Below are 54,842 nucleotides of genomic sequence, written 5' to 3' on the forward strand. Positions count from 1 at the left end.
GGGGTGCTCCTAGGTCCCACCGGCTGGAAGGAAACCTGCCCAGGCTCTGGGCCAAATAAATCATTGCGAAGGGAAGAAGATTTTCTCATCTGTTTAAAGGGCAATGAAGCATAGCGGTGGCTGGCCCAGCGAGAGGCAGAGCTGAGGCCAGGCGGGCAAGGCTGGGGTTGCTCCCCTCCTCGACCCGCCATCTTCTCCTGCGCTGCCCCACTAAGGGCTGGGCTGCCTCCCGGCTGGGCTACTGGTGGTGGTTACTGTTAACAAAAATAGAAATTAATTGGTAATCAAACAATTATAAAGGCCCTTTTCAGGGGCATAACTCTTGCTAATCCGTATCTTTATCTTACTGGAGTGCAGGTGAGATCGTTTATACCACTTCGCAGATACGGAAACCGGCTCAGGAAGCTGAAGGGATTTTCTCGAGGTGCCCTGGCACGGCAGCATGAGAGCAAGCGGACAGCCTGACTTCTAGTTGCCCTTGTGGGACTGGTCCCCGCCATCCAGAGGTCCCAGAAGGGGCCCCAATGGGGATAAAGAGCTGGAGTCATTGTCCTTGTCCAGTCTGTGTGGTGGGGAGCTGCTGGGAGCTGTTTCTTCACTCTGCACAAGCTCTCTGCTCAGGCTCTGGCCGGTGCCCCTTACCTTGCCCAGGTTTTGCCCCAGGCTCCCTGGAGGCCCTCCTGGGGCTATGACTTGCTCTTCCCACCCCCTGCCAGGGCTGTCAGAGAAGTAATTTCTCTTCAACCACCTGGATTTGAATATGGAAACGATTTGTAATTACTCCAAGTCCTCTCGGGCGGCATTATCACCAGAGTGAGTCTAGAAGGGCAGGGGCTCATGGGAAAGGAGGTGGGGAAGCCCCAGTGCAGGGAGGCACCTCGGGGGAGAGCCTTCCAGAGGTTTGACCTAATCTAGCCTGCTCCTGCACAACCCCTGGGAGGTCCAGCTCTCTCCACCCAGCTCCCACAGCCCCTCCTGCCTTACTGATCTCCCCACCCTGCCCCGATGAGCCCCCAGGTATGGGGTACCATCTCTGTCAGTCCCTCACTCTGTCTGACCACCTGTTTTTCCTAGGGCATACGTTTTTGTGGCTGAAAGAATAGGGTCGAGAACTCTGAGGGCTTCCAAGGCACAGAGAAACAGACAAAACCCTCCCGTCTCTCCGGAGCCAGCCCTCCCATTACCCTGAACCCAGCTGGATCCTGAGGGGAGGGGGAAAGCCTCAGGGATCCAGCTGCATCACATCTGCAAGAGACCTGCCCGGCTTTCTCTGGGCTCTGGGTCTCTAGTATGCTAATGTCATGAATATTCATACAGAGGAAGGCAGGCTCCCTGTAGGAGTGGAAGGGGCTGGAGCTGTGAAGGACAGGGTCCTGGAGACTTCTGAGGGCCTGTCCTTACATCCTTGTGGGTATCCCATGTCCTGACCACTCTCCTCACCTTTGCCCACCTCCTTAGGACCTCAACCCCAGCAACCCCACTGCCCCTCCCAGCGCCTGAGTAAGGAGGCCTGGGATCTCCCACTGTCCTTGGGGTGGCTCTCAACACACCATGCAGACGGCAAGGCTCGCCTGGCTTGGCTTTCCCAGCAGCGGCTGAACCTCCGAACCCAGAGACCCGGGGTGTGCCTGAGGGTGCCCAGCAAGAACCCAGGAGCCCTGCCTGCCAGTGCTAGGCCCAAGGCACAGGCCTCCTTGGGTTCCTGCTGGGAAAGGAAAAGTGCCAGCCCTCCTCCCTGCCTCATCCAGCCTCATAAATTCCCTTAAGGTGATGGGTGAGATTCCTTCATCACTCCTTATTACCTCCTTCCATTAAAGTGGATAATCTCTCACAATCACTCACAACAAATGTCACTGAGACTGCTGGAGAGGTGAGAGACAGAGGGAGGGAATGGGGGCTTTTTCTCTGGTACTGCCCCTGGGGAGAGGTGGTCTTATCCTGCTCCATCTCCCGGGAGGCACAACTCAGGGGGCTTCAGTGGGGAGGTGGGGTTGGGATTGGGTGGACTGGGGACTTCCTTGCTCTCTAGGTTTGGCCCCCTCCTGGCCAGAGAACCTTCAAAAAGTAGAGTCCCTGAAACCGTCCCACCCTCATTGCAAAGCTGCCCCCTGCTGGCTACTCCTCTGACCAGAGCCGTGGGATTAACCTACTTGTCTTTGGCGGAAGTGGTGTGTCCCTGGTCTGCCCACCTTCCCGGTGGCAACATGCCCAGGCCACAAACCACCGGACCAGGGTCCTGAGCCATGGGCATCTCCCTGAGTACCGCCTTTACCATGTGGGCTCTGGCCCCACCCAACTGTTCCTGGGCGCACTGCCGGGATGGGGAGGGGGCGGGTCTGTAGGTTTCTGCTGCCTCTATACAAACATATGCAACATGGGGGCGCCCCTGGCACAGGGAAAGGCACTTGAGGGAATAGACAGGCGCTCAGGAAAACATGTAACACGCTGCACACGTGTAGCATACCCGTGCCTAGGGACATGCAACATTGCCGAGCTGACACCAGAGTATGCACCAAACATACCACACTGCAGTGTACATATGTGGTTCCTACATACAAGTGACGCACAGCATTCAGCACACGTGTGGCACTTGTAAGCTTGCACATATATAGCATCCCTACCCACAGGAACAAGCAACATGCATTCAGGACCTGAACACAAGTTAACGCACTGTGCATGTGTAAGGCAGTTGCGTGCACAGTCAGGCAACATTGCAGTGCACGCCTAGGGCACCTGTATGCATAAGCATATGCAAAGTTCAGCTCACACGACTGGCACCTGCATGCACTGGGATATGCAATTTGCAGTGTACATGGGGGAGGGGGACAAATGTTTCAGCCCTCAGGGCCCCGAGACCCTGGCTGCGCGAGATGCCTTACGCCTGGGATATCGCTGGAGGGGTGTCGCGGATCGCTTCAGCCTGCGGTCCAGGAGGCCGAGGGCGGGGCGGGGTCTTACCCGGGGCTTCTCCCGCGCCGGCGCCTGGGGCCCAGGGCGGGGAGGGGAGGGTGCGCTTGGCTCGGCTGGAGCTGTTCCCCCTTTAACAGGAGGCGGCGCGCGTGGCCCCCCCCCCCGCCCCTTCTCCGGCGGCTCCTCGCGCCCGGCCCGGCGCGCGCCTCCTCCCGGGCCCGGCCGGCGCAGGCGCCGCGTCCCATCTCGGCCGTCACTCGGCCCCGCGCGCGCTGCGGGCACCGGCCGGAGCGGCCGGAGGAAGCCGGTTCGGCGGCGGCAGCGGCAGCGGCGCTCGGAGACCGAGGAGGATGCGGCGCCGGTTTGCAGAGCCCGGGGCTGCGGCCGCCGCCCGCGAATAGGAGGCGGCGCGCAGCGCGGGCGGTGCTCTGGGCGGGGGAGTGGGGAGCGGGGGGGTGGGGGGCGGCGTGGCGAGGAGGCGGCGGCAGGAGCCCTCGCCCGGCCCGGCGCCCGCCCGCCCCGCGCTGCTCCGCGGCGCCTTTTCTGCACCCGCCGCTCCGCGGAGCGGGAGCCTCGGCCCTCCGCGCGGCTGCAGCGAGCTGCCCCGCGCCCCGCCAAGCCCCCGCCTTAGGGATGGCAAACTTGCGCCCCGTGGCCGCCTCCGCCAGCGCCGGCCCCCGCTCCTGCTTCTGACGGCGTCCAGGTGAGTGCTCGGCCCCAGACCCCGACCCGGCCCCGCACCGAGCCCTCCTGTCGCGGTCCCGATTTCCGCACCGGCCCGGACTGGGGGCGCTCCCCCAACCCACCTCTGCTGAATTCTCCCCCGCCCCAACTGAGTTCGTTCAGCGTCTATTTACCCACTCTCGTCTCTCTGGGAACTAACAAGCCTGGGGCCGAGGTCCCCTTCATCTCTGGTGAGTCCCTTTTCTGTCCCCCTCCTCCTTACCCATCTCTGCCAAAACCCCTCGCCCCCGCCGCCAGTCCTTACCCACACCTACCCCCATAGCTGTCTCGAGTCTCTCCCTATCTAAGTCTGGATCCAGGGGTGCGCCCCCCACCCTTGATTAGAGCCCTTGTCTCCAACCTGCAGCTCGCCTGTGTCTCCCCCCTTAATTCCCCCTCCTCGTCTGGAGCCGGACCCTGCTCCTCCCCTCCACTTTATCTCTGCACAGAGTCCTTCCTGTCCCCATCCATGCCTGCCTATAGTTACTGCCTTTCCCAGCGCCAGTAACCCAACCATGCTTCCCCTCTTATTTCTGTCCTGATCGCCCCCTCCCCCATATCTACCCGGAGTCCCGCTATCCCTCGTCAGTCTCTGCTGCAAGTCCCCTCCCCCTCAGCCTGGACTTGGGGCCGTGCTCCCCATGTCTGCTCTGAGCCCCCTCCTCTCCAGCCTGGGAACTCGACTGGCCTCGCATCCCTGCCTCCCTTGTCCATCTTTGGTCGGAGTATCTCTGTCCATCCCCCATCCCTCTCCTCCCACCCCCAGGGCATAGAGCTGGGCACCAAACGCACCCTCCCGCAGCCCCGGGGGCTGGCATGATGCGGGGGTGGGGGAGGGCGGGTTGTAGGCCGTGAAGTTGGCGGCCACTCCCGCAGTCAGCTCGGTCCGAGGGAAGTCCTCCGCGCCACGGCCAGTGCAGAGCTGGCGAAGGGTCTGGTGCCCTCGGGGGGAGGAGCTCCCGGGCCAAGAGATGCTGCCCGCCTGCCCGCCTCGCCAGCTGCCGGCCGGGCCCCTGGGCGTCCTCTGGCGCCCCCTGCCCGCAGCCCTGGACCCACCTTCCCCTTTTCCTCCCGCGGGCAATCCTAGATTTCCGCAGCCCGAGCAGCAGTGGTGGCTGCGGGGCGCTGGGAAGTCCCTGGGGAGAGGAGGCTGGTGGGCGAGGCCCGGTGCCCTCTCTTGCTAGCCGTGCCAGAACAGCCCTGGTTGTCTGGCCTTATGCTCTGGGGATGAGGTGTGGGGTGGGGTGGAGGGCTTATCCCAGCAGCAATTCAGGGCACAGACCAGCAGGATTGGCCCCTGGATTTGAGGTGCTCTGGTTGGGCTTGTTTGGGCTTGGGCAGGTGTCCCCAGGAAGCCTCTATCTGTCTACCCCATGGCAGTACCCACTAGGTGGTGGGGCAAAGGTGGTCTCTGTCTGGCTTGGGCATGGATTAGGAAGTGGGGGAGTCCACTTGGCCCTGAGGCAGAGCAGGGACCTGGGGATCATCCCATGAGCTGCCACAGGGGGTGAGGGTCAGTATGGACTCTGCAGGGCATGCCCTGGTTTGCAGGGGAGGGGGGGCATGAGGGAGGGTCTTCTCTGGACCAAGATTGACAGAGATATTTCCCCCCTCTTCTTCCCTTCTCTGCCTTCTCTTCTGCTTCTCCTCCCCTTTTCTCTTTCCCTCCCCCATCACTCTTCAGAAGGAAAGAGATCCAGCCTGGGGTGGGTGTGTGCAGTAGGCATTTCTGTAACCCAGAGTGAGGTCCCAGCTAGTCTCTGCCCTCTTCCCTCCCCCCTAACCCCCAGGTAATGGAGCTGAGTAGTTAGGAACTCAGCTTTTTGTTGGATGACCTGGGTTCAAAAGCTGTGTGACCTGGGCAAGCTATATAACCTTTTTGAGCCTCAACTGGCCCTCCATAAAATGGGTCAGTGATAACTGCCTCATATAGTTGCTAGGAGAAATGATATTAGGTTGTTTGTATAGAGTGTCTGGCACCCAGTAATGCTCAACAATGATAGGTGTGTTGGGCTGTTTCTCTTCAAGGCCAAGGTCAGGCCCCTCTCCACTCCACTCCTAATCCCAGAGTAGAAATGCAGAACAAGTTCTAGTGACATCGCTCCAACCTCCAAGATAATAAAGCCAGAGAATAGCTTCAGGTCCAGAATGGGTCCAGGGAGCCTGTGACCGTTAGTCTCCCCCCTCCCTCACCCATCCTTCAACACCCCACTAGATTCCTCCGGGATCAGAGGGGCATCAGTGAAAGGCCAAGGCCTCTGAGGTAATGGTTCAAGTGTAGAAGCTGGGGAAGTGGAGGAACCAAGTCAAGGTCCCCAAAGGTAGGCTGCTTCTTGGGGGGGGGCAGCCCACGTGGGAAATCAGTCACAGAGGAGCACATGGGGCCCAGAAGAACCTCTACCTGCCCCCATGAGGAGAGATGCCAGCAGGAACTTTCCAGGGCAGTTAGCGCTCCGGGTCAGAGTTAGGCGGCGACCTGGCCAGAGGGCCCCAAGAGTTTGAAGAAACCTGGCTTTGGCGGGCAAGGGGGAGAGAGGAGCCTCGAATTCGTGACGTTCTGCTGGCCTGGAAGCCCTCTGGGCAGTGGGGCTGGGCCTGGGTCTCACCGGGGAGTGGTAGCCTCCCAGCCTCCCGCCTGCCGGGGCAGCCCTGACATTGGGGAACAAAAGCTTTCGGTTCCTGTAGCAACGGCGGCTCCAGCTGCTGCAAAGTTCCGGGGAGGCGGGCGGAGGGCGGCTGAGTCACCGACCCCTCCCCCGCCGCCCGCGCGCACGGCACCGCCCCCACCTCCCCGCGGGGGGCTGGGGGCCCGCATCCTAGTGGTGTGTCGGAGGCCCCTGCCCCCCTCGCCAGATGGAGAGACACTCTGCCAGCCGGAGAAGGAGGGGCTGCACTGGGGAGGTTCGCCCCCTCCCCTCGGTCCGGCCCACCAGCTCCCAAGGCTGGATGGAGGGTGTGTGCCTTCCTGGGTGGCAGAGCTCCGGGAGAGGGGTGCTTGAGGACCCCGTCCCCGGCCGATGCAAGGGCAGGGGACCTCGAGGCCCGGGGGTCCCCGCCCGCGTGTCGGTCTGGGCTCCGCCGCGCTGCGAGCGCCCGGGAGGCGGAGGGTGAGTGACGGGCAGGCGAATTGGGGCTGCCAGGTGGATAAACGCGACGGATGTGCGCACCGACGCGCCCCCTCCCCCACCCACCGCCCCTCCCCCGCCCGCGGCCGGGGCTCCCGGCTCCCGCCGCCCGGCGCCCCTGCCCTCAGCTAGTGGGAGGCTAGGGGTCGATCCCAGGGATCCCGGAGACCCAGCCCTTGCCCTGAGGTGCCCCTCCCCCCCGCACTACGTCCTATGCCTCCTCCCACCCCAGTCTTGTTTTGGCCCTTCCAGCTGATGGAAAGCCTCGGAATCCCTCACTGGTGCAGAAGGGAAGCCCAGGCCTGTGAGATCTGGGAGGAAAGGGGCATGAATGTGTTTGGAGAGAGGGTGGGATTCTCAGGTTTGAGGGGGGCAAGGGGGCATGCCGTGAAGGGGGCCTGTGGCTGGAGGAGGGGGATCCTGAGACTGAGATTGAGCTCCTCACCCATCTCCTCCCAGAGAGGTCCTGAGGGAGGTGGCCTACTGATTATCCTTTCCATCAGCCTCCTGACCCAGGAAGTTCCTGCTCGGAGGTGACCTCCATACCCCTCCTGTCTAGCTCTGTGCGTGGAAGGGTCTGTGGTCTTCCTGGGCTTGCAGGTGGCAAAGCTACTCTGAGGTTTAAGCCAAAGAGCCTTCAGAGGTACTGACCTCAACTTCAGCAGGAAACAGGAGAGACTGTGAGGTTCTGAGAAGAGGGAGGGGGAAGGGGAAAGGATGGTGTGAGCGCTCTCCCGATGGCAGGCTCTGTGCTAGGAACTCACCAGGTGGCTGAATGAGAAGGTGTATGCAGTCCTGAGGGCGGGGATCATGTCTCCACTCCACAGAGGGGGAAACTCAGGCTCAGGGAGGCTAATCACGGCTCATAACCACCTGAGCTGCCTGTGAGGCCAGGATCCTTCTAGGTCCCTTCCCAGGGGAGGCGGTCTCTGACTCAGCTTGGAATTGGGCTCCTTGCCTTATTTTGTGGATGGAGACTGATATAAAAAAGGGACCCCTAGAAGGTCTTATGTCACAGCAGGAACAGTGAGAGTCATATACACCCAGGGTGTAATTCCAGAATTGATGTGAGGGGAGGTGCCTGAAGGAGACTGAGTGGAGGATGGGGCTTGGGCAGGGTTTAGAGGTGGCTCAGTTCTGGAGAAGCCAGGCTGTGGCTCTGAGGGATATGGACCTAGTGCTTCTTGATGGGTTGGAGCTATGGACTAGGGAGCAGGGGAGGCTCAGGAGATGGAGCTGGGGGCCTGAGCCCTCAGTTTCAGGAACACCAAGGAAGGAGCAGCAGATCAGATCCTGCCTGATGCTTAGCTGTCATATGCTGAGCTTCAAACACCCAAATACCTGTGTGTTCACACTAGAGAGTATATTTGCATCTCTACACGTGTGTATGAGTGTCTGGCTCTTGACAGCCTTGTACATGTGAGTGTGCGCACCTCGTGTGCATTGAGTTCACTCATCTGTGGTTTACTCCGATCTCTGTGCATGTCTGTGTGCATGTGTATCTCTTCACAGGCAGAATGCCTGGCTACACACGTGTCTGTGCATCCATGCTTTTGTGTGCATGTCTGCAGGGCACAGGGTGTTGGTGTGTTTGTGCGTGGAGATTCCCTGCCCTGCTCTAAGTGGGGGAGACAAGGCCAGTTATAATGAGGCCCCACCTCCCCTCCACTGAGCTACAGCCATGGCCTGAATTTTGCAGCCTGCTTAGAAATAATTGGGGGCAGCGGGGGGATTGGATGTCACTCATCTTCAGCCGCTGGCTTCGCTGGTGCTACAGCAGGCTGGGCAGGCTGAACGGTCCGGCACAGTCATGATGTGGGGTGGCAAGGCCAGGGGTCTGGTCCCTTTGCCAGCTCTGTGCGGGTCAGAGGAAACACAGCCTATACTGGCTTCTGCTGAAAAACTCCAGGCAGGTCTTTGGAGGAGGGTGGTGTGGCTCCTTCCTTGTAAATGCGCCTGCCTAGAGCCTGCCTCCCCACTCCGCTGTGGCTCAGGAGGGGCAAATGTGTGTTTGCGCTTGGGGCTTGGGCCTGGCTCAGAGTGGCAGCACGTGGGATCTGGGCCAGCGAGGAGTTCCCTTGGTGCTGCACAGGAACTGGAATTCTGGGATTCTCATTCCTTTCCCACCCACCCCCCACCCCCCACCTCTGACCACTCTTTAGACTCCTGAACAGCCATGGGAAAACCTGTCCCTGGGGAGCAGCTGTGTCCTGGCACAATCTAGCCACACCCTGTGAATTATCCTATGTTTGGGATTCAGTTCCCAGAGCGTGAGGAGCAGAGAAGGGGACAGAGCAGGAAGCTAAGGGTGGATGCGGGAGAGCCCGGGCTGGGGCCTCAGGTCCTGGACTCCAGTCCCAGCCTGGCTTCTCTGAGGTGATCTTGAGCAGATTGCCTCCCTTCTCAGAGCCTCATCTTTTCTCCTCTAATGTGGAACAACCAGGCTCTGGGGGCCCATCCAGTGCTGTGAGCTATGCTTTGGGCATGGAGGAGGGAGGGAGCGTGGACCCCGCCTGGGGGCAGGGCTGGAAGCGGGGCTGAGCCTGGGCACTACCGTCCGCTACCTGGACAGCTGGGGCGGAGGCTGTGGGCAGTGGCTCTGCCCTGGCCTGGTAGGTGCGAGGCACCTGCAGCGCCCCCCCCACACCCCCATCCCTTGTCCACTCTGGCGTGACTGCTTTGTGTGTCTGTCAACTTGGGTCCTGGTTGCCCTTCCACACCTGGAGTACATGCACAGCTGCTGCGAGCTCAGCTTAGTGCTTTGGGGGCAGTTAGAGATCAACGGACGCTGGTCTCCACTCCTAGGAGCTTGAAGACTCATGAGATGAGTGAGCTAGCCCTGGCGACATAGCAAGGGCTAGTGGTCACGATTGGGTGACGCAAACTTTCAGGAAAGGGCTGTGGGAGCTAAGAGGAGGGAAATGGCTTGGTGGCCTCCCCAGGGGTAGCAGGCCCTGCGCCAGGCCTTGGAGGATAACACCATGGTGGGAGGGGAAGAGGGGTTAGAGGGGAACAACTGCACCCATTTTGCAGATGCCTCTCCCCCTTGTTTCCAGCAGGAAATCCACAGCAGCGATAGTCATGACGTTCACACTTGCGATGCCCTCCCATGGGCATGGCTCAGGCTGTGCTCAGTCCCCAGCACACCAGCGGTAACTCCTCCCCTTTCTCTCCCACTCAGTAAAGCAAGTGAGTGAGAATGACATTGTTCTGGGAATAACCTTGAATTGCTGTGATTTATAAAAAAGCAAATCGTTGTCAAACATCGCTACTTCGACAATTACCTCTGGATTATGTGTGCCACGCCTCACAGCTGATCACGACACATTGCGGCTGAGGGCAGCAGTCCTGGAGGGTACGAGTTGCGTGGTGGGGCCGGGGCCGGATCTGAACGTCAGGCCGAGATGCTGGTGGTTGATGGGACCGATGGAGGAACCACGGAATAATAGTCATAACTCATGTTTCTCAAGGGCTTACGAGATTGCAGACGCTCTCCTGAGGGCCTTCATTTCTCAAGTAAGGGGCTCAGAGAGGTCAAGTCCCTTGTCTAAGATCACGTAAGTGGACCTGGGTGACTTAAAAGAACATAGACTTCACCACAAGGCCCACGACCGGCAGCTAAGCCACAGGAGATTCAGAGCCCATGCTGGCTGCGCCCGGGGCCACTGACCACTGTCTCTCTCCACAGGGCAAGGGACATAGGATGACCCCAGCCTGTCCCCTCTTACTATCTGTGATTCTGTCCCTGCGCCTGGCCGCCGCCTTCGACCCCGCCCCCAGCGCCTGCTCTGCCCTGGCCTCCGGCGTGCTCTACGGGGCCTTCTCACTGCAGGACCTCTTTCCTACCATCGCCTCGGGCTGCTCCTGGACCCTGGAGAACCCGGACCCAACCAAGTACTCCCTCTACCTGCGCTTCAACCGCCAGGAGCAGGTGTGCGCCCACTTTGCCCCCCGCCTGCTGCCCCTGGACCACTACCTGGTCAACTTTACCTGCCTGCGGCCCAGCCCCGACGAGGCGGAGGCCCGGGCGGAGTTGGGGCGGCCAGAGGAGGAGGAGGAGGAGGCCGCGGGGTTGGAGCTGTGCGGCGGTTCGGGCCCCTTCACCTTCCTGCACTTCGACAAGAACTTCGTGCAGCTCTGCCTGTCGGCCGAGCCCTCGGAGGCCCCGCGCCTGCTGGCGCCCGCAGCCCTGGCCTTCCGCTTCGTCGAGGTCTTGCTCATCAACAACAATAACTCCAGCCAGTTCACCTGCGGCGTCCTGTGTCGCTGGAGCGAGGAGTGCGGCCGTGCGGCTGGCAGGGCCTGTGGCTTTGCCCAGCCGGGCTGCAGCTGCCCTGGTGAGACAGGGGCCAGCCCCGCTACCACCACGCCTCCGGGTTCTCCTGCTGCCCACACCCTGTCCAATGCTCTGGTGCCTGGGGGCCCAGCCCCACCTGCCGAGGCCGATTTGCATTCGGGGAGCAGCAATGACCTGTTCACCACAGAGATGAGATATGGTGAGTCTGAGCAGGGCCCAGGTGAGGTGGGTGTGTCTGGAGGGCTGATGGTGCCCATCTTGGCGGATACTGGGCCATTCATGTGGTTGTTCTCCAGTGTCTCCACTGGGTCCAGCCTTGTCCCGGTGTTGGGGTCACCAAAGTGGATTGGGGTCAGACCTCCCTCTTGAAGAGTTTGCAGTCTGGGTGGATGAATGGGGGCATAGACCCCCATAGACAATGCAGTGTGATAAACCCAGGGAGGGACCCCCTACCTGGGCAGTCAGGGAAGGCTTCCTGAAGGAAGTGATACAGGAACAGAGATCAGAAGGACAAGTAGAAGCAAGCCAAGCCAAAGGAGTGGTGAGGGCGTTCCAGGCAGAGGGAGCAGTGTATATAAAGGCCCAAAGCTGGGAATGACGGCGGCAGGCGCTGGCACTTCATGTTGACAAGTTTGCCTGGAGGCTGGAGTAGGCAGGGCGCAGGGACGTCTTCCTGCCCACGTGGGTCCGTGGTTTTTGGCTATGGCCCCAGGGTCAGGGCAGAGGAAGGCACAGAAGAATGTGCCTGGGTGAAGAGGACTGAGCTTCAAGGCTGCCTTGGAGGGCTGGCCTGGCTCAGCTCCCAGCATCCCTCTCCCCTGCTCTGGGCCCACGTCTTATGGGACCAAGGCCGCCAGCTGCTAGAGCTTCCTGCTGACTGGGCAAAAGCTCTTCAAGCCCTTGAGTCCTGCCTGCTTCTGCTCCCACCCAGCTCCCTCAGCCACGGCCACCTTCTGCCGACCCTCCTTCCTGCAGCTTCAAGGCCCCAAGATCCTTGGCTGGGTCCTAAGTGTCTGCTGAACAGGGCTGGGCCAGGGACTGGCCAGGGGGCCCAGGACGTCGGGGTGGGAGGGAGGCAGATTTGGGATCTGGTTTCCAGCTCTGGTACTAACAGGGAGTTCCCGCCCCTCTCTGGGCCTCAGTTTCCCCATTTGGGATAACAGGTGCTCGCCTACCATTGTGAGGTTGTCACGCAGGGATGGGTCAGAGGGGCATCTGGATCTGGCTGAGAGCTTTTACAAGGACACAGGGGCTCTCGTGTGAGGGCTGCTAGGAGTATTGGAGGGGTATGATCTGTTCCCATGCCTGCTTTGGAAACAGAACCCGAAAGTTGGGAACTGTCTTTGTTACGCTGAGTAGATCCTTTTTTTTGGCATCAGTTGTTTTGTCTGTAAAACGGGGAGATAGCCCTGGTTTAATTAGAGGAGGTGTTTATCATGACAGTAGCCTCTCCCAAGGCTTTGGGGAAGAGGCTTCTCAGCCTCCCTCATGAGACATCTGGCATCACACCCATCCATGGCAAGTGCCCAGTGGCCTTGTTCTGGCCTCTCCCCTAGGCCAGCTTGGCCGCTCACAGCAGTCAATGAAGCCATCCGAGTGACAGCCAGGCCCTGGGCAGGCTACGGGCCCTGGAGGCTGGCCTGGGATTTAGTGCCTGCAGGAAGAAATTGAATTTTGCTTCTTTGTGGAACATCGGCGGAGAGCGCCAGGCGTATATCAGGAGGTTTATGGCTGTTCCTGCCTGGCCGCCACTGCCTGTCACTCTGTGGGGGCCTCTCCCATTGTGCTCGGCAGAGGGCGGGTTCTTTTGTCTGGTTTTCTCTGCGGTCCATCAGCCCAGTGGTCCACAGTGGATGGACTGAGGCTCTGCCCTCCTGGGCAGGCACCATCTGGGCAGGCTGCCAGGTGGAGCACAGAGCCAGGAGCAGCCAGCTGGGCTTGGCTGAAGTCGGAAGCGGGAGTTGGTTGGTAGCCGGGGTGTCTTTAGGGGTCAGAGTGGGCTCATGATGGGAAGGGCACCATCGTTCCCACCATCATCAGAGCCTCTGCAGAGGCCTCTGGGACTGAGGATGGGTGGAGATTAGATCCTGGTTGTCCCTGGGCATGAAGCCTGGTATCTTCTCTGAGTAGGGAGCCCTGGGCTCCCAGCTCATGCCCCTTGTCCTGCTTGGCATATTGCCAGGCTGCTCCATGGGATGGCCTGCAGGGAGGGCTCTTGTAGGGAGTTGTGGGGGGCAGGGGTGGTGGTGAAGTGGCGTCAGCCATTGGCTCACAGGGCACACTGGTGCCCAGAGTTGGGCTGGCACAGCCCCTTCCTCTCCCTTGGCAGGCAAGAGATTCTTCCTCTTTGCCACCTCTTACCTTCTGCCCACCCTCTCTGGGGCAAGAGATGATGGGCACACGACTCAGTTTGTTCCATGCGGCAGGGGGCATCTGAGGGCCAGTGGCATCATAGGGCCTGGAGCACTCTGTGCCTGGTGGCAGCACCACCTTGGCCAAGCCCTTGGCCTCACCTCCATGCTTCCCTTCACCTCCTTCCCACTGGGCCAGTTGGACACGTACCAGCTGCGGGAGAACTGGCTGGCACATGGAGCTGCCAGCTTGAGGACAAGATTGGTGGGATGGTGGTGAACAGGTGAGATCCTCATCCCAGCCCCTCTGCCAGGCACTGGGCTAGGGGAGTTGTGCTCGGCTTCTCTGGGGCGTCCCAGGTAGGATCAACGCAAGGCCAAGTGGGGTGGAGCTGGGTTGGTACTGGAAGAGCCATGAGGCTGGGAGCGGAGGGCCTGGGCCCGCCTCAGAGCTGAGTGCGTTTGACAAGAGGGTACAGACGCCTGTTAATTTCACGCAAACTGCCTTTGATAAATCTCTTGTTATTTTTGGTGAGTTGAGCCATAAATTTGTGCCATCTTGCTGCCGCAATCTGTTAAGTGGGGGGAGAGGAAGAAAGGGAAGGAAGGCAGGAAGGAGCTCCACGGAGGACAGGCACGGAGGCTGGCCGAGGCCGGGGCCGGAAGGCAGGTGGTAGAATTGGTACCAGCTCCAGAGCCCAGCTACAGGGAGCCGGTTGCCAACCTGCAGTTCCTGCCTGCTGACCCTCCAATCCTGAGATGTGGCTGTGCGGGGTGACATCTGGGAGAAAATGTCCTTCACTCTTGCAGCCCCCTCCCTCCTCTGCCACACTGCCTGCCTCCCCCCAGGGGCACTGTCCCACCCTTGGCTGGTGGCTACTAGCCCACCATCTCCATCATCCAGGCTCCATTCCAGAGGCATGGGCACCAGGTGACCCTGCGGTCCCCTGAGCGTCAGGCCTGGGAGGCAAGAATGGGTTCAGATCTCCCCTCTGCCACTGCTGCTGTGTGACTTGGACAAGGCGCTACCCCCTTGGGACCTCAGGGCCCCCCGTTCTCTATATGTCACTTCCCTGATTCAGCCCCCGGGGACTCTCCAACGCGGCCCAGACTCCTCAGCCTGGCATTCCAGTCCCGCCCCTGACCCAGCTGCCACCTGCTTTCCCTCTGGTTCTCTCCCACCCTTTCAACTGGGGCTCCTACTGGCCCCAGAACCCCCTGCTTTCTGGCTTCCCTGCCTTTGCTTGGGCTGTTTCCATCACCTGGAATGCCCTTTGCCCTGGGTTATCCTTTGCCCCATCCTTCCAAGCACAACTCAAGCCCTGTCTCCTCTAGGAAGCTGCCTCTCACCTGCCTGACCCAGTCCTCGATTGGCTTTCTCCTTGACCATGGTCTGGTGGCAGGAAGAGAGGCCCTACCTTACCTGACTCTTTGGGGTGCAGACATTGGGGAGGCAGGGCCTCTCTCAGAGTGGGGTGGGGGAAGACCTAGCACATGTGGTACGATTCCTGGAGGATCCTTCCAGCCCAGATCTCTGCTGCCAGAAATCTGTGTGCTCCATCATGGGATGGGGAGTGGGGCACAGACCACCCCACCCCCACCCCCAGACATCTCAAAGGGGACTGAGTCCCAGCCCATCCATCACGCACATCTTCATTTCTTTATCAGAATGGAGTTTACGCCAGGCCTTGAAGTGGCTCTGAGTGAATGAGATCCGAGGTGAGGCCGACACACCTTCTGCCCTCTGGTGGGGGAGAGTGACCACTAGTGCACAGTGGTGGTCAGGGCCACCGGCTGAGGTCACCCAGCCCCAGGTTCAACCCCTGACACCACCACTGACTAGCTGTGTGACGACGGGCATGTTTCCTCATCCCTATATCATCACCTATAAAATGGGGATAGTGGAGTTATTCTAAAGAGTAATGGTGAGGATTAAGCAAGAGAATTTGGGTTAATGCTTCGCACAGTGCCTGGCACATGGTAAATCCCTGGTAAGTAGTTGTGTGTTGTCATAACTTAGTGTAATAGGTATGAATGTATGTGCTGGATGTCAAGGGAGGAGGAAGAGTGAGGGATTAAACCACAAAGGGGTGGGAAGGTGGTCTAAAGAAGGTGATTCTGAGTTGGGTTTTGAGGAGTGAATAGGAATTCACTAGGCTGTGAATTTTTTTCTTTAAATCGAATCGCTTTTGAAATTTAATACATTAAAAAGAAATTTCATATCATCAATGGAAAAAGAGTATCACTTATCTGAAATAGAAGATAACCAGAGAAACAACAAATTCTAGCTAGACGCTCATCCCTTCTCTCAATCTGTTAGAAAGAGAAATTAGCATGTACTGGGGATGTGTTAAAGTCTCGGACTGCACGGAGACCTTCTTTCTCATGCACTTGGAAGGATTAAAAGTGAGCTGTCCATATAATTTATCATCTGAGCTGGGACATTTTCGAGGTTATAAATGGGGAGGGGGGTACTATTAATTCCATCAGGGTGATAGGCCTAAACCAGACTATCCCAGGCAGATTGGCAAATAGTCACTCTACTAAAATGAGACCTGGAAAGGGGATCACTTCCTCAGTCCATGACCCAGTGTTATTTTATGGCACATTTGTGAGCCTCCCCAAGTCATTTCCCGGTGCAAGGGGAAGGGCTTTCAAGGTGAAGGAAGCAGCCCGTGCCAGGGCGTGGCGTGTGAACATGCTGGGGACAGGGGGCTGTAGTAGACCAGCCGTTACCAGACGGTAGTCCCAGTGGTGGGAGATGGGGCCAAGGCTCTGACTGCTGCACCCAGACACTGGGACCTCACCCTGTTGGCCAAGGGCTTTAAGGCAGCAAGAAGTTGGGCGGCGTGGGGGAAGAAGGATGAGTGGGACGCGGTCCCTGCTCTCAAGGAGCTCCTGGCTATGTGGGGGAGGTGGCAGAGACCCAGCTAGCTCTGTTGGGAGGCTGGACAGATAGGCCAGCAGCCTGGGGAGGAAGTCATTGGAAGGGGACTGGCATTCTGCTGGGTGTACCCAGTTGCATGGGACTGCACAAGTAGAGTCTAGAATTTACAAGAGCCACCTTCCTCTGCCCTGGCCCCCCCTGGGGTCCTGATGTTCTGCTGGGGCTGGGGAGCCACGGAGGGACATGACAGAACGGTGTTTCAGGGGGATCAGTTGGTGCCTACTTGGGGCTCTAGGGCCAGCCTCAGGGAGGATGCAGAGACCCTGGGGAGGGAGGACTGCTTTGTAAATTGCACTGCTCTCTCCCCATGGAAGTGGTGATTATCATGGTTGTTTTTAACACATTCATGACAAAGGAGGCTGAGGGGGCTGGACTATGTGGAGTTTGGGCGGCAGGGTCTGCGGAGCATGGGGTAGCAGGTGTGTGCAGTCCTGCTCAGATGGCAAAGTGCCTTTGCCCACCCTGCCTACCAGTGTCAGGGGTGAGACCAGAGTGGTCCTGTGTGGTTGGGGCGGAGGAACCCTCAGGGATATTTGGTGTTTGCTGAATGCCTGTCTTGTGTCTGGCAGCTCAGAGCTGGGCCGTCTGTGCAAGAGGTGAAGGGAGATTGAAACCCTCCCTCAGGGGCCAGGAGAGGGATCAGCACAGGATACTCACAGCTATAGCAGAAGAAGGGACCTGCACACCCAGACCTCTGTGTAGTCATCCTAGGGAGGCTTCCTGGAGGAGGTGGCATTTGAAATCTAGAAGATTTTGACAGATTGAGGTAGAGGAAGGGCGTTCCAAGAGGAGGGAACACCATTAACAGATGAGTGGAAGGAGGAAAGCATTTGCATGTTCAAGGGATAACAAGAAGGGAGTGGCAGCTCCTTTCATTGAGAGTTTATTATGCTCCGGGTGACCCATATCTCTCATCATTTAATTCTCATGATGAATTAGGAAGTGTCACCTCTATTCTCAGTTGGAAAATTTTAAGCTCAGAGAGGTGAGGCGACTTGTCCAACGGCACACAGCAAGACTATGCAGACTTGGGGATCAGACCTGCATTTGTCTGGCTCCCAAATCTACGTCCTTCCCACTGACCCACAGGGCCTCACAGTTTGGCTGCCTGGTGGGGAGGGGAAAACAGGACTGGACACGTCAGCAGGGACCAGAGCATGCCAGGCTCAGAGGTTTACTGTGGTGGTAGCAGTGGGGAGCCACTGAAGGTTTCTCAGCAGGCAAGCGTGTGGGGCTGGGCTTCCAGAGGACCACTTTGGAGCCTACAAGGGAGAATCAGTCTCGCCTGGCAGAGGCGGGGCATAGATGCTCAATGGAACAATTAGGAAGAGGTGTGAAAACAAGAGAATAGAGGCAAGTATGTGGGGGGCTGTGGGGAGGCGGGGGAGTAACTCGGGGTCCCATGGGAATCAGGGAAGCCGTCTCTGAGGAGGTCCAAGTTGAGTTGCATTTTGTCAGAGCCAGCGCAGTTCAGCGTAAAGTGGCCTCTGGAATCAGGCAGGCTGGAGTTCGAATCCCACATCAGCCTCTCTCCAGGATGAGACCTTGGAGCCTCATTAGTACCTCATTAGTAAAATGGGAGAACCTGCCCTAATGAGGATTAAATGAGGTAATGTAGAGCATGCAGTGACTGGCACATAGGTGTGTAGTAAATTATCTCCTACAGGGTTATTCAGAACAAAACAGAACAGTTTAGAGTTCATCCAGGGTTGAGCGGGGAAGCGGGTCCCAGGCAGCAAGCAGCCAGGTGGGAAAGCTGACGGGTAGTAGGGCTGGGAGCATCAGAGTCCCTGGTCCAGTCAGCTCACGGCGTCCACTGAGTGGGACGCTCAGGAGGTCTGGGGGTGCTCACACCCCTTCCTGGACCCCTCCTTGTCCTCTTGGCCCATTTTCCTCTCACACCTGCCCTGGTCTGGGCCCGGAGCTGGCAGGGGCCTGCACGTGGTGTATACCGAATAAACGTTTGTTTCAGTGGCTGACACCTCTGGTCTTATCTGTCTTCTTCCCCCGCAGGGAGAACTGGCTTTCCTCAGAGGGGGGTGGGGTGGGGGTGGGGAGGGGAGGGCAGTCAGCACAGGCCCCGGCTGTGTGGCCTTGGGCGTGTCCCTTTCCCTCTCTGGTCCAGCCCAGGAGGCTAGGAGAGGTGCTCAACAGCTGGACCTGGGACACGTTCTGATTTTCAAATGGGGTGGATTCTAGAAACCACCACTCTGGTTATATGGCGGGGCTGGCCAGCAAGAGGGTGGTGAGTGGTCAGTAGAGGACGGGGGCACCACAGGAAGCAGTGTGAGTCCACGACAAGCAAGTCAGGCTGGTCTCTCACGTGGCCGCATTTGATGGGCTTACTGGATGCCAGGCCAGGGATGGGAGGGGTTGCCACCCACAACAGTAATGGCCAAGACGCCAAAAAGGAGCTGGATTTGCAACAGGTCAAATGGCGTCTCCAGAGCGCTTATTAATAAATGGATGTCAAGCTTGGGGTGGTCTAGGTGGCGGGCTGCAGGTCAGAGCTGGTACTCAAGATGACAAACGACCATTTCCAATGACCCCCACGGGGTGGGGGCAGCTAGGAGCAACATGTTCATTGGTGTTTACTGCTGTTCCTCTGGGCCGGATTCTGTACTGGTGTTCATGTGGTCAGGGAGATGGCTCACACAGCCTTTCTTCAAAGGGCTCTCGGATGGGGGGGTAATTCAGACAGTCAGCAGATGGAATCATCTGTGATGAGTGGGCACGTAGAAGGGGGGGCAGCCAACTCTGCAGGGGAGTGAGGGATAAGGAAGACTTTGCCTATAAGAGGTCATTTGAGGTGGGTTTTGAAGGTCAAGTAGGAGTTTTCCAGGTGAAGGTGGGGAACAAATGGGCTTGAGAGGTTTGAGAGGAGATGATGATCCTATTGTGGACACGCTGAGTTTGAGGGCCCTCCCCCCCCCCCATCAGGCGACTTGTCCAGGAGGCAGGAAGCTATACAGGAGTGAAGCACAGGTTCGGTGGGTGGCGCAACGACTTCGGAGCAGCCATTCAGAGGGGGTTAATGAAGCCTGGTGGGGGGTGGTGTTGTCCTGTGAAAACAGGACAAAGTGTAGATGCCAGACGTGGGAAGCAGCAGGAAAACAGACAGGCCAAAGAGGCAGGGCAGAGGTAGCAGGAAGCCAGGCGAGTCAGGGAGGGGAGTGTTTCAGGGCTGGAGAGTCAGCAGGGCGAAATGCTGCCAAGGGCTGGGGCAGGACGAGGCCTGCAAAGCCCATAGGATTTAGCAACAAGGAGGGCACTGATGACTCTGTCAAGAACGGTTTCAGCAGAAGATGTGGTCAGAAGCCAGACTGCAGTGGATTTACCAGGCAAGGTGACATCTGAGCCAGGACGTGAGCGGCAGGTGAGAAACTGGAGTGCCATCTGTGGACCACTCATTGATGGTGAAGAGGAGCCGAGGGCAGTAGCCAGAGAAGGCAGGAGGGTCAGAGGAGGGCCCCTCTGAGAATGGAAAGGGCCTAGATCTGTTCCCAGGCTGCTGCGAGGAGAATGCTGACGAAGTGCTGATGAGAGGGGATGATGGGTGGAGCCCTCCGGAGAAGGTAGGCGGGAGGAATAGAAGGCAGCACTGGGATGAGGGGCTGGTCTTTGTGAAGGGAAGGGCTTCAGGAAAGTTGGGAGTTGGAGGGGTGAGGCAAGAAGTCGGGGTGGGGGGGGGTCCCGTGTCATAGCTTCTGCTTTCTCTGTAAAGGAGCTTGTTGCAGAGAGGGAGTGGGCGGAGATGGGCTTGAGCAGAGAGGTCAAGGTCTGGCACAGCCCGCCGAGGCGGGGGACGGGGAAGGCAGGGAGCCCTGCTCGGCCATCGGATGTGCATCCCTGAATCTGTCGTGGCAGTTGGCACAGCTGTAGATTTCTTTAGCAGCCTGGGGGTGGGCGTGGAGAAGGCGGTTTGTCACAGTCTCCAGGGCTGGGGAGTGGCTGAACGGGTGTGGTGGAAAGGCTGGGTGAGGGGATTCGGGAGCTGCCAGGCATGGTTCCAGCACCTTCTCTGTGGTCTTGATAGAGGCAGGGCCCAAAGTGAGGCCAGGAGCCATGGCAGATGCTGTTCAGAGGGAGGAGGCCCAGGGGGCTGAGGCGTGGTGGCACGTGAGGGTGCTGAAGGGGTGGAGGTGTTGAGGGAAGGGAAGATGGTGAAAATAAACCAGATGGTTGCTGCCTTCTGAGCACTCCCCATGTCCAAGCAGGGTGCTGAGGGCTTCGTGATCTCCTGTCAGGAAGTCCTGAGGTCAGCCCTCAGGGTAGGGGGTATTCTGAGTATCGTTCTACAGAGGTCAGAAAACAGGGTCAGAGAGGCAAAGACACTGGCCCACGGTCACACAGCTGGTCAGTGTCCACGCCCCAGTTGGGACCAGGGTTGCCTGACTCTGAAGGTGTCCTGTGGGTTGGGGAGATGCAGGTTTCAGAGATGGTGGAGCAGTTTCGGGGATGATGAAGACCAGGTCCTGGGACTGGTGGCTGAAGTGGAGGGAAGGGCCCGGGAGTGGATGAGACCAGAGGCTGGGCTGAGTGGCAGCTCAGGGCCCTGTGGACAGCAGGTTTGCTCAGAGTGGCCACTCTTCATGCCTGGTGAGGAAGAGCTTTCTCTCAGATGCAGAGCCTGGACTGGGCGGCAGAGGGCAGGAAGAGTACAGCCTTCTTGGGTTCCATCCAACACAGAGTGCCTGTTCGGTGCTGACCTGGTGTTCAGAAATAGGAGAGGGCCTGGGAGTAGGGGAGAGGAATACCTTCCAGTCTGGGGACAGCGTAGGCTGAGCCCTGTCCCAAAATACTGTTCCGATCCCACCTGCCCAGCAGCCTCTACGTGAGCTGGGTCTTTCTCCCCCGTACTCATGTCTGCCACCATCCCTGCTACCCAGCCTGTGGGAGAGGGCCTGATGAGCTCATGTCTGAGCAGGAGGGCCTGGCTTTGGAGAATGGGAGCTCCGAGCCTCTCCTCCAGGGCTGGCAGTGCTTCCAAGGCCTAGACCAGACACAGAAATCGGGCAGCCAAGAGCCCGGTGAGGCGGGGGCCGAGGCAGCAGCGGCAGATCCCAGAGAGCCTGCTGCTCGCTGGCCGCAGGGCGGGGGGGAGTAGGGTCTGCTGGATGGAGGCACCTGCCCCAGGCCCTTAGGTCTCAGAGGAGCGGCGTTCTGACCTGTGCCTCCAGGTCACAGTCCAGTGCTGCTTGGGGAGCAGAATCTGGGCCCCAGGCCCAGCCCCTGGCTTGGCATGAATCGTGTCCCAGAGGCAAGCTTACGGAGTGGTCACAACTGCTCACCTTGGCTGTTTGTCTGCCTTAGGGTCAGCCCTGTGAGGGGAAAGAGACTGGACTTGAGGCTTTCCAAGCTGTGTGATCTTGGACAAGTCACTTCCCCTCTCTCGGCCTCAGTTTTCTCATCTTTAAACGGAGGTGATGGTCCCTACTTCCCAGGGGAGGGTTAAGGAGATAGGTAGGGACAGCACTTGGCACAGAAGCCTCCCAGAGCTCAGTAATATGAGCGGCCACTTCTCTCCAGTCTCCCCCAGTTTGGCTGAGGCAGGAGGAAAAGACAGTCATGAGGCTGTAGGCAAGCCCTGCGTGGCCTTCTGAGCCTCAGTTTCCTTATCTGTAAAATGGTGTTGGTGGGGCAGGGGGCAGGACGTGATGCTCTTTCAGCGTCGCCTGCAGTTGGTTCCAGACCCTCTGGCTGAGGGTGAGCAAGGCTGCCCTCTCTGTGCCACCCTGGCGGGACTGAGCTGGCCTCTGCTGAGCCCCTGCCACCACCTCCGTTTTCCAGGTGAGGAGCCGGAAGAGGAACCGAAGGTGAAAACCCAGTGGCCAAGGTCTGCAGACGAGCCTGGGCTGTACATGGCGCAGACAGGTAACTCGGGCCCGCCTCCCTTCCTCTGTGGCGGGGGCCCGACTCTGTGGCGTCTGGTGGCATGTGTGCTTGGCGTGTGCCTGTCTATGTCTATGTCCTGGAGCTCAGTCGTGTCTCTCTGCCATGCGAGGCCTGTGGGCAGGGCTGGATTGCCTCCTGAAGAGCCTGTCACTTGGGGTCAGGGTAGGAGGATTCCTATGAGACTGAGTGCTTGGGAGATGCCCCCTGCCGCCGACCCTGTCCCTCTCTCGTAGGCGACCCAGCGGCTGAGGAGTGGTCCCCGTGGAGCGTGTGTTCCCTGACGTGTGGGCAGGGCCTGCAGGTGCGGACCCGCTCCTGCGTGTCCTCCCCCTATGGGACCCTGTGCAGCGGGCCCCTGCGGGAGACCCGGCCCTGCAACAATTCAGCCACCTGCCCAGGTATGCCCGTCCTCCCCGCCCAGTCTGCCTGCAGGGTCGGGTCCTGCCTGGGACTCGGGCAAGTTCATCTTCCAAAGACGGTTGGTTGCCTCTTCCTTTCATTCAGCAAACTTGACTGTCCCCCCAACCCCCACACCAGGCCCAGCCCCACTCAGGGCATCAGGGACACAGATGAATCAGACCAAGGCCCGCACCAGCAGGCTTGGTTCTGGGCACATCACTCCCCTGATGCCTACGTCCTGGTAATCAAGGCTTGTCTTTTTACCCTCATCGCCTTCCGTGTTCCCTGTGCTCTGGCCACACCAGCACCTCTTGCACTTTCCCACCGCCCTGCACTTGCCTATTCTCATCCTATCTCCTCCACCTCTACCTTGGCTATTAAAATTCAGCCTGTCCTTCAAGATCTAAAAGAAATGCCCCTTAAAAAAAAAAAAAATGAAGCTCTCTCTGACCATCCCCTCCCTCCTCTGACTCCCTATCCCACTCCCCAGGGAGCCTCCCCTAGACCCTGAAGCCTTCCTCAGTTCAGCATGGAGCTGTTGAGAATGTGCATGTGCCCGTGGGGACAGCCTGTCGGTCAGGAGGGGCTCGGCAGCTTCAGCGGGTCCTGCCCCTTGCGCCTGAGGGAGCGAAGTGGTGCCTAGGCCAGATCAGCTCCTGGCTGGGAACTTAAAGTAGGGCTACCTGGGAAGGGGTTTTGGCAACTGGGGGTGTGCCAGGAGCTTGCAAAGGGGTGGGGCAAAGCCGTGTTCCAATGTGAGCTTTTTGTGTCAGTGTCTACGTAGAGGGTCATGTCTATTTGTGTGTCCCTGCGCTTGGGGTGGGGAGGGGCATTCTCTTGCCCCAGGCCTGCCATGTTGGATTCTTGCTCTGGATCTGGGGTGGGGAGGGATGGGGATGGGGTAAGGTGGGGTAGATATTGAGCCCTTTCCTGGACTTTACTGTGCCCCCAGGAGAGGAGGACCCCTGGCTCCCCTCCTGGGTTGATTCTAGTCTCCCTGTCCGGGTGTCCACAGGCAGTGTCCTGTGTGAGTTGGGACTAGAAGTCTGTGTCTTCCACATCCCCCCACCCCCAAAGGGCGGAATCCTGGGGCCCAGGGAAGAGCCAATGAGGAGCGGTGGCAGAGCTGCCGGAGCTCCTGATTGGTGGGCGGGTGGGCAGTGGGCGGGGCCAAGGTGCCGCCCAGCCACCGGCCACGTGCTTCCTTGCAGTGCACGGCGTGTGGGAGGAGTGGGGGTCCTGGAGCCTGTGCTCCCGCAGCTGCGGGCGGGGGTCCCGGAGCCGGATGCGGACCTGCGTGCCCCCCCAGCACGGCGGCAAGGCCTGCGAGGGTCCCGAGCTGCAGACTAAGCTCTGCAGTATGGCCGCCTGCCCGGGTCAGTAGCACCCGTGGGCTTTCAGGCGGGCTCTGCCCAGCCGGGGTGGGGGTCGGGAAAGGGGAGGAAGTCAGGTCCAGTGCCCTGCCCCTGGGGGAACCCCAGTGAACTTTGACCAAGCATGGGGAGACTGGCAAAGTCTACCTGCCAGCGTGGGAGGTGACCTGGCCCAGCCTACTTGGAGTTGGCACCCTGTGATTCCATCTAAAGGGGGCTGCTCGCCAGTGCCCCTTCCCCTGAGCCCTGGACTACCCTTGTTGTTTGGTGCTGGGCTGGACTACACTTTGGTGCTCATGGCCAGCTGGGCTGTGAGGGGACACAAAGCTGGGCTTACATGTGGGCAAAGATCAGAAGGTGGCCCGGGGCCCGTTTCCCTAGCCAGTAGAGAGCTATTGCCTCAGTGCTGAGTGGAGAGGAGTCCTGTGTTCCTGGAGCTGGTGGCAGGCAGGCAGGCCCAGGCCCAGGCACCACCAGCTCCCTCCAGCCCCACTTCCTCCACGCCTCTCCAGTGGGTCTGGCCTTATTCAAATCTGAATGCCATCTCCCTGCGGTGCTCTGCCCTGACGCATCCCCACACCCTTGCTCAACAGCCAACCCTGCTTGTGTCTCCCCATGCAGTGGAAGGCCAGTGGCTAGAATGGGGTCCCTGGGGCCCGTGCTCCATGTCCTGTGCCAATGGGACCCAGCAGCGCAGCCGGAAGTGCAGCGTGGCGGGCCCAGCCTGGGCCACGTGTACCGGGGCCCTCACTGACACCCGGGAGTGCGGCAACCTTGAGTGCCCGGGTGAGTGCGTGGCACAGGGGCGGCAGGTGGCGGCCCTGGCCCAGGGGGCGCCTGGGGCCACTCACGCCCCCCATCTCTGCAGCCACAGACGGCAAGTGGGGGCCGTGGAACGCGTGGAGCCTGTGCTCCAAGACATGTGACACAGGCTGGCAGCGCCGTTTCCGCATGTGCCAGGCCACAGGCTCTCAGGGATACCCCTGTGAGGGCACCGGAGAGGAGGTGAAGCCCTGCAGTGAGAAGAGGTGTCCAGGTATTGCCCGCTGGACCCTGGGGCTTTGGGGGCAAGTGCCTGGGCCTGGCTGAGCCCCTCCGCTGTACCAACAGCCTTCCATGAGATGTGCAGGGACGAGTACGTGATGCTGATGATGTGGAAGAAGGCGGCTGCTGGAGAGGTCATCTACAACAAGTGTCCCCCCAACGCCTCAGGTAGGGGCGGGTGGCTCTCCCTGCACGCCTCCCACACCCGCCATTCTTGCCGCTCCCTTCCGGGCCCCCAGCCTCTTTGAGCCTCCATCCTGAGGTGTGGAGTGAAGTGGGTGAGAGCTTGGCCCCCACACCCAACCCTCTGTCCTATCCCCCTGCAGGGTCTGCCAGCCGCCGCTGTCTCCTCAGTGCCCAGGGCGTGGCCTACTGGGGGCTGCCCAGCTTTGCCCGCTGCATCTCCCACGAGTACCGCTACCTGTATCTGTCGGTGAGTGCACCCTGCTGGGCTGGGGCGACACAGGATCTGTCCCAGACTCTGGTGGGCGTGGAGGGAACTCGATTCTTGCTCGTGCCCATGTGCCTTGGCGTACATACGATGTGCCCACTTCTGCCTGGCTGTGCCTCTCCTTGTCTGACAAACTCCTACTCATCCCTCAAGGCCTGATTCTCAGATGTCTTCCCTTATCCCCAGTGCCTCCCCCTGTGCTCCTACAGCCCCCTGAGCTTCTCAGTCATTAGGTGTTACGAGTGCTCATCACAGTGTCTGTGTCCTGTGAGACTGGGAGCTCCTTGAAGGCAGGGACAAAGTTGAAATTATTTTTATGTCCCCAGTGCCCAGCCCAGGGCCTGCCATGGGGTAAGAATGTTGTTAGCGAGCGTGGCCTGTGTGTACTCGTCTGACTGTAACCGGTATTTGTTGTGTTTGTGCTTGGAGCTCGTATTTGGGAGAGAGAGAGAGAGAGAGAGAGCGAATTACACTCCAGCGTGTGATGGCCTCTTTGGATTAGGGAGGTGCCTTGTCCCTCAACTGTGCTTATCATCTTTTATATGTATATCTGAGCTCCTTCTTTCTTTTGCTGTTCCTATTTCAGTCTTTACGTATCTTTGGGGATTCTCTCTCTTTATGGGTCTCTTTCTTAGACTGTGTCTCCCCATGATCTCTTTGAGCATCTCTATCTGACCCTTCCCCTCTGGATGCAAGTGGTGGGTGGACTGGAGTGGGATGGGCCAGGGACGGGTCCCAGCTCTTGACACTCTGGTGACAGCAGCCTACCTATCACTGGCAGCTTCGGGAGCACCTGGCCAAGGGGCAGCGCATGCTGGCGGGCGAGGGCATGTCACAAGTGGTGCGGAGCCTGCAGGAGCTGCTGGCCCGGCGCACCTACTACAGTGGGGACCTGCTTTTCTCCGTGGACATTCTGAGGAATGTCACTGACACCTTCAAGAGAGCCACCTATGTGCCCTCGGCTGATGACGTGCAGGTACCCTCTGCCCTGTCAAGAGGAAGGAGGGCCGAAGGTTCAGAAGCCCTAGATTGAAGGGGGAGGCCGGGCCCCTATAGCAGAGTCTGTGGGGGGGGGTGGCAGGTATGACTGTGGCGGGGAAGCTACTCTCCCTGGGGCTGGGACCTCCCAACACCCACTGCTCTCTCCCCAGCGCTTCTTCCAGGTGGTGAGCTTCATGGTGGATGCAGAGAACAAGGACAAGTGGGATGATGCTCAGCAGGTAAGGGGCTGGGCTTCCAGGCTTGTTCCCCCATGGCCCACCCCTGCCTTGGTCCCTTACGCCCTGTCTGTCCCCAGGTGTCCCCTGGCTCTGTGCACCTGCTCCGGGTCGTGGAGGACTTCATTCACCTGGTGGGCGATGCTCTCAAGGCCTTTCAGAGCTCTCTGATTGTCACAGATAACCTGGGTACAAGGAGGCAGGCAGGGGAGGGGGTGCTGGATGTGGCCAAACCCAGGACGCCCTGGGGGAGGGATGGTTTCTGAGGGGGCTTTTCCTATCTTCCTCTCTTTCTCTGGGCCCTGCCTTTCCCTCGTTTAACCCCTTATTTGTATCTCGGTCTCCACGTTTCTTCCCATGCTCCGTCTCTTTGTTGTTTCTTTGTATACATGTCTGCCTCTTTGTACCAACCTCGGTGTCTGCATCTGCCTTCCTGCTGTCGGTCTCCCCCACATTCATCTCTTCCCCTGTGACCTTCTCCTCTGTTTCTGTCTCTGTCTGTCCTCTACAGTGATCAGCATTCAGCGAGAGCCCGTCTCGGCTGTGTCCAGCGACATCACGTTCCCCATGCGCGGCCGCCGGGGCATGAAGGACTGGGTGCGGTACTCAGAGGACCGCCTCTTCCTACCCAAGGAGGTGCTCAGCCTCTCCTCCCCAGGGAAGCCGGCCGCATCCGGGACAGCAGGCAGCCTTGGCAGGGGGAGAGGCCCAGGAACTGTGCCCCCTGGCCCAGGCCACTCCCACCAGCGCCTCCTCCCAGCAGACCCTGAGGAGTCCTCCTCCTACTTTGTGATTGGTGCTGTGCTCTACCGCACCCTCGGCCTCATCCTGCCGCCCCCCAGGTGAGTCCCTGGGAGGGGTGGATGGGACTGCTGTGGGTCCAGGGAGACCCAGGTAAGGGAAGGAGGGCTGAGCCCATGCTGGCCACAGAGAGATCCATTTGCAGCCTCAGGGACCCCTCGCCTGGCTCTGGACACAGGTGCTTCTCCAAGACATCCATGCAGCTCCCAGAGGCTTCAGAGGGGGTGCAGGGGGTGCTGGACTGAGCTCTAGACCTCACCCAAAGTCCTGGGCCCCACTGAACTCTAGGCCTTCCCCTGGCCTTGGCACCATGGTAGCCTCCTGCCCTCGATCCAAAGCACCTTCAGGGTTCCTGACTTGGTCTGGGCACCTGCTGGCAGGAGCTGACCTGAGCATCTGTCCCCCAGGCCCCCGCTGGCCGTCACATCCAGGGTGATGACAGTGACTGTGAGGCCCCCCACCCAGCCACTAGCTGAGCCCCTCATCACCGTGGAGCTCTCCTATATCATCAACGTGAGTGGGGCCCTGGGCAGGGACCCTGGGTATGCCCCAGCCAGGGCAGTCAAAGGCTTGTCTGATGGGGAGGTGGTCTGCCTTGATGGCAGGCTGAACCGCTGACCTGTGTGGGGCCTGCCATGGCAGGATGGGGGTGGTCATGGGTGGGCAGCTTCCCACCCACGCTGCACTTAGGTCTTCTGCTCCGCAGGGCACCACGGATCCCCACTGTGCCAGCTGGGACTACTCCAGAGCGTGAGTTGGGCAGGGGCTCTGTGTGAGGAAGGCTGCAGCCCTGGGACTCCTCCCTCAGGAGGGGATGTCCTGCCTGGAAGGCCAGAGGGAAGGTGCCTTGGCACCATCCTTGGCCTAAGGGATCAAGGGCAAACCCTGTGGCTCCCGCTGCCTGCCTGCCTGCCTCTTGGATGTGGCCTTGCTCTGGGTTTCACCTGTCCTTGGGCAGTGGCCAGCACTGGGGGTGGGGCCGTGGAGCTGGGCTGGGGCTCATTCCACCTCTTCCTCCACCCAAGAGATGCCAGCTCAGGGGACTGGGACACTGAGAGCTGCCAGACCCTGGAGACCCAGGCAGCCCACACTCGCTGCCAGTGCCAGCACCTGTCCACCTTTGCTGTGCTGGCCCAGCCGCCCAAGGACCTGGTGAGTGGGAGGGAAGTGCCTGGGCTGGGCCGGAGAAGAGGCTCCTGGGTGCCAGTGGCCATCTGTGACAGTGCTGGCGGGGATCTGGGTGATCCCACGTGGTGTTTGCGTGGGTGTACTTGTGGGATTGCATGTGGAAGTCTGTGCCCCTGGGATGGTGCTCACAGCGATGCCACGTGCCCAGGGGGTGTGTGGCGGTGGGTGATTGCATGTGTATACACACACACGTGTGTCTGGTTGTGTGTGGAAGAGTGCGGGTGACAGCATAAATACACGTCCACGTACGTGACTGGGTCTGCTCTGTGCACGTGTGGAGGCAGTGGTGAGTCCCCTTATGTGTGTGGGTGTGACACAGGTGCAGGTGCCAGTCTGTCCTAGACAGGAGGTGGGGAGGGCGATGGCACCCCTGTAGCTGCCCTCTCCCAGTGACCCATCTGACGGTCTGCCCCTCTGCCCCAGACCCTGGAGCTGGCAGGCTCCCCCTCGGTCCCCCTTGTGATCGGCTGTGCTGTGTCCTGCATGGCACTGCTCACCCTCCTTGCCATCTATGCCGCCTTCTGGAGGTAGGTGGGATGGTGGGGGGTTGGGGGGACGAGGGGGCGGGGCGGGAGGTGGCCGGCCACCCGGAGTTGGGCAGGGCGGCTAGCTCCCCTGTCTCTGCCCACTGTGCCCCACCAGGTTTATAAAATCGGAACGCTCCATCATCCTGCTGAATTTCTGCCTGTCCATCCTGGCATCCAACATCCTGATCCTCGTGGGCCAGTCGCGGGTGCTGAGCAAGGCAGGTGCAGGCTCACAGGGGGGCCGGGGTGTGAGAGTGGGGCGAAGGGGGGATGGCGCGTGTGCTCGTGTGTATGAAACTAAGTGCCGGATGTGTGTAGACACTCGAGCTGGGTGTTGGGTGAGGGTGTGTGTGGGAGATAGTGTGTGTGAGCGTACATGAGGGAGCTGGAGAGGGTGTGTGTGTACTCCAGTGAGGGATGTCTGTGTACATCTGTGAACGTGTACGTGAGCTGAGTGCCTGTGCGCACGTGTGTTGGGCGTGTCTGCGGGCATGTGGGAGCCCCAGCGGAGCCTCCTGTACCACATGCCCGCGTCTGATCTGTGTTGGCTGTCCCTTATGCCCCCTCGGCCCTCTCTGCACAGCGCCAGCCCTGCTGGTGCCAGACGCGGGGCCCACCCGGCCATGACGTGGCAGGCACTCCTGTTTGTCCCCCTCCCTGCCAGCCCCGTCTGTGCGTGGGCAGCCTGCCCGCCCGCCTCCTGGATGCCGAGTGCCGTGTGCGTGTCACCGGGCCTGTGTCGTGCTGTGCGTGGGTGCAGGAAGACGGGGGTGCCTGGCAGGGTTCTGTGGGAGGCGGAGCTCAGGTGGGCGGCCGTGGCAGCGCCCAGCAGCGGACGTGGGAAGCCCGGCGCTTCCCACCCTGGCGGCTGCTCAGGGCCACTCCCTCCCTCTCCTTCTCCCTGCAGGGTGTGTGCACCATGACAGCCGCCTTCCTGCACTTCTTCTTCCTCTCGTCCTTTTGCTGGGTGCTCACTGAGGCCTGGCAGTCCTACCTGGCTGTCATCGGACGGATGCGCACCCGCCTCGTCCGCAAGCGCTTCCTTTGCCTGGGCTGGGGTGAGCAGGGCTCGTGCTGGACCTGTCACTGGGCCTTGGGGACAGGGGCAGCAAGAGAGCTACCGGCCCTGGCCCTGCTCTCTGGGCACACGGGTCAGCTGGGCTGGGGGTCTGGGAGGGTGAAGGACCCTGAGGACGGGCGGCCATCTCACTCTGGCTCCCCCACTCCCCCAGGTCTGCCTGCCCTGGTGGTGGCCGTGTCGGTCGGCTTTACCCGCACCAAAGGATACGGTACATCCAGCTAGTACGTGGGCCTCCCGGGGTGGGAAGCGGGAGTCAGTGGACCTGATAGGGCTCCAGACTTCTCGGGCTGTGATCCTGGCCCACTCCTGCTGTGGGACTTTGGGCAAATTCTCCCGTCTCAGCCTGTTTCCCTGACTATAAAAGGCTGTGCGGGGATTGGATAATCTCAGAACCATTTAGGTCAGGGATCAGCCTTGGTGGCCCCAGGACCCTTGTTAGAGGGGCTCAGCAACAGTCAGTGGCTCACTGTCACCCTGTCTGGGTCCCTGCCCCATGCGTAACGTGACCTGGCAGCTCAGGGAGCCCTGAGGGATGGTGGTTGAGCATGGGGGCGGGCCCACTGGTTGTCTGATACCCCCTCTTTCCCCCCTCCCCAGCTGCTGGCTCTCTCTGGAGGGTGGTCTGCTTTATGCCTTCGTGGGCCCAGCAGCTGTCATTGTCCTGGTATGTGCCCCTGCAGCGTCCTGGGAGGGGCACGGCCCAAGGGGGTCTACCTCCTCCACCTGGGGATTTCCCTGCCAGGAGGGCATCTGGTGATCCTGTCTTCCCCTACCCAACTCCACCGGGCCCCCAGGTGAATATGCTCATCGGAATCATCGTCTTCAACAAGCTCATGGCTCGGGATGGCATCTCAGACAAGTCCAAGAAGCAGAGGGCCGGGTAAGGGGAGGGGGGTCGCTGGGACTTGGCCTTGTGGGAAATGCTATAGGGAGGGTGGGCCACAGCCACTCGTGGAGACTCAGGGCCTGATGATGCGACCGGGGCTCCCTGACCTTGGTGCATCAAGGGCGCAGGCAGGGTGGGCATCCGCTGCGCTCAGCTGTAGCCCCTCGCCCGCCCTAACCCCCCTCTCTCTCTCATCTGCCCTCCCCTCCCCCCACTCGGGGCTCACACTGCCCCATCTCTTCCCACTTCCTGTGTGTCTCCCCCCTTCTCCCGTGTCTGTGCCGCCCCCGAGGTCGGAGCGGTGCCCCTGGGCCAGCCTGCTCCTCCCCTGCTCAGCGTGTGGAGCGGTCCCCAGCCCCCTGCTCAGCTCAGCCTCGGCCAGGAACGCCATGTTAGTTGTGCCCCCGTGGGAAAGGGGGTGGGTGGGTGGGGGCGAAAGAAGGGGGGGCAGTGCCCATGGTGGGGGGAGGAGGGATATCAGCCCAGTGCCCTGGAAAGCTTGCCCTGCCCCGCCAACTGCCATGCACTCTCAAGGGCTCGACACTGTGATGGCAAAGAGGCCACGGGAATGAATGTCTGTGCCTTCCAGAAAATGCCGTATTCCCGTGCCCACCCCTTGCTCCCTGCCCCTGCCCCCCACCCAGCCCCGGCTTACATTTTATCCAGGCACAGACACACACTCCTCCTTATAGCCCCAACCTACAGAGGCTCATAGAATCTTCCACCCTTAGAATTTTTGAGCCCCTAGAACTTTAGAATTAGAATGGTAGAATCTTAGAATAAGACAATCAGAAGCTAAGAATCTTCAAATGAGTGAATCATAGAGTGTTATCTGTCATAGAATCTGAGACTTAGAATTTCAGAGGCACTGAATCTTACAATCAGTTGGAGGACAGAGAATCTCGGAGGTAGGGAATTATTTCACTGAGCTGTCCTCGGGCTGCTGAGACTCTTAAAATCCCAGCCGCACAAGAGTAGAATGAATGAATGAACTTCAGGGCTTCAGGCCCCACCTCCCACTCAGGGCCAGAAATCCAGCTGACCCTCCCTGAGCAGTGGGGGCCCAGCTCTGTCTTGCACACCTCCAGGATCAGGGAGCTCACTGCCTCTGGAGGCGGCTGGCACCATCTCTGGGAACCTCTGTGTAGCACAAGGCTCCCTTTCGCTCAGGCTCCCATCTGCCCCTCTGACCCAGTCTCTCAGAACTAGTGGCTAAAAGCTGGGGCTTCGGAGGCGCCACTTGGGGTTTGCATGCCGGCTCTGTCTCTGTCTGCCCGGCTGGGCACACTCCAGTTTCCTCATCTGTAAACCGGGATAATGACCCCCACGCCTGTTTACTGGACTTGTTTTGGCCACAGTGTGATTAATGCATGAAAAGTATTTGGTGTAGGGCCTGCCAGAGAATTGGTGGTTAGTCAACAGTAGCCCTCGTGGCTGTGATTAGGTCCTCTCTTTAGTCTTGGCTCTGCCCCCGGGGCTTGTGGAGACCACTGTGCCCGCCCCCTGCCGGGCTGAACAGCCCTGGACCGCTCTTCCTAGGGCAGGTCTTGGCCGCCTGCCCATCTCTCTGCCTTGTCCAGAGCTGTGCCCACCCCTGCCTGACTCTCCCACTGGCGGTGTTCATGAGGCAGAGTGGGCAGGGTGTGGCACCTGGCCCAGTAGGGCAAGGCTGCCCTACTGTGCGCTCGTGGGCTGTTGCTGGTGGGGGCGGGCTGGCACTGGTGCCCGGATGCCCGGGCCCCTCTGCCTTTTTTCTCTGCCCTCCCTTGTCAAGGAGGTCGGGGATGTGTGGGTTTGGCCCTGACCCTGGCTTTGACCCCCAGCCCCAGCTATGATCTTTCTGCCCAGCTCTGAGCAGGCCCTGGGAGCCTGGCACCTCCTCCTTGGGAAGCTGAAGGGGAGGAGCCTCTGCTGCCCTGGTCCCCCCCCAGATTCTCCCCAAAGATTTGTGCTCTGTGATGTCCTCCGTCCTCTCTGCCGATTTAACCTTCCTGTGTGTCTCTGCCCGTCTCATCCACTCTCTCACCATGTCTGTCGTCTCTCTTTGTCCCTCTTCCTCTCCTCCCCTCCCAGACTCTCTGGGGATGTGGCCCAGGCCTGTGATTCTGTGCAAATTGTGGCTGAAACCCACAGCGTCTGTATCTGTCTCCCTCCTCCTCTTCTCTCCCACTGTTGCTTTCCACCTTCTTTGTCTCTGTCCGCTGATGCTGCCTCAGGCTCAGTCCCATTGTGTCTGTGTGTCTGTCCCTCTCCCTCTCCTTGTCCCCCAGTTTTCTGCTCTTGGTCTTTGCTCTGTTTCTCTGCCTCCGGCTCCTCAGCCCCCCTGCTTGGGGACATTACTGAGGTCTTGGCATTTGGGGCCCTGCCAGTCTTGGGCAGCTTAAGGGCCCCAGGCTGAGTGCAGGCCCAGGCTCAGCCCAGCCTGTCCCCTGGAGTGTTGCCCTGACGGACCCTCTGCCTTGTCCTCAGGGCCTCGCTCTGGAGCTCCTGCGTGGTGCTGCCCCTGCTGGCGCTCACCTGGATGTCCGCCGTCCTGGCCATGACAGACCGCCGCTCCGTCCTCTTCCAGGCTCTCTTTGCTGTCTTCAACTCCGCGCAGGGCTTTGTCATCACGGCTGTGCACTGCTTTCTGCGCCGAGAGGTGGGCTGGGCCTCTCCTGCCCCTGTCCTCCCCACACCATGCCAGTCTCTCGCTTCTCCCCATGGTGCAGATGGGGAAGATTGAGGCCCGACCAGGTCCCCAGCTGGGCAGCCCTTGGTGTGCACGCTGATAGCTTGGGCAGCCTTGGCCTTGGCCTCGGCCCCCGGGGGCTCCTTTTCCCCCCTCCCCTAGGCTGGATGCGCTTCTTTCCTTCCACACCCGCCTGGGTGCCTGGGGTGGGAGGCACGGCCGGCCGTGGCCGGGGGCCCTGTGGCAGCCTCAGGTCTAGCAGGCGCCTGCTGCCCCCAGGTCCAGGACGTGGTGAAGTGCCAGATGGGCGTGTGCCGGGCCGATGAGAGCGAAGACTCCCCCGACTCGTGTAAGAACGGGCAGCTGCAGATCCTGGTGAGTGAGGAGGCCCGGGCAGGGCACAGGTGGGTTCTGAGTGCCCCCTGCCCTAGACCCCTCACTTGCCTCATCTATGGCAGGGAGGGAACAGAGACTGGGTTTGATTCAGGCTCAGCCACTGACAGCTGGGTGGCCTTGGGCAAGTCCTTCCCCCCTTCAGTCCTCCCGCTGTCAGGTGCGGCTAGAGGAGACCACGCCTGGGGCCCCTCTCCTCTGTTGGGCAGTGTGCCCAGCAGAGGCAGACCCTCTGGGAGGGTAGGGAGGGGCCTGCGTCCCCCCCCCGCAACCCTGATACATGGATCCTCTCTCTGCCTGTCTGCTCTCTTCCTCTCTGCCTATAGTCAGACTTTGAAAAAGATGTGGACCTGGCTTGTCAGACAGGTGAGTGTGCCAGGGCAGAGCCGAGCATGGCCCCAGAGAGGGGCAGGAAGGGAGGGCCCCCTGCCGCACCAAGGAAGGGCCTGACAGGTGTCTGGCTGCGGGGTCCAGCTTTTGAGTCAGACAAACCCTGAGCTGGATTCAAGGCTGTGAACGCCACTCACTGTACGACTCGGGCAAACAGCTGCCACACCTACAGCGGAGAGAAGCCTGTCCTCCCGGGTGGGTGGGAGCCTTACGTGAGCTGGGGGACGTCAAGTGCCTAGCCGGGTGCTCGGCACAAAGTGTCATGTCCGTGATTCTTAGCGGAACCTCCTTCAAGTTCCGTCTCCTGGGGAGGAGCTGCCCAGGGAGCGGGGAGGAGCAAGTCTCTTTTGACAGCCTTGGGGCTGTCGGGTCAGAGGTCAGGACCCGCACCCGGGCACTGTGGGAGCTGGGCCTTGGCTTCGTTCCTCGCCCTCCCTGGCTGTGGGCCTCTGGGATAGACACCTTCTTAACCCCTGTGTTAACCACCCAGCCATCACGCCAGGACTCAGTTTCCCCCACTGTCCAAGCTCAGGGGCTTGGTACCTGGTCAGCCTGGGCAAGGGCATCTGGGGGCTCCTCCTCCCCCGGACTTACCTCCCTCCGCTCCTGCCCCCAGTGCTTTTCAAGGAGGTCAACACTTGTAACCCGTCCACCATCACGGGCACACTGTCCCGCCTGTCCCTGGACGAGGACGAGGAGCCCAAGTCCTGCCTCGTGGGTCCCGAGGGCAGCCTCAGCTTCTCACCGCTGCCTGGCAATCTCCTGGTGCCCATGTCAGCCTCACCAGGGCTGGGGGAGCCACCGCCCCCCCAGGAGGCCAACCCGGTGTACATGTGTGGGGAGGGTGGCCTGCGGCAGCTGGACCTCACGTGGCTGCAGCCTGCCGAGCCGGGCTCCGACGGGGACTACATGGTGCTGCCCCGGAGGACTCTGAGCTTGCAGCCCGGCGGCGGGGGCGGAGGTGGCGAGGATGCCCCGCGGGCCCGGCCCGAGGGCACCCCCCGGCGGGCTGCCAAGGCAATGGGCCATGCCGAAGGCTACCCCAGCTTCCTGTCTGTGGACCACTCGGGCCTGGGGCTGGGCCCTGCCTACGGGTCGCTACAGAACCCCTACGGGATGACCTTCCAACCGCCACCGCCGACACCCAGCGCCCGCCAAGTGCCCGAGCCGGGGGAGCGCAGCCGGACCATGCCCCGCACCGTGCCCGGCTCCACCATGAAGCTGGGCTCCCTGGAGGTGAGGGGCTGCTGGGCACGGGCAGGGGGTAGGGGGGTGGGAGGCCTGACCCTGGGTGCCTGTGACTATGTCTGGCAGCATCCGGGGAGGGACAGCCGGCAGCCTCCTCATACAAAGTCCTGGGGAGTGTATCTGCTGTGCGTTTCTCCTCCGTTTGTGCCCATGGCGGCTCCAGGGGAATCCTGGCTCCTCTGAGCTCCTCAGATGGGCTTGGACGCCACGCGCTGAGGGTGCACTTCTCAAAGGTGCTCACACTTGCTTTAGTGCTTGTTTTGGGGTGACCAGTTAGGATGGGCCCTCCTTTAAGGGGCCTGTGGCTCAGGCCCGGTGCTCTATTGCTAGGGAAGCCACGTCATAGGGGCTGAGAGCCTGGGTCTCCGAGTCCCCACGTTCAGGTCTGGACGCTGCTGACCAGCAGCGGGATTTGGAGCATAGCCTTCCCCTGAGGCTCACGTAACCTCTCTGAGCCTCAGTCTCCCCATTGGTAAAGTGGGGATAACATAGGAGCAGCCTCTTGGAAGAGTTGTTGCGAGGACTAATTGATATAAAACATTTATCTCTGTGTGGAGCAGGTAGAAAGTGCTAGATGATTGGGGATTGCTACTGGAATCATTCCTGAAATCAGCCTCAGGCAGTGCCCGTAGGCCTGCGGTAATTGCCCCTCTCTTCCTGAGAAAATGTCAGCCCCTCTCTTTCCCTGCCTGTGTGTTTTCTGTGGCTGCCCCACCTTCTCTCTGACCTCCTCAGGCCTGCTCCCTGCAGGGAATCACTGGCCACAAGCAGTTGGTAGTGGCCCCCTGTAGAACTCTAGAACTTTCGTTGGAGGGATGAGGAGGGTGTGGATGAGGACAGGGTTGGGAATCACGGCTCAGGCACCACTGGCTGCTCATGTTCGGCCCCAGAAACCGGCTCCCCATCCTCCCCACGAGAAAACGAAGTTAGCAGCTAGAAGGTTCGCAAGTTTAGTTTTTCTCCCAAAATGTTTCTTGAACATTTGGTGCCTGCTCTTGCCGCAGATGGCAAAAACAGGAAGGCGTCACAAAGAAAACTTGACACGGGAACTGGGGAGGGAGCGCTCAGCATGGTGGCAGGTTTTGTTCTGGGGACACCTGTCCGTGCTTGGGCCCCTGAGGAGGGGCCGGCCCTGGGCTCCTTGTGTGGGAGGTAGCAGAAAACACGGCGGAGTCTTGAGGGGTCAAGGATGACGTGCAGAATTCTGGTGCGGGCAACTGCGATGGGGCGGAGGAGCGTGTTGGGGGCGGGGGGATTTAGAGTTTATTCTCTTGGGCGCAGCCGCGTGTGCCTTACCTGCGGGCATCAGGGAGCAGGGAGAGGAGTCCCGCTGCCTCCAGAAAGTGCAGTGTGGCTGGGAACGGGGAGGACACGTGTGTGTGTGTGTGTGTGTGTGTGTGTGTGTGGTGAAGGGCAGGGCAGAGTGCGGGGGCCGAGAGTTGGAGACGCCAGGGTGGATGGCGAAGAAAGAGCAGGCAGGGAGGTGGAAGGACCAGGAGAGGGGTGTCACCAACGCCAGTGGTGGTGAGCCTGTCTGCAGGCCTGGGACTGGGGAGATCTAGATGGCAGTTTTAGTGGCGTCCTTGAGGACTGTGGGGCAAGTCCCTTCACCCTGGACCTCAGTTTCCCCAGTGTAACCTGAGAAGGTTGGACTTGGCCTCGTGAGCGCTCCTGTGCCAACATTCTGAGACTCTAAGGCCTCCTTCCTGAGTGGCACCGAATGCTGCTTAGGCCACTGGGGCCTTGAGGGTGGTCTTGGGCAAGTGAGAGCCGGGAGAGGCATGAGGGAGGGAGGCCAGGGAGGCAGGGCCAAGTTTGGCAGGAAAAGGGGCAAAGTGCGGTGAAAGGAAGGTTTCTGTAACCCTGCGTCCTGTATTTGCAGGACAAGTGGAGGTTTCCAGGGAGAGAGGAGCCCGTTGGTGGCAGAGAGGATGGGGCAAGATGGGGCAGGACAGAGGGGTGGAATCCAGGACACAGAGGAAGGAGGGTCTGCTCTGTGATCCCATGTGGGGATCTGTGTCCCGCCGTGTTGGAAGTCTGCGCTGTGACATCTGGTCCACGTGCAGGTGCATGTCTACGCGTGTGCCAGCCTGTGTGTGCCCCTGGCAGTCCTGTGGTGGGGTAGCGCCTTGGAGCCTCATCTCCCAGGCCCTAAGCCCATTTCCACAACCTCTAGGGCTGTCCTTTAAAGGGTTCCTAGCTCCTGAGCCTGGGCTGGGGGAAGGTACAGTGGGCAGACCCTGGGGGGGAGCAGATTTCCTCACTCTAAACCCCCTGCACATGGTAAAAAGTTTGTTTCTCTTTCACTGCTTCCTTGTTGCTCTTTCCCAGCGAAAGAAGTTACGGTATTCAGACCTGGACTTTGAGGTAAGTGCTACGGTGTATGTGTGTGTTGGGTTTGGGATTGTGGGGGGCGGTTTGTCCCTGGAGGGTCCCTTCCTACAATTAGCCCAAGCCCCAGTGCAGAGCCTGACCCCATGACAGTCCCTCAACTGCCCAAGCCCGTAGCTCTGGGGTGAAGAAAGAGCCAGGCCTTGTCCCAGAGGGGCCGGCAGCAGGCAGGGATGTGGGGACCCAGGATGCTGAGCATCCCGTGGGGAGCACCTGCCCTGACGCCCTGTGGCTCCCAGAAGGTGATGCACACCCGGAAACGGCACTCGGAACTCTACCATGAGCTCAACCAGAAATTCCACACTTTCGACCGCTACCGCAGCCAGTCCATGGCCAAGGTGAGGGCTCCTCTTGTGACTACCCCTGCCCGGAGCTCAGGGCCCAACCTGGCACAGTGGCCCCTGGGGTCAGACCCTGACCCGTGGCCCCCGTTGCAGAGGGAGAAGCGGTGGAGTGTGTCCTCAGGTGGGGCAGCCGAACGGAGCGTGTCCAGCGTAAGTGCCCCAGGCTGGGGTGGGGTGGGGTGAGGTGGGCGCGAGGTACTCATTCCCTCCCTGCCCTCCTCCCCGGCCTGGGCAGCCTCAGCTTGCCTCACCAAGGGTCTGCCCATGGCATAAGCAATAGTCTGGGGTTTTTAGGAGATGGGGGGTATTGGTGGGAGCACCATCAGGATCTTGAGGAGGGTGGGCAGCAGGAGACATGGTCTCAGGGGGCCACGCTGAGCACAGGGATGAGGAACCCCACTCTGGAGCCAGGCGGGTCTGGATTTGAGCCCCACTTTGGCACCCGATTGCTCGGTAACTTTGGGCATCACTGGCCCTCCCCGGGCCTTCTCAGTTGGTTCTCTGTACAGTGGGTGAGGGTATTGGCCCATCTCCACGGGCCCTTCCCTCTCCCCCGCACAGGAGAAGCCCAGTCCAGGGGAGCGTCCCGGCTTGTCCCAACAGCGGCGACATCAGAGCTGGAGCACCTTTAAGTCTATGACGCTGGGCTCGCTGCCCCCCAAGCCCCGAGAACGGCTGGCCCTGCACCGGGCAGCAGCCTGGGAGCCCACAGAGCCACCGGATGGCGACTTCCAGACAGAGGTGTGAGTGCCACTCCGGACTGCCCACTGCGTATAAATATTATATATCTCTCTATTTTCACACTCCACTTTGGAACTACCCAGGAGCCAGCGCCGCCTCCCCTCTCCCGAGGGCTGGGCAGGGAGGCACAGTGGACTCAGCTGGGCTGGGGGAGCCAGACACGGTGTGGCCGGGGGACCAGGGCCCTTCCTTGTTCCTCAGAGGCCCCTCAGCCCCTGGAGCCCCATCTTCACCCCCAGGCTGTCTGTCCCTGTCCCGGGCTGGGGAGGGGGGAGGGAACTTTCTTGGGAATAAACTTCACTCTGTGGATTTTGTTGCTGAGCTATTTGCTTTCCCCAGGGGAAGGCCCAGCCCTGGGACCCCAACTTTGTTCCTCCATCTCTTTGGTTCGCCTCACTTGGTCTTGTCAAATTGTGATGGGGTCAGGCTGACTCCAACTGGGAGGGGGTGGCCTAGGCTCTGACTCCATCCTTGCCCCTGACTCCCTGGGTGACCCTGGACACAACCCTTCCCCTGTTGGGGCCTGAGGTAAGCAGACTGGGAATGTAGGGTGGAGCCCCTTGAAGTAGGACTTCCCCATTGGCTGTGATGGTCATGGCTGCCTTTCACTGGGGCCCAGAGGCCAGGCAGAGCTTAGTGACCTCAGGTTCCCCATCTGTGAAATGGGGATGGTGACAGTACCTACCTCATAGGGTTGTTACGAGGATGAAACAGATTAACATATGTAAAGTTAGCTTAGCAAGTGAGTGCCTGGCACAGAAGTAGCTCTTTTAGTATTACCTGTTGTCTAAGGCACCTGGTCTCCTGCTGTGCTCTGTGCTAGGAGTTCCACACCCTCGGCCTGGACCCATCACAGCAACCTTGCAGGAAAGTTTTAGGTGGCCCATTTTATGGATAATAAAATGAGGCCCGAGATGGGAAGTGACTTGCTCAAGGCCACAGTCAGAGGCAGGGCTGGGACTTCACCTTTTTCAGTACCCTCCTAGTAGGACTGGAAGCTGGAGCTCAGCTTCCAGGGACCTGACCTTCACGGCTGCAGAGGAGCATCGGGAGAGCTCAGGTTCCAGGGCTCAGGGTGGGTGTGGGGTGGAGGGACCGGGCTGGCTTGGTGCCAGAGGGCAGTTTCTAGGGCGTAGTCTGTATAAGCCTGAGTGAGTGAACCCTTCTCAGTTCCCAGGAATCCAGGCAAAGAAGGGTAGAATCAGTGTGGAGACATGTTGCCACAGCTCTTCTGTGGTCAGGCAGCCACGGGAGCAGAGGCCACAGGTGCAGCTGCCGGCCTGGTCATTTAGCAGCATGGGCACCTCTGGGCCCCTCCCCAGAGACTCTGAGACACAGATGCAGGCCCCTGGAGAGCTGACTGACTCTGGAGGTGGACATGTCAGAGGGAGGGGTTAGGTGCTATAGGAGCCTGGATGGGGGAGAAGGAAGAAGGGACTGGCTGCTGGGGTGGGGGTGGCTGTCACAGCTAACGGCCTCCTGCAGGGGCTGGAGGAGTGGGTGTCGTGGTGGTACCGGCTCCCTAAGTCTCCTCAGAATCCTGCCAGCTGCGGCCCGGTCAGAGGAGGGAGCAGACCCCCGCCCTCCCCTTGGGCAGCCCCAGCACTTATGGGTACAAAGCGATCACTCAGGCACCGTCTCACTTGAGTCTTTGAGGTAGGTATTGTGACTCCCCCATTTTACAGATGAGGAAATCAAGGCTCAGAGAGGGGCATGACTTTCCCAAACTCCCACGGCTTGTTAATGGCTATATTGCAACTTGAGGCTGGAGGTGGCAGAATCCCCAGTACCGGCCAGCTTAGGCAAAAGGGGACTTCGTTCGTGTAGGAGTGGCAAGCTGCAGGAAGGGAGTGGTAGGTGGTGGGTGGGTGGCTAGCCTTGGGAGATGAAGGCCAGGGTCAGGGTGTGGCCAGATCTCATCCCTTCCAGCTGCTCTCTACGTCAGCTCCATTCTTTCAGGCAAGCTTCCTCATCCCCCTGGGCCCCCCAGGCTTCCTTCTTGCAGCCCCTATCACTCAACTCTGCCCCCAGAGGGAAAAAAACTTCCTCTTGAATTCCAATCAGAAAACCCCCAAGGAAGGGCTCTGATTGGCCCCAGCCAGGGGGTGGGGCACTGTGATTGGCAGCCCCCTTGGGAACCTCAGGGGAGGGGGAGGGGGAGGGGGAGTAGGTCTCCAAAAGGGGAGGTCCTATTCCCAGAAAGGGGCAGTAGGCTCACACAAACAAAGCCCCGGTCCCTGACCTTTTGCCAGCAGATCCCACGCCACATCCTGGGCCAGGCCTTTTTCTAAGAGGCATCACCTAAAGCCTTCTGGGTGCCTCTCCTGTGCTTCTGCCTCCCCACTTCCCAGCCCTGGGCTCCACTGGCCACCACAAGGATCTCTCGGGATGAGCTGCAATGTGCATTCCCCTCCCTGCTTGTAGTTTCTTGCTTTGCATCTGGTCTGAGGAGGAGGGTGAGTATTCACCCTGTTGATCCTGCTCCACAGCAACCACAGCTGCAGCAGAGGCTCCTGAGGGCTTTGGGACTCACCACGTCCATGGTCAGGGGCAGAGCTTTACTGTGTCGAGGGCTGTGCTCCTCTCTGCCCGTCAGTCCCCACTCCCTAGGCACTGACTTGCTGCGTCTCTTTGGACAGGTCACTGGGCCCTGTCTGACTTGGGTTTCCTTATCTGTAGTCCTGATTGTCCTTTGTTTGGGCTAATATCTAACAACCTGTCATGTCTTTCCTAGACTTGAATTTCTCATCTCATTGTCCTCCTTATTCTCTCTGCCTCCAGTCGCTACCTAGCTCTGGGGTGACCTTTCCAAAATGCACATCTGGCCAGGTCACTGCCCTCCCTGCTCAGAAGGCTTCCAAGGACCCTAGAAATTGCCTAGAATGCAAGGCCCTTAGTGATGTGGCCCTTGCCTACCTCTCCTGGCCCATCTCTCTCACCTCCATGCTTTTGCACATGCCATTCCTTCTGCCTGGAACTTTCGCCTGCTCACACTGGCAACTTGCCCTTCAGCCTTCCAGATCTAGCCCCAGTGGCCCCCCTCTGTGAAGCTGCCCCTGAGCTCCCCGCCTCAGCAGTCAGCACTTGCTGGGCTTCCACAGCCCCGGCACACACTTTCACTCTCACACTGCTTGCACAGAATGGCTGTCATCTATGTCAACCTGGTTTGGGTTTGTGCACTCAGCCGAGGGCTCCATGTGGAGCAGGCCTCAGTGGCTCTTTACTGAGTGAACAGGTGGAATGCACAAATCTCTCGGAACATTGGTTTTCTCATCTGCAAAATGGGGATACCGATAATCCTTACCCAGCCTTCCTCACTAGGTATCCAGAACATGACATGAGATTATTCCTGGGGAGGGTTTTGCAGGTGGTATCCACCCCTCCCACAGTTTTTCCTTCCTGGGCCTCTGTGCTATATATATTAGGACCCCGGGTGGGAAGGCAGCCCTGGGTGCTGTCCAGGGTGCTGAATGGGACGCTGCCCTCCCAAGCAATAAGGAGACAGACCAAGAAGCTCACCCAAGCTCACCTGCAGCCTTTCCGTGCCTTGCAGACTGTGGCAAGGTCACGGGTGAGCAGACCACCCCTACTTTCATAAGACCGTACCCTGGGGAATGTCCAACAAAAATATAATGCAAATTATATATAATATTATATTATAATATTATATATATTATAATATATATTATATATTATATATATTATATTATATTATTATATTATAATGTTATAATATAATGCAAAATATATTATAATGCAAATTATATATATATATATGTAATTTAAAACTTTCCAGTAGCTATTTTTTAAAATTATTCATTTATTTTTGGCTGCTTTGGGTCTTCGTTGCTGCACGCGGGCTTTCTCTAGTTGCAGAGAGCAGGGGCTACTCTTCGTTGAGGTGCACAGGCTTCTCTTTGTGGTGGTTTCTCTTGTTGCGGAGCCCAGGCTCTAGGCGCGTGGGCTTCAGTAGTTGTGGCACGTGGGGTCAGTTAGTTGTGGCTCCCAGGCTCCAGAGCGCAGGCTCAGTAGTTGTGGCACACAGGCTTAGTTGCTCCGCAACATGTGGGATCTTCCCAGACGAGGGATCGAACCTGTGTCCCCTGCATTGGTAGGCGGATTCTTAACCACTGCACCACCAGGGAAGTCCAGTAGCTATTTTTAAAAGGAAAAGATGAAATTCATTTTAATAACGTATTTAACCCACTATATCAAAAATACTGTCATTTTAACACATAATGAATATAGATGATTATGGATGAGATACTTAACATTCTTGTTCCATACTGTCTCTGAAATCCAGTGTGTGCATTACATGTACAGCACATCTCAATTCAGAAGAGCCGCATCCTGAGGACTCGGTAACCACATGTGGCTAGCGGCTAGCATATTGGACAGCATAGCTCTAGACACAACAAACGCAGTGACCTTGGGCAAATCAATTCAATGACCTCTGAAAAGGAGGTAGGAGTACTACCTGCTTCACTGGGTCATGGGAGCGTTCATGGAGGTGATGTAAAGCAGGTTCCCAGCACAGCGCCAGCACCAAGGAGGCCCTAAGTCCGTGTTCCTGGAATCTGGGTATTCAGGGGACACAAGCGTGCGGGGAGGGGGTGTTGGGGAAGTAGGAGGAAGTCCCGAGGAGACCTGTGCACTGGTGTCAGGTCGACCTCAGCAGGGCTGCGGGAAGGGTGCACCCCCCCTCCCCTCACCCCTACATCACACCCACAGCCTGTCTTCCTTTTTCCCACCTGCAGCCCCGCCCCTGGGAGAAGGGAGACAGGTTAGGAATGGCACTTGGACAGACACGTTAAACTCATTTGGGTTTAATTCACTTCCACTATGCACCAATTAAAAGGAAACTAGGTGACCTAGGTGGCCTGAGGGAGAACCTGTGTGCAGGATGCTGCCAACTTCCGTCTCTCTGGACTTATTTCCCTTGAGGCTTCCTCTTGCCCACCCCCCGGGCAGCCCTGGTTCCAGGAGTTGAGGCTTTTTAGAGCCAGTCCCCAGTACCCCCCATTATTCCTCCCTGCACTCCTCCAAGAACACCCACCCCAGGAACACCCCTGCCCTCTCAGGCCCTCAAAACACATGCTAAGTGTCCAGGTCAGAGGAGACTCCAGTAAGGGTTTTGGCATTTCAGACTAGTGGGAAGTCAAGAAGGGTGTGGGGCAGCGGGTGGCATGATCAGATTTAATAGGATTGCTCTGGGTGGATGGGCAATGGATGGGGGGCAGTTACTGAAGAGTGAGATGGATGCAGAGAGACCAGTGAAGAGACCATCCATACAAAGGAAACTTTAACTTAGGGGGACGCTACGGAGGGAGCATGGAATCTCTATGTATGCAATGGTGGAATTGTCAGCCCCTGGTATGGACGGTATCAGAAGAAGCCAAGGGTGGCTTGTGGGCTTCTGTCTTACACACCTGGATGGATGACCATGCCATTGAATTTGGAGGCCAGGAAGAGGACCAGCTTTGGCGGGGGACAATGATGACTTTCACCTAGAACATGTTAACCTTGCAATACCTGGGAGATAGTCATGGAGGAATTTCAAGTAGGAAGTAGATGGTTAGACATATAGGACTAGATTTCAGGAGAAGGGCGGGACGAGAGTTACTGGCATGGCAGGAAGCCGTATTGGAGCAGGCTGTAGAGTGAGTGGGAGGTGAAGAAATTAAGACAGGACAGACAATTCTTGAAGTGGAGTTATGAAAAGAGGGAGAGAAAGGTCAGGGGCCACTGTTGGCTCTGAAGGTGAATTAGCTGGAGAGGATGACGGAATGTTTCCAAGAATGGAGAGGCCATCCTTACCCCCTCCCCAAGATCCTACGTAATGACAGACCAAAAATAACCAGCCCTACCACCCTGGGAGGCAGGATCCTGAGACCTGATGTTGGATATCATCACAGAGATTGATTCTGCTCATTTGTTGGGCTGCAGGCCAGCCACGGTTCCTGAAGGAGGGTCGGGGAGGATAGGGGTGGGCATTCAGCAAAACCGTGGCTCCGAGGTCTTCTGGGAGGAGGGAACTTTAGACTCCATAGGGAGCTCCCAGGCACAAGGTGGAGGTATAGATCTGGTGCCCTGGGCTCTCTGCAGCCCTTGTCCCTGCTCCTTCTGACCAGGCAGGAGCAAGGGTGAGTCATCCCCACAGTCTCAGCTCCCCACGGGGCCTGCTTCAGGCTGGTATGTCCCCATCCCCTGCCGTGGCATGGCACAGACCCAGCCATCGATCCGGTCATCCCCAGAGTCAACTAAAAAAGTCAATATTTGATTTGGGCACCATGTTAATGCCATCGATTGCCACCTCCCCTCCTCCACTTCCTCAGGCTCATTTGTCTCTTCCCACCCATGGAGGGGAGGGGGGCAGTACTGGAACCCAGTGGAGGCAGAGCTCAGCCTGGGTCGGATTGGGAAAACTGGCCTGCATGTAGGGATGCTGCCCTTAGCCACCCAGGTTCCCATTCTCCCTGAGAATCACCGACCTGCTTTGTTTGAGTTTCCTGAGCCCTCTCTCCAGTGAGGAGGAGGCCAGGAGGTTCACATTCCTCCCAGGCGGGGACTGAGCCTAACTCCTTGCAGGGTCCATACACAGAGCAGGTGTGGTTGCCATGGAGGGAAGGATAGAAACCGTGAAGTATACCAACGTGGGAGAAAAGTGAGGGCAAATCCTAAGACCCAGAACCCGAGGGCTGTGCCGGCTCAGGTTTCTAGAGTCCCTCCTGGGTGCCCACTGCTGTACCCGTGTGATGCTGTGGAACCCACACAAAGACCTTAGATGAGGGTCAATCTCTAGACCTCAGAGAGGGGCTTGGGGGAGAGTTGAGCTTAGAGGCCTAGAGCTCAGCTGGGCAGCGAAAGAGGCCGAGGGGAGGGCAGGGTCCAGCTCCACTGTTTGTTCTTGTCAGCTCTGTGGGTCCAGATATGGGCAGGTAGGCTGTGCCCTTTGGTGTTCTTCCCCAGCCCAGCCCACCCACCCCCAGGAAGGGGATGGAGTCTGCTTTGGGGGCCAGGCTTGTGCTCAAACCACAACTCCATCCCCAACTTGCTGAGAGGCCTTGGGAAAGTTAAATAACCTCTCTGAGCCTTAGGTTCCTCTTCTGAGAAGTTTCTTAGGGCTTGGATCACTTTTTACAGTTTCAGAGGGTCAGGGATGGGCAGGGGCAAGCCTTGGTGGCCCAAGGGGGCATTACCAGAGTTCTTATACTGAGCAGCTGCACACTGGTACAGCCTTGAGAAGCTGCCAGCAACGCTGCTATGAGGCTGCTCGCTATCAGGCCTGGGCCACCGTGGCACCCTTGGTGCTCCTCGTTATCCTGAGCTGAAGAGCCAAGACCATGTCACCAAGGGACAGTCAGGCCAGGCCTGCCATCTAGCACCTGGGTGACCCAACAGGCAGTCCAGCTTGGGGCACCAGCAAGGTGGCAGCAACACACGTACACACACACACACACACACACACAAGCGGGAAGAAATGCTGCTTCAATGAACTTATCCACAGTTTTGCAACTGAAAAATCCCAAAAGAAGTTGTTTTCATTTCAGCATACACGTAAGTATTATGCTTCATGGGTTACTATCATTTCTATTATGAGTCATGTATGGGGAGTACTAGGACATCTAAAAGTCTTAGTCTGGCCCAGGTGACTCCCATCCTGAGCTGCCCAGAGATTCCTCAGCAGCCCAGCTGACCCACTCGGAGCCACTCAGTCAAGCCTTGAGCCAGAAGAGGCTGGTTTGGTCATTCATTTATTCAGTAAACATTGTCCAGTGCCAAATTGTGCCGGGCCCTGAGCTGGGCACTGACAAGGTAAAGATGAGGAAGACATACTTTCTAAGAAGGATACCAAGGAGGAAGGAAGCAGGGGGAAGGGATGGATTTTGTTTTTTCTGCCCAAAACCTTCCAGGAACCTCTCGTTGCTCTTAGAATAAAAGTTAAGTTTCCTCACAGTGGCCCAAGAGGCAGGGCCTGATGTCCCTGCCTGTCACTCCGACAGAGCTCCAGCCACATGGCCTCCTTTGTGCTCCTCGAACACATTTCGTGGTTTCTCCCACCCCAGGGCCTTTGCATATGCTATACCTACCCCTTGAAAGGCTCTTCCCTGGTTATCTGCTTTGCTGGCTCCTCATCTTTTGACTGAAGCTCTGATGCCACCTCCTGCATACCCCTTGCCCTTCTGGGCCACTTTCTATCACATCGCCCTAATCCTTCCATAGTGCCACTTCTCCCAATGTGGAATTATAGCACCTATTTCCTATGTATTGTCTGTTTCCCCCACTAGACTGTAAGCCTCTGAGGGTGAAAAAGGGTGATAGTCACTGACATTCATACCATTGCCTGACATATGATATGAAATTCATAGCTAATGTTGAATGGATGAATGAATGAATGTGGAATTTAAGGTTCCCAGGTATCCAGGAAGCAGGTAGAGCTAAAGCTCTGGCCCTTGGTGCCCCACCACAGACTGACCATATCTGCGTCTAGACCTGGGGGTGGAGGGAGGGTGTTGCATACGCAGGCCTGGGAAGGGGAGAGTCCCAGTGGTGTCCAGCCTCAGGGCATGCATATTGCAGGAGGCTCCTTCCTCGCATATCAGCTTGCTGCTAGACTGGCAGCTCCAGCTGCTGCTGAGTTTTTCACCGTCAGGGCCAGTGGTTGATTGGAGACGAAGGCCGCGTCTACTTGAGTGTGAGAGTGTCACGTACGGCTAGGCAGAGGTTGGCTTCCATGTGGCCCCTGGGCACTACCATGTGCAGCTGCGTGTCTGAGAAGGCTCTGCCCTTAGCTGGTAGGCAGTGCACACAGGCGACTTATGTTTTACACACCATCACTTCCAAGCCCAACTGAGGGAAGGAAGGGCCATTAGAGACCATTGAGTTCCACTCCCTACATTATGCAGAGAGAAAAACTGAGGCCCATAGAGGGGAGAGGTTGCAAAGTTACATCAGGAGACCATGCGGGGTCGGGTGTAATGCTCAGTGGACAGGGAGGATTTATGGAGAACCTATGGTGTACCTGGCACTGCTCTGGGCACTGGGGACTCATCACACTAGAGCAGCCCACAGTCCAGGAAACGGGGCTTGGGGAAGAGGGAGCCAGACCTGGACGTGAGCAATAGGCTCCAGAGCAGGAGGGGTCTCCTCTGTCTTTGTGGGGAGGGTGTCAGGGAAGACCACTTAAAGAAGGCAACACTTGCCCTGAGCTTTAAAGACCAAAAGCTCAGCAGGCAGAGAAAGGGGAAAGGGCACTCCCAGCAGAGGGTGCCATGTAAGCAAAGGCGCGGAGGCATGAAACAACCTGGCAAGTTTGGAAAATTGCAAATCATATGGTTTGGGTGGAGAGGGGAGTGCGAGGAGGATGGGCTGCAGAGATGAGGCGGCGAGGGAGGCAGGTTCTGATCACAGTGGGCCTTGTGGGCTGCGGTAGAGGTTTGGATTTTATCCTGAGGGCTGCCGGCAAATCACTTGGGTTTTAGAAAAGATTTCTGTAGCAACCGAGGATAAATGAATTCAACAAATACATTCTTTTTAAAAAGATTTCTTTTTAATGTGGACCATTTTTGAAGTCTTTATTGAATTTGTTATAATATCACTTCTGTTTTATGTTTTGGTTTATTGGCCCTGAGGCATGTGGGATCTTAGCTCCCCGACCAGGGATCGAACCTGCACCCCCTGCATTGGAAGGCGAAGTCTTAACCGCTGGACCGCCAGGGAAGTCCCGCAAATACATTTTGAATGCATACTTACTACGTGCCAGGCGCCATGCTGGGTCCTAAGGATTCAATTCTGAATGAGGCACACCTAGTCTCAGTCCTGCAGTGAGATACACAGACAGGTGGAGCAGGTGGGACTCTTGGCACACAGACTCAAGAAACACACTATTTCTGTATTCTCATTAAATCAGCTCCAATCTGACTCTCACTCTAGCCCTTGCCTAGAAGTTGGCAGAAGATTCAATCTCAACCATCCCCGGAGCCGTCTGCCACTTCCTCTGTAGGCTCATGCAAGGACCGGCTGTCCCACCGGGGTCTAAACATGGAGTCCTGGTTCCGGGTGCACTAGTTACACAGAGATAGATGCCCATTGTACTAGTCCATGTGGTCCCTCGAGGTTTGGCAACTCAGCTGTTCCTCTGCCACCCGGAAGCGTTGAGGCTAGTACCTCAGTGCTTGGGCTCCAGCCTCCCCAGGTGCTCCACCTGCCCCCCAGCTCCCATCATCCGTCAGGGGAGGGACTGCCGGCCACAGATCCCCACCATTCAGATGCCCCCCACTTCTGGCTCCTCTGCAGCTAGCTGCGCTCTCTCCTTTCTCTGCCCACATTGGCTGCCCTCTTCTCCCCATCCCCTTGGGAACACCTAGCACAGTCACTTCCAGAAGGTTAGCTTTTTCAAAATCAGGATGCGCCGTCAGACTTCAAGCAGCTTTTATGTTCAACCCCGCACAAGTTTCCAGAGGCTAGAAAAATCAGAGGGTTCGGATACCAGCTTGGAACTGGGAAGGGAGCAAAATAATTAACATTTCAATAAATTATCCTGCCACAAAAAGTGGATAGGTGATGAGAGACCCGGGCACCGGGTCCTGTGGGAGCTCAGATAAGGGGCACCTAGCTCATGCCAGAAGGTCGGGAAAAGCCTCTCAAGGAGGGAAGTTTTTGCCATATGAGTCCTGAAGACATCAAGGAAAAGTGTTCCAGGAAGAGGGAACAGCAGGTATGAAGGACTCAAGGTAAGAGCCAACAGGGGTGTGTGAGGAACTGACAATTGCCCTGTGAGAATAGCTGGGACTGAAGGAGGTGGGGCTGGGTGATGAACAGCCTCCTAAATCCCAAGCGAAGGTTTGGAGTTAATCTGACCATAAGAAGCCACTGAAAAATTTTAATCAAAGAAGAGACCCGAGCAGATTTCTGGTTTAGAAACGTTTAATTGGCTATTAGTAGAAAATGAATAGGGAGAGGGTAGAATTTGAGGCAGGGGAAAGCAGTTGGTAGGAGCTGCAGGGATCCAGGCAAAGGATGGTGGCTGCCTGGACCCCTGGTGGTGGCAGTAATGGACAGAAGCATTATCCATAGATAATTACGAGGAAGAAGGGCCAGGACTTGGGGGGAAGGGCGGAGGGCAGATCTTCCAATGACTATCTGGGGCAAATCCCTGAGATGGAGCAGAGCAGGATGGTGGTGGGAAGGTGTCAGCAGAACATCGAGGGAGAAGAAGGAAGGATTCGGGGTGCAACGGACCCCTACCCCTACCCCATCTCTGCATCGCGCGATTCCCAAACTTCCCACTAGATGGAGGGCTGGTGCTGGGAGACAGGCTCCGCCTCTCATACTCTGCCCCTCACCCCCAGTGGGATGGGCCTCCACTTGGGCCTTTCCAAACCCCGTGTCCCTGAACTCGATAGGAGAGCGTCTGTATTTGGGGCCATCAGCTGCCCCCACTCCCCAGGACTGTGGCCTCAGCCTCTAGGGCCCAGTAGTAGGGGCATCAGGCCGGAGACCTCTGTCCAGGTCCCTCCGCGCGCAGCTCTGTGCCCGCGTATTACAGAGGTGTTTCCGTGCTCCGGGCTGCCTCCACCACTTCAGCCTCCAAAACCGCCTGGCTCCCACAGATAGATACGTCCCCAGCCTAGAGACCTCCCCGTCAATGGCGCCATTGTTGCCCCCCGACGCTCTCCTTCTCCCCGACCCCACGCTGGGGGAGGGAGAGGCCCCCATTCCTTTCACTTCTAACCCGGCCCCCAAAGGCAGGCTCAGCTCCAGTCCCAGGCTGTTAGACGCCCGGCATCTAGACCTCCCTGGACCTTTGGGACCGTATACAGGTTGGCTCCCGGCGGAGCCAGATAGGAGGCGGGGCCTAGGGTGGAGTCAGGGAAGCCACCGGGGCCGTGGGTGCGGCCCAAGGAGGGATAGGAGCGTGGCCTATGGCGGGGTGGGGATCTCCCGAACCTGGAAGCATCCTCCCCTCACCCCAGCACTCCCCACCCCCGCCGCGCCCCGCCCCGCCCCGCCCCATTCACTGCGGCCGCTCGGGAGCCCAGCCCGCTCTGGCCCTCAGTCCAATACCCAGACAGACCAACCGTCGGGAAGCTCCTGGCCCCACTTAACAGAGGTCGTTTCTTGGGAGGCCGCGCCCAGTTCCCTGGAACTGCCAGGCCTTGCGGAGCAGGCGGGGGAAAGGAGGATGCATTTTCTGGGCCTGCACCTCCCCCCACACCCCAAGTGTTTCCGTTCTTTTCTAGATAGAATAGCTGGAGGTCCTGGGGCTTAAGTCCCGAGCTGGAGGAGCTGGTCAGGTGCCTGATCCCCACCAGCAACCCCTTCCCTGCCCCTCAACGCTCAGGCCTGGAGCCGGCTCTAAAAATAGACTGAGGCGCGGGAACGTGTCTACGCGGGAGGGGGTCTGGGAGGCCTGAGTCACCCTGCCGGCAGGGCCTTCCCCCCATCTCGGGAACCTAGGCCGCCTTGACGGCCTGGCATCGCTCTGATCCTGTTGGCCCGACTCTGCGCTCTTGGCTGTGCCATGTCCCCCTCCCAGGCCCGGGAGCTGGCCAGGCGATGGCGGCCCAGGCTGGGTGAGCGGCAGCAGCCACAGCCGGGAAGGATTAGGAGTTCCCGGTCCTGATTTATTTAGTTGTTTTTGTGTGTCTGGCGGCAATCCCCCATCCCCCACCCGCCCGCGGGACAGTCACGTCTACACCTGCCCTTCTCTCCCGCCCAGGCCCACGGAGATGTTCTAGGCTTCTGGGTGGGGACCTGGGCTCGGAGCAGCAAAAAGTCCCAACTTGGATCTTAGAGGTTCCGGAGTTAGCATCCCCATTCAACAGACGAGAAAGCTGAGCCCAGGGGAGAGGAAGGGGCCTATCACACAGCAGACTGTGCTGTTGGTAGCTCTGGATTCAAATCCCAGCTCCGACTCTTAGCTAGCCACTTCTTAGGGCTCTTTTCCTTACTGTAAAGCGCTCAAGTTGAGGATGACACCCGTTCACCTGTGAAATGGGAATAATGATAAATACTTAGGATCGTCCTGATGATTAAAATTACTTTTTTACGGGAATTACCTGGCGGTCCAGTGGTTAGGACTCGGTGCTCTCACTGCCCAGCCGGGTTCCATTCCTGGTCGGGGAACTAAGATCCCGCAAGCTGGGTGGTGCGCCCTTGCCAAAAAGTTAGTTTTTAACAAGCGGCAATGACGTGTTGGGTGTTACACGTGGGTTCAGTCCCAGCTCAGGAAGTTAGTTATCATCTTGGCACCTGTTTTTTTCCCCTTCTGCATGTACAGAGGAGGATTAATGGGTGTGGTGAACTCGCCCTGCCCACCCTACCCCCCTGGGGCTCAGCTAAGGTGGTTGGGGCCTGGTCACAGGGGCATTTAGGTGAATGTGGAACACATGGGCCAGAGCGGGGGAGAGGAGGGGCAGCATCCTGGCTTTGCATGGGTCTGGCTCACCTCACCCTGTTCCCCTTTCTGAGAAGGAGGCATGTTTGGGTCATTACAGGGTTAAGAGCCTCAGACTTGGGGAATGGAAGGGACTCAAGAGTCCCTAAGATCAACTTTTCCTTGCTGGCAAAGGGCAGGGGCCCTCCTAAAGCCAAACAGTGCATCAAGGTTGACCCTGGCCCTGAAGCCAGCTCCCCAGTCCCAGGCTTTTTCTCCCCACCTTTCAACCACCTGTCCTCTGTCTTCCAACCACCAGTATCTAGCCTTTTCTGAATGGGTCAAGGCTGACAATACTCAAGTTGGTTTTATTTCTTTACATATTATTTGTTATTTAGGCCACTTAATGGGGAAAAAAAAAGTCTGATATCTGTTGGAAATGTCATTGACCTTTCAAAGCTACATGAAATCAGCTTTGTAAATAGGAAGGTGATGAGCATGGGTGTGAGGTGCATGGCGAGAGTCCCTGGTGAATTATATCGCCTTCCCCAATAATAATAATGTTAATAATGCACATTTTTGAGCATTTACTATGGACTTAGCTTAGTTTCATACATTATCGCATTTAATCCTCCAAACAATTCCATGTGGGTGGGTGTTATCATTATCACCCCATTTTACAGATATGGAAACGAAGCGTTCAGAGAGATGAAGGAAGAGAACAAAACCAGGAAGCAGCAGAGCCAGGATTAAACCCTCTCTGAGCTTAGATTTTATTTTTTGCCTTGATGAAAAAGTTTGGTTTTCACTCTGAATTTTCCCTTGCCCTGCCCACTCCCTCAGCCTCCCTTTCCAGCTAGGTTGTCAGGCCTCCCAAGCCCAGCCCCAGGCACTACTGGGAGGAGGTGGGGCTGGGCAGCAGCCAGAGTTTCTCTCTACCAGAGATTCCAGGTTTCAAAGAATTTATGCATCCAACTGTCTGAGGAGCATGCAGAAAGAGAATCCGGGACTCCTCTCCCCACCACGCCTCACCCAGGAGACTCCCTGGCTTGCTCTCCACGGAAGGGAGTTTGTCCTGGGCCCTCTTTCATTCCTGCAGCCAGTATTTATAAAGAGCCTAGTCTCCGTCATAGGCTCTGGGGATAAAATGGTAGCAAAACCAGCGCTTTCTATGGCTTGCAGTCTAGCAGGCTGATAACCGATTACAGGGAGGGGTGTACCTTCCCTCTTCCAAGCTTCTGCTCAGATCTACCCCTTCTGGGAGACTGTTCCCAGCTGCCTTCCTCAGCCCCTATTGGGAAGGAAGGTGAAGATAGTCTCAAAGCTAAACATGTGAGGGACAGGTGGGAAGGGAAGGCAGCCAACAGATTGTGTTTGTAGTGGTGGTAAGGTTACACTCTCTCGTCGCATGTATGGAATACCTGGCATCTCCTGAGCTCCAGGAACTGCGCTCAGCGCTTGAAATTGATCATCTCAGCTAACGCTCACAGCATCCCTGTGAGCCATGGACAGTTCCATTTTACCAACAAGGAAACTGAAGCTGCCTCTAAGAGATGAAGGGATTTGCCAAAAGTCACACAGCTAGTAAGTGGCAGGAGTGGGGTTTGAACCCAGTTTTTCTGGGGCTGGAGCCGCCACTGTTAACCACTATGCTGAGTTCTTGTTTGACTTTTAGGTAAAGAAACTAAGACCTAGAGAGACCTAGCGATTGGCTAAAGGTCGCACAGCACAACAGGACTGTGAGTTGAGTTGGTTGGTACCCAAAGGGTTGCTTGGGTAAGGGTATACAAACTATCCTACCAGGGCCTTGGGTGGCCAACTCTTGCCCCAAAAGGGATTATTGGGGATGGGGCAGGGCCTGGAGGAAGGCTAGGGGCCAGGTCCATCTGGGGGTCTTCATTGCTGCCTGTGCTCCACCCTCACCCCTCTCCACAGGCCTTGTGCCATGGGGCAAAGGACACTTGGGATGCCTTGGCAGATGTGGGCTACATCCCACTGTCCCTGCTGTGTTTGTTCTGAGATGTCGTCTCTGTGTCCCGCTCTGTGCAGACCTGGGGAGGTGGCTGGTAGG

The 54,842-nt window shown here is 58.4% G+C and overlaps 1 protein-coding gene across 9 annotated transcripts; it reads left to right on the top strand.

Annotated features, from left to right (window-relative positions):
* Window positions 1-3,358: 3,358 nt before the first annotated feature.
* On the top strand, window positions 3,359-40,762 carry ADGRB2 (adhesion G protein-coupled receptor B2). Of its 9 annotated transcripts, none has more exons than XM_022575062.2 (31): window positions 3,359-3,613; window positions 10,447-11,254; window positions 22,144-22,227; window positions 22,482-22,646; window positions 23,859-24,023; window positions 24,642-24,806; window positions 24,889-25,056; window positions 25,131-25,232; window positions 25,391-25,497; window positions 26,297-26,491; window positions 26,667-26,735; window positions 26,813-26,921; window positions 27,244-27,574; window positions 27,941-28,046; window positions 28,240-28,283; window positions 28,559-28,685; window positions 29,145-29,248; window positions 29,364-29,466; window positions 30,156-30,306; window positions 30,481-30,550; window positions 30,927-30,993; window positions 31,124-31,209; window positions 31,508-31,606; window positions 33,685-33,856; window positions 34,166-34,261; window positions 34,606-34,645; window positions 35,286-35,905; window positions 38,249-38,284; window positions 38,548-38,646; window positions 38,746-38,802; window positions 39,214-40,761. In XM_022575062.2, exons 2-31 carry the CDS (start codon window positions 10,462-10,464, stop codon window positions 39,397-39,399), a joined length of 4,716 nt encoding a protein of 1,571 aa, XP_022430770.1. In that variant the 5' UTR covers window positions 3,359-3,613; window positions 10,447-10,461; the 3' UTR covers window positions 39,400-40,761. The 9 variants fall into 9 exon arrangements, with proteins under 9 accessions (XP_022430770.1, XP_022430766.1, XP_022430765.1 ...); XM_022575058.3 differs by lacking the exon at window positions 3,359-3,613 and adding an exon at window positions 6,445-6,740 and having other exon boundaries at window positions 38,551-38,646; window positions 39,214-40,762; XM_022575057.3 differs by lacking the exon at window positions 3,359-3,613 and adding an exon at window positions 6,445-6,740.
* The last annotated feature ends 14,080 nt before the right edge of the window (window positions 40,763-54,842 follow it).

The sequence above is a fragment of the Delphinapterus leucas genome, chromosome 1 (assembly GCF_059928025.1).
Source record: "Delphinapterus leucas isolate spDelLeu-1000000601 "Yukka" chromosome 1, BTC_Dleu_Yukka2, whole genome shotgun sequence".
Taxonomy (NCBI): domain Eukaryota; kingdom Metazoa; phylum Chordata; class Mammalia; order Artiodactyla; family Monodontidae; genus Delphinapterus; species Delphinapterus leucas.

Bases quoted from the DNA above. Each gene is read 5' to 3' on its own strand.
- ADGRB2 (XM_022575057.3), top strand. From the start codon at position 6,651: ATGCAAGGGCAGGGGACCTCGAGGCCCGGGGGTCCCCGCCCGCGTGTC. The intron at 26,736-26,812 runs GTAAGGGGCTGG...GTCTGTCCCCAG, and splicing joins AGTGGGATGATGCTCAGCAG to GTGTCCCCTGGCTCTGTGCA. The intron at 29,249-29,363 runs GTAGGTGGGATG...GTGCCCCACCAG, and splicing joins ATCTATGCCGCCTTCTGGAG to GTTTATAAAATCGGAACGCT.